The sequence below is a fragment of the Sinohyriopsis cumingii genome, chromosome 14, assembly GCF_028554795.1.
Source record: "Sinohyriopsis cumingii isolate HCF-2022 chromosome 14, ASM2855479v2, whole genome shotgun sequence".
In the NCBI taxonomy this organism is placed as follows: Eukaryota; Metazoa; Mollusca; class Bivalvia; order Unionida; family Unionidae; genus Sinohyriopsis; species Sinohyriopsis cumingii.
In genome coordinates, this window is record NC_142974.1 from 112,303,248 (window position 1) to 112,375,336 (window position 72,089).

The 72,089-nt window shown below is 35.5% G+C and overlaps 1 protein-coding gene across 5 annotated transcripts; it reads right to left on the reverse strand.

Annotated features, from left to right (window-relative positions):
* Positions 1-18,679: 18,679 nt before the first annotated feature.
* Positions 18,680-55,711, reverse strand: LOC149784613 (uncharacterized). Of its 5 annotated transcripts, XM_089932672.1 has the most exons (11): positions 55,401-55,585; positions 50,890-51,070; positions 48,119-48,348; positions 42,988-43,118; positions 41,257-41,381; positions 38,256-39,118; positions 32,642-32,695; positions 29,609-29,747; positions 26,030-26,190; positions 21,195-21,287; positions 18,680-18,855 (listed from the first exon to the last, which is right to left on the reverse strand). In XM_089932672.1, exons 3-11 carry the CDS (start codon positions 48,299-48,301, stop codon positions 18,781-18,783), a joined length of 1,824 nt encoding a protein of 607 aa, XP_089788798.1. In that variant the 5' UTR covers positions 48,302-48,348; positions 50,890-51,070; positions 55,401-55,585; the 3' UTR covers positions 18,680-18,780. The 5 variants fall into 5 exon arrangements, with proteins under 5 accessions (XP_089788798.1, XP_089788797.1, XP_089788796.1 ...); XM_089932671.1 differs by lacking the exons at positions 50,890-51,070; positions 55,401-55,585 and adding an exon at positions 55,605-55,711; XM_089932670.1 differs by lacking the exon at positions 50,890-51,070 and having other exon boundaries at positions 55,425-55,585.
* Between the last annotated feature and the right edge of the window lie 16,378 nt (positions 55,712-72,089).

Genomic DNA, 72,089 nt, shown 5'->3' on the forward strand with positions numbered 1-72,089 from the left:
AGACAAGACGTACCCGCCTGTAGTACGGCTTTCTTATGCCTCTTTTCAGGGATCCATGGTGAATTTCATCTCCTTTGTTTATTCCTAAATCCCTACATAGCTGAGGTATGATTCTGTTACTTTTCCTTGTTTGAATTTAACCTTCATCATCATCATCATCATCATCATCACCATCATCATCATCATCATCATCATCATCATCATCGTATTATTATTATTATTATTATTCAGATAGTCCTAAATTCGATGCACAGATACCAGCCCCGGGTTCACGTGATTGAAGTTGGCTCTTGCGGCAATGGAGAGGGAAAGAATTTGCAGACTCACTCGTTTCCAGAAACTCAGTTTATAGCCGTCACAGCATATCAAAACACAGACGTAAGTCACTGGGTTATAGCCATCACAGCATATCAAAACACAGACGTAAGTCACTGGGTTATATCAAAACACAGACGTAAGTCACTGGGTTATAGCCGTCACAGCATATCAAAACACAGACGTAATTCACTGGGTTATAGCAAAATAGAGACGGAAGTCACTGTATTATACCAAAACAAAGACATAAGTTACCGTGGTATAGCCGTCACAGCATATCAAAACACAGACGTAAGTCACTGGATTATAGCAAAATACAGACGGAAGTCACTGTATTATACCAAAAGAAAGACATAAGTTACCGTGGTATAGCCGTCACAGCATATCAAAACACAGACGTAAGTCACTGGGTTATAGTCGTCACAGCATATCAAAACACAGACGTAAGTCACTGGGTTATATCAAAATACAGACGGAAGTCACTGTATGATACTAATACAAAGGCATAAGTTACCGTGGTATAGCCATCACTGCATATCAAAACACAGACGTAAGTTACCGTGGTATAGCCCTCACAGCCTATTAAAACTCAGACGTAAGTCACTGGGTTACAGCCGTCACAGCATATCAAAACACAGACGTAAGTCACTGGGTTATATCAAAATACAGACGGAAGTCACTGTATGATACCAATACAAAGGCATAAGTTACCGTGGTATAGCCGTCACAAGCATATCAAAACACAGACGTAAGTCACTGGGTTATAGCCGTCACAGCCTATCAAAACACAGACGTAAGTCACTGGGTTATAACAAAATACAGACGGAAGTCACTGTATTATACCAAAAGAAAGACCATAAGTTACCGTGGTATAGCCGTCACAGCATATCAAAACACAGACGTAAGTTACCGTGGTATAGCCGTCACAGCCTATAAAAACTCAGACGTAAGTCACTGGGTTATAGCCGTCACAGCATATCAAAACACAGACGTAAGTCACTGGGTTATATCAAAATACAGACGGAAGTCACTGTATGATACTAATACAAAGGCATAAGTTACCGTGGTATAGCCATCACTGCATATCAAAACACAGACGTAAGTTACCGTGGTATAGCCCTCACAGCCTATTAAAACTCAGACGTAAGTCACTGGGTTATAGCCGTCACAGCATATCAAAACACAGACGTAAGTCACTGGGTTATATCAAAATACAGACGGAAGTCACTGTATGATACCAATACAAAGGCATAAGTTACCGTGGTATAGCCGTCACAAGCATATCAAAACACAGACGTAAGCTACCGTGGTATAGCCGTCACAGCATATCAAAACACAGATGCATATCACTGGGTTATATCAAAATACAGACGGAAGTCACTGTATTATACCAAAACAAAGACATAAGTTACCGTGGTATAGCCGTCACAGCATATCAAAAACCTGACGTAAGTCACCGGGTAATAACCGTCATGGCATATCAAAACACAGACGTGAGTCACTGGGTTATAGCCGTCACATCATATCAAAACACAGACGTAAGTCACCATATTATAGCCGTCACGGCATGCCTACACAAAACTTGTCACCGTGTTATAACCGTCACAGCATATCAAAACACACACGTAAGTCACTGGGTTATAACCGTCACAGCATATTAAAAAACAGACGCAAGTCACTGGATTATATCTGTCACGGAATACCAAAACACAGACTTAAGTCACTGGGTTATAGCTCCCACATCATTCAAAATATATGTAAGTCACTGGGTTATAGCCGTTACAGCATACCAAAACACATACGTAAGTCACTGGGTTATAACCGTCACAGCATATATAAAAGACAGACCTAATTCACTGGGTTATAACTGTCACGGAATACCAAAACACAGACGTAAGTCACTGAGATATAGCCCCCACATCATTCAAAAATATATGTAAGTCACTGGGTTATAGCCGTTACAGCATACCAAAACACATACGTAAGTCACTGGCTTATAGCATTTGCGGCATATCAAAATAAAGATATAAGTCACCGGGTTATAGCTGTCACGGTATATCAATATACAGACGCAAATTGCTTATGGCGCAATGATTACAACCTTAAATTATGCATAGAAAAAGTTCATGTTCTGTCAGAAGCTTTATACATTTTACAGAAAGGTATAGCCCACGAAAGGGTGTCAAAAGAACCAATTGCTTGATATAAATACCTTTTGGTTTTACAATTACTTCAACAGAATGTGCATAAAGTTGTGCATTCATTTCTTCCCAAATATACACAATTAGACTTTTTCCAGGTATAGCATAGCTAGAAAGAATTTTTATTTAAAAAAATAAGACTTTTGAATTGTATTGGCTTTTGCTGACGATATTGTTCACATCAGAGAATTACGATGGTAATAAGTTCCATTGGTTACCCGTCAGGATGTTCAAACAGAGATTCTAAAAAAAACGCTTAATTAAATATGTGATGGGATGTGATTTGCATTTTTAAAGCAGCTTTAACAATTTTTCAGTCATATCGCTACGATGTCTGCAATGTGGCAGTTTATAGTGATGTCCAGCACTGGGGCATCATGCCGCAGACATGTAGCATGATGTCCCACCCACTCACATTATCCTGACACCGGGCCGACCAGTCCTAACACTAACCTCTTAATGCTGAGCGCCAAGCGAGGCAGCTGTTAGTACCGTTTTTGTAAGTCTTTGGTATGACTCAGCCGGAGATCGAACCCACGACCTCCCGCATCCGAGGCGGACGCTCTAACCGCTAGGCCACCGGAGCGGTTTTAATTAAATATACATCATTGATAAAGACTTTGTACCCTTAAATCAATTTTATCAAATGCACATTTATTGACGTATTGCTGTTGCGGGTTTAATGCCACGGCGGCCAGTATACTTAGTGGAGGAAGAACATGGAAACCCCACCACCAATTTGAAAGATCGACCCACGGGAAGCCACTATTAAGCTTTCTCACATACCCGCATTACCCAAGCACAAGACTCGACCCTACGAGGATAGATGCGAGATGGCAGTGACCGGTAAGGGCGAGCGCTTTAGACCACTCCCCCCGCCCCGGCCCCCATCCACTGACATAGAGTATGGACTCCAGTTATAAATTTAATTGAATGTACTTTCATCGATATAGACCATGGACTCCTGAAACATTTTGTACGGTTTTCACATTCATTTGTATGTACTTTTTTAATAATTTCCATTAACTTTATTTCTGATACGTTGGACGACTAAATTTTTTATTCAAACACTCGTTGCTTTCCGATACCGCTCATGTGTATTCACCCGTTCGTTGCCTTCCGATACTGCTCATATGTATTCACCCACTCGTTGCCTTCCAATACCGCTCATACTGCTCATATGTATTCACCCACTCGTTGCCTTCCAATACCGCTCATGTTTATTATCCACTCGTTGCCTTCTGATACCGCCCATGTGTATTCACCCACTCGTTGCCTTCCGATACTGTTCATCTGCTTTGTTTATTGTATCGTAAAGTCTAAGTAACATAATACATCTCTTATCGAATATTTGTGGGGGTATTTCTTTCGGGAAGGGTATCTTCCGAATTAATTTGTTTAATTTTGTTTAACGACATAATCATTGTGGACATAATAATAATAATAATAATAACAACAACAACAACAATACTAATAATGTAAAGTATTCTCAAAGTCTCAAACGATGGTTTGGCTGTGGTAGGTGAAGGAATTGGAAATGCAGTGGTCCTTCCTTTGGTATACGCACACGGTTCCAATCCTAAAATCGGGAAACAAACTTGAGACCACATAGGTGCGAAGAAAGTACATTACTACTAAACCACCCAGATCCCGATTGTTATTATTATTATTATTATTAAATGTCTTAGTTGATGCCACTAAAACACTTGTGTGTTCAGTAGTACTTTCAAGACGGACTATTGTAACTCAATTTTGTCTGGTTCATCTCAATATCTGCTCCAGAAGCTTCAGAAAGTTCAAAACACAGTTGCTCGGATCATATTTAGAGTACCACGATCAGAGCACACCTCCCGGCTGCTCTGTACCCTACACTGGCTATCCATTCGATCCAGAATCAAACACAAAATGTGTTCTCTGTGCTACCTTTCACTGTCGGACTCTAGTCCTACATACCTATCCGACGTCACCCATGTGTACACACCATCAAGATACTTACGCTCCTCTTCTGACAATCGTATACTCACTGACAATCGTATACCCATTATTCCCACTATGAAAACAAAGTCATACGGACAGCATTGTTTTGCATACGAGAACCCAGCAACGTCGAATGAATTGCCCACTGAACTTAAACACAAAGACACAGTGATCACATTCAAGAGGGCTCTCAAAACTCACTTATTTCGACAGCAAGAACAAACTTAAAGACCTAATAATGTTTCCTACCTTAAATATTCTCAGCATGTTTTTAATGTTTCTAATTTCATTGTGTTTTTTTTTTGTAATCGTATAATTATGTATGTTTTCATGTTGTAGGTGTTGTCTAATGTTGTAAAGCGCTTAGAGCTTTTACAGACTAGGCGCTATACAAAGTCTTCATTATTATTATTATTATTATTAGTAGTAGTAGTAGTATTAAATATATAAAAGTTAATCGTCTTCCTGAAGAAATGCATATTCGCACTCCTTTGTTTCAATGTCGTTTGAGCATGACCTAACATATCGTTTCAACCCACTTTGTTGAAGATTTATTCTGTTAGCAAAAATATTATGTAAATTTAAATCTTTGGTGACAAATCCGTAGCTGGTCCCAGCAAACTAGGTCTCACTTTGCTTTACAATTTTGATATGTCCCATCAAACGTTAGGTTAATAGTGACCTATTTGTAGCAGAAATGTTCAGTTTGCCTGCGGAAGACTTAAATCATCGTTCACTCTTTCCTCGGGGACCATCTTGTAAATAGTTTGATGTTCACACATGCAAACCATGAACTTTCCATGAAAGAACTGATTATATGTTTTCCCAATCTGCTTGTTCCTATGATGTATCAATACAGTGGTGCTTATCAAGTGGATGAAACGACAAGGAAACGTTATACCGGGAACATTTATCCCACGACATCGACCATCTCCGTTTTGTTCCTATGACAGTCCTTGACTTTGAATTATTTCCACAAAAGGTCCGACTTCCTGTGATAATTTAATGTGAACGTTGGCTCCGCCTGTCCCTCGTGTCTTTACATTAATTCGCCATCAATGGCTCGCAAATTATTCGACTTAGAGTTTTCTTCAACACAAAATGGTCTTCACTATTTTCTGGACAATTTTGCGATCTGTTTGCAGTTCATTTTGCCGAGTTATTTTTTAAAATACATTTTGTCATTTTGGCACATGCGGATATGGATGTTTCTTTGTCGTAGCATATCTACCAGCTCTTAAAATGATAACCATATAACCAACAACTAATGCATAAAATGAATTTATCAATTTGAAGAATTACAACGTGTGAGAAAGTACAAAACCAAAGAAATTACATTAAATAGGTATTTCCAGCGTAACCAATGGAAAGTATTATCTGGCCTCATTTTGAAAATTATACAATATCTTTCTTAAACAGCAATATAATTTCCAAGAAGCTATAAAGTTTAATTTAGACATGGATCTACCTGTCAGACGTAGTGGTGGATAGTTATTTGTTTATAAAGCCAGACACTCTTTAGACATCAGCTATACCTGTCAGTAGTTGTGACGTTCAGTTATGGATGTGTATTAAGCAAGACAAGACACTCTTTAGACATCATATCTACCTGTCAGTAGTAGTGACAGCCAGTTATTAACGTGCATTAATCAAGACACTCTGTAGATATCATGTCTATCTGTCAGTAGTTGTGACAGCCAGTTATTGATGTGCATTAAGCAAGACACTCTGTAGACATCATGTCTATCCGTCAGTAGTAGTGACAGCCAGTTGGTGATGTGTATTAAACAAGACACTACTTAGACATCAGATCTACCTGGCAGTAGTAGTGATGGCAGTTATGGATGTGTATTAAGCAAGACACTCTTTAGACATCAGGTCTACCTGTCAGTAGTAGTGATGGCCAGTTGGTGATGTGTATTAAGCAAGACACCCTTTAGACATCAGTCTACCTGTCAGTAGTAGTGATTTCCAGATATTGGTGTGTATTAAGCATTACACTACTTAGACATCAGATATACCTGTCAGTAGTTGTGACAGCCAGTTATTGATGTGCTTTAAGCAAGACACTCTTTAGACGTCATATCTACCTGTCAGTGGTTGTGACAGCCAGCTTTTGATGTGTATTAAGCAAGACACTCTTTAGACATCAGGTCTACCTGTCAGTAGTAGTGATGGCCAGTTATTGGTGTGTATTAAGCAAGACACTCTTTAGACATCAGGTCTACCTGTCAGTAGTAGTGATGGCCAGTTATTGATGTGTATTAAGCAACACTCTTTAGACGTCATATAAATCTGTAAGTAGTAGTGACAGCCAGTTATTGACGTGCATTAAGCAAGACACTCTTTAGACGTCATATCTACCTGTCAGTAGTAGTGACATCCAGCTTTTGATGTGTATTAAGCAAGACACTCTTTAGACATCAGGTCTAACAGTCAGTAGTAGTGATGGCCAGTTATTGGTGTGTATTAAGCAAGACACTCTTTAGACATCAGGTCTACCTGTCAGTAGTAGTGATGGCCAGTTATTGGTGTGTATTAAGCAAGACACTCTTTAGACACCAGCTATACCTGTCATTAGTTGTGACACCCAGTTATTCATGTGTATTAAGCAAGACACTCTTTAGACGTCATATCTACCTGTCAGTAGTAGTGACAGCCAGCTATTGATGTGTATTAAGCAAGACACTCTTTAGACGTCATATCAATCTGTCAGTAGTAGTGACAGACAGTTATTGATGTGTATAAATCAAGGCACTCTTTAGACATCAGGTCTACCTGTCAGTAGTAGTGATGGCCAGTTATTGATGTGCGTTAAGCAAGACACTCTTTAGACGTCATATCTACCTGTCAGTAATAGTGACAGCCAGTTATTGATGTGTATTAAGCAAGATACTCTTTAGACATCAGGTCTACCTGTCAGTAGTAGTGACAGCCAGTTATTGATGTGCATTAAGCAAGACACTCTTTAGACGTCTTATCTACCTGTCAGTAGTTGTGACAGCCAGTTATTGATACGTATTAAGCAAGACTCTCTTTAGACGTCATATCTACCTGTCAGTAGTAGTGACAGCCAGCTATTGATGTGTATTAAGCAAGACACCCTTTAGATATCAGGTCTACCTGTCAGTAGTAGTAATGGCCAGCTATTGGTGTGTATTAAGCAATACACTACTTAGACATCAGATATACCTGTCAGTAGTTGTGACAGCCAGTTATTGATGTGTATTAAGCAAGACACTCTTTAGACATCAGCTCTACCTCTCAGTAGTAGTGATGGCCAGTTATTGATGTTTAATAAGGGAAAATATCCATAAGATATTGATTCAAAGCTAAATTCTTGCACATCCAAAGAAAATTGTGTTAAAATCGTTGTAAATACCTCAACCTTTTTTCACAAGCAGTTCAGTTTTTTGAGACCAAAGCGAGTGAATTGTTCTATGGATACATATTTCCTACAAGAAATATAAAGCTAAAAAGAAGAAACGGAGGACTATTGATCCTTGTTGAACATTTAGTCATGTGCTTGGAACGTGTTACACACGTAATTTGAGCGTATTCTGTGCGTAATCATTGCATTCACAAGGTCAACAGTACACCTGTCAGCGGTTGTATGTTAACTATTAGTTGCAATATAATATAACCAAAAGTAGACTGTGCAAGTATATATGTCTCTATGTCTGTCCGTCCGTCTATCCAGCTGTATGTGTGTGTGTGTGTGTGTGTGTCAGTCCGCTCCTGAACATCTAAATTTAATATTTATATGTAACTGTTTTTCTGTTTCAGATTACACAGTTGAAAATTGACCATAATCCTTTTGCCAAAGGGTTTCGAGACAGTTTTGACAAGTAAGATTTTTATGGTCTGAACAGAAATTGCGTCTCAGCGCTAATAATAATAATAATAATAATAATCGATTTAAAGTGGGATTGTCATTTAACAATTAGATTGATCTAGCTTTGCAAGATTCTCATCCAAACATAGCAGCATACAATATTATACAAGTCAAACGTCAATTTTTTTCGATGACGACGATGTCAACGTTGATGGCAACGATATTGATGCTGTAGAAACGCATTTCTGCCCAGTTTGGAAATTTTGTTAAAAATATTTATTACTAAATAAACAGTTTATAGCGTGGGTCAATGGGACAATGCAAGTTGTGAAATTTATTTTGGTCTTTTCGTTTGTAAAGTTTCCATTGTGTATTTAGAATAGCAAAAGACGAGGTTAATGAAGAACCATCGGTTACAATCTATAATGAAAAAGAACAATACACAACCATTTGCAAAAAGTCTTTCATTTCTTTCATTCCTCTAAGGTCCGGGTTTTCGTGTGGTTTATGGCGCTCATTTTTACAGATCACTCGCCAGGGTTCTTCCGGGGTTCTTCATCCACCAGATCAATTGGCTGCCTTGTATAGTATATTATGTCCTAAAATTTTCGTCAAACTCACAAAACCAAACAAATTATTTCTTTCACCTAGTCTTTTGTGGAGAAAGGAAACAGTTTGATCTTCCTTGTAATGAATGCGAAATTAAGAGCAATTAAGTGAAAACAATGCTTTTTTTATAACATGGAGTATTTTAAACTTCACTGTTTCTAGAGAGTGTTGGCGGAAAAATGAAACCGTTCCAGAATTTAAATGCATCTCCAATGGATGGTACAAAAAGGTACAGTTATCAACCATGCTAGCAGGTTTCGAGTATCTTACAAGGGTGAATTAAAGTTATAATTTTAAAGAAATGTATCCTCAATTAATTAATTAATAATGTAATTCATTTCATTCATTTAATCATTCTATCATTCATTCATTCATAGTAGGAGTTTTCACAGAACTCCTTCTCCGACAGGATTCTCCTCAGCACATTTGCCAGCTGCCCAGGTTTATAGAGGAGGGATCCAGACGGGAAATATGCTGCAACCCGGTCAATCATCCCCTTATGACCCCCAATACTACGTTGGATATTACCAAGAACCAGGTTCAAACTCTCAGGCCCTGGTAAGCTAAAATAGTTATCGCACACCTCGATTTGTTCTTTGTTGTAGCTATAGGCCAATCAGAGTTAGCTTAAAAGATATTTGTTGGTAGTTTCCCATAAACTGCAAAAACTCGCATTTCTTTATAAGTTAAATTTTATCACACACTTCAGCTTTCTTGTCAAAATTAAAACAAGTTTCTCATTCTCTATTTATGAGTACAGGTACAGTACATGTTATATTGTATAGTGTATTCCTTCAAACAAAAATATCCCATGCCCTCAATAAATGATACAAATTTAAAATAATAGTTGATTAAAGCCACATACAGTGCACCCCTACCCTGATTTTTGAGATCAACCTTTGTCGAAAATAAATACATGAAGATTTAATTTCTAAATCTGTCTATATCACGTAATAAGGTAAACTATCAATGTTTTAGATTACTCAAGGTAATCAACCTATAACAAAGTTGTATTGATACGTATCCGTGTCATAGATGTACTGATACAACTGTCTCATAAATGTATATATACATCTGTATCAAATGTATACTGCGAGAGACAAAATGTTATTCTTTTTGGTCAAGTCATGTGCGTATTTATAATAAATAAATTGTTAAATTATTTAGGAGCAACAATATACAACTGAAGGAAAGGAAGGACGGCGGACATATTTTGTATGGGAGGTAAATATGACTGAAATTTGAATATTAAGTAGTTGACGACGGGAAACATGTATTCACTTTGAGAAGAAGAAAAAAGGACCCTTTATCACAGTGAATGTATTGGGTCAATCGAATCTAATAATGTCATCATTTTTTTTACAGGCTAGACACGGATGTAAAAACGAGGTACCAGTGCCACAACATTACTTACAGGACTACGATGGTGAAGTTGGAAGATATTCCGCGGATAATTATGGTTATCAAAATTATCGTCAAACAAACACCGACACCTTTTACCGTATAGATTATTTACAATCCGATGAAGGAGACGACAATAAGAGCCAGGAAGAGCCCAGAATAGCTGTCAGAGATTTAAATAAAGGCAAAGATATATATGCCAATTTCGGATGGAAGGATAATTTAATGAAGCGTGGAAACGATGCCTCTTCGGAGGAATACCCTTCAAAAAAGCGTATGCGCTTTTCTTCCAATGGCGAATCGTCTGTTTGCGAATCCGTCAGTAGTCAATATGAAATAGATAGAGATAGAGCGAAAAGAGAAACTCAGTCTTTAAAAGGGGATCCATTGGGGTACTCAAGTTCCAGTCCCTTTGATCAAAATATAGGACTAGCAGTTGCTAAGAGTAGCGGGACTTGAAATGACCTTGACCTGAAATCCAGGGATTTGCATTGAAATTGATTTCATATTTTTGTTTACTATAGGAACTCTTGCATTTAATGGAGTTTATAACTGGACAAACGTTTCAAGAAGTAAGAAGTCCAGACTACGGACATGTGATAAGACAGGCTTAAATTTGATTGGTCACATTCAAATTCAAAACTTGTATCTTTCGGCGACATTTATTCAGTCTTGAACTATTTTAATTTTTTAAAACTTTAATGCCATACACGGTGTATATTGCTTAACCTCAGAAATCAATAGTTCGTCGTCAATGTCTGGCATATTTAACAGGCGAAGGCTGTGGATGGTATTAAAAGATGGGTGGACGTTTCACACGATTCAAAGACATTAATATTAATTACTATTTTAATGAACTTAAATTTACTCCTCCCCCTCCATAAACATAACCATACATATTTATTTCCACCACATCGACATTTCATAAATTAATTCAGTCGAAGTACGGTGTTAATGTCTTATTTTCTGTGAAAAACGAGCTGAACACACATTTATGTTACAAACGAATTCATGTGTCCTTTTGTTACTTAAAATTTTATTTTTACTTTTGATTCTTTTATGAATTCACGAGTTGTTTGGTTGCGTGCAATCTGATTTTTGTTCACATTTTGTTTTATGTTTTAGTCGGGATTTTATGTGATGATAATATTGTGGAAACATGTAGATTTTATGTGATGATAATATTGTGGAAACATGTAGATTTTATGTGATGATAATATTGTGGAAACATGGATTATTTACATATTGTGTTTCTTAATCTTGATGCTGGTATTTCTTAATGTATGATAGTTTTATAGGGAGAATGTATATGATGAAATATAAAGAATTTGAACTGAAAATTCATAAGCTAGTTGTAGACTATCTGAGGTCTTTTAATCGGACCAGTCTTGATTCATTGTCACTTCTTCTTTCTACACGGCCTACTTCATGTTTTTCTTCCTTCAGCTGAAATTATCAACAGTAAAGTGATAGAGGATAACCAATGTTACTAAAATAATGAAGTCCTAGTTCTCACAAATTGCGCGTATGTGTGTTTGTGTGTGTGTGATTTGGATTTTTAACGTCGCGCATGCTTACAATTGCAAATGCGGTGTGATCTATATGAATCCTGAAGGATTTGTAAATTTTATTTTTCCGCAGGTTGATATAATAATCTGAAAAGATATAGAACTTTCATATATGGCTAAAATCAATGAATATTGGACAAAACTATGTGATCGTTCCGGTTTTGTTTATCTCCATCAACCAAATTCATCTACGGCCTTAAAAGAGTGAGCTTAAAACACATTATCAGGACTTAATTAAAGAAATAAAAATATACTTTAAATTGAGTAATTTAACATAAATTGTTTATTGAATAATTCACCATTTGTACATAATAGTGCCAAGTGCGTTACTCTTGTTTTCAGTGTTTTTGGATGATAACTTGGAATATTATGATATTTGTATAGTACATTCTGAGTAAAAAATCTTTTCTTGTTTTCACTGAATAACTCGTGTGCTAAATTCAACATAGCAGTCTAAAACCATGGCTAAGAACGATTTTATACAGAAACTTTGTTTCCCCTATCTGTCATTCCCGCCCCCTAACTTCAGTCAAAAATTCATGCAAAATGAAGTGCACGTCACTTCTACAAGTTATTACCATGTTGTACAAATGCTCTGCATACAACTTTGCATGTCGATTGAAAATTCCAACATTTCTTATGAGCCAACCTACCACAATTTGTATACAAAAATCATTTAAAAATAAATCATATTTTTAAAATAAAAACTTGATGACTTTATACATCTAGGAGATAATAGGGAAACTTTTCGCTGTCGGTTTAAGCGATATTGAAGTAATATTTTCCATATTTACATTAAATCTTCCCAATTTGTTAGTCCCATTTGCGGAACCAGGCTCATTATTTATCTTCCTAGCATGTAAGTCGGAATTGTGAGACCAGAAATCCATATCTATATTAAATTTTTTCAATATTTTAGTTCTAACTGCGGCACCTGGCTCCATATTCATCAAACTCTACCACCCGAGTTTGTACTCAATCTCAGATTCTGATTCCAAGTAGCAAATACACTCATATACACACAAAATACTTGAACGTTGTGATATATTTAGTTGAATAAACGTTGCTCAATAAGGAGCACTCGTACGACTGAGAAGAAAAAAGAAATTAAAAAAGAATATGAGGGAATCTTAGGAATCAATGGTCGGTTTTGAGTTTGCGTTCTAGCTGTGGAGTTTGATGAATAAGGAGCAAGGTCCAAGAAAGACCAGATTAAAAAAAAAGACCCTCCCCCACAAGAACCATGTTCTGTAACGTCGAAGTCCCATGAGGAACTGCTGCACAAGAATCGGGCCCAATACGGATCAGAAATCCTGATTGCGAGCATGCTTTGAGAGTAATTCTATTAGAAATTACGTATTTTGATAAGTCGGATTCCAGTAAATTAAATATTTATGGGTATCATACGAAATCTGGCGTAACAAAACTTAAAAAGATAATTTCAGCAACGGATCAACGTAAAATAAGAAGTCCTAGGTTGAAACAAAGGAGATTCACAAAGTTATTTCATCGAAGGTGAATGTTTTATAATAATTCTAAGTGCATGTGAACATGGAATGGGAAATTGCCACTTAAGGTCAATGGAAGCTACAGGCAGGAAGAACGTCGTTAACTAAGTCAAAGACAGATGAAGACATTCGCTTCATTAAAGGCTGAATGGCGGGCTGGATAAGGATCTCCTCCTGAGAATTTGGAAACGATAACAGTGAGCAAGGGTGGAAGAATTATCTAAGGACCGTGAGGTGCTTTCATCACTCTAAATTCGATGGTTCCAGGCCACAATTGGCAAGATAATATTTAAGGCTAGTAACCCTGCCTCTACCGCTTAGTTATTCGTGTATCGGAGTGCACACTGGGGAGCATACGGTCGTGGTGCATCACGAAGAAAAACCAAACGGACATACTTTTAATAAGATGTAGCATTCTGGTTATCTGCAGCCTCACGAGCACCGCAGTGTGATGCAATTCGTCAGCAAAACAAAATTATTGTGCACCATTCTTGACGTTCAAAGCCGCTCCGAGACTGCTTACACGACCGTAAATAAATACCTTATTCATCAACTACACGCAATAATAACCTTTTCCTAAATTTTGCACACATGTTCAAAAGTAGTATATAAAAGATATGACAGAGATTCATAGTCCAGAAGAGTACATAAAAGCGATCTCCGAGATTTTTTAGTTCAGAACAGTACGTTACAAATATGCTGAAGATTCATTTTCAGAATAGTATGTTAAAGATAAGAGAGATATTCAGACTGGTATAAATACTTTTTACAGGCAGGTATCTCAGGATGTAAATGGCAATTTCACCTTTTTGTATTTTGGATGTACCCATTGAAAGGACGGTCTTACTCGACGATGTGACTGACTATGCTTTACCATTATTCGGACGCGTTTTTCCTAGAATTCAAGTTAATATGAGTAATTACCCCCTCCCTCCAGGCCAAGCTTTCTGATATATTTTAAAGCAAAAACCTCCACTAACAGTTTTACAACAACAATATTTAGGAACAGATCAATAATTTCCGATCTTCAAACGGATCGAGGAAAGTATTCTTATACGTATTTAGCGGGAAAAAGAACCCCATTATATACATTACATAAGTTGAATAAAAGCACTATTATACTCATTAGTTAAAAAAAAGAACTCTTAAGGTAAAGAGAGAAAAAACATTACAGACCAAAATAAAAAACGCGGTACACCCCCTCCACAGCCCCACAAAATAAAATGACCCGGACGGTCCCCTAGTCCTCATGATGTGAGTCGCAAGAGCTAAATCTCAATATTTCCATGAAGTAGTCTATGGTAAGAAAGGGCAAGCTGAAGTTGAAAAATTCAAGGAAAATGAATAGACTTATTGTTCATAAAATGGTGATAACAGGACAAAATAAGTCTAGGCATGATTTACAGAGTCAGTAAATGTTGGAAATCCATGAAAACATGTAAGAAGGGATATAAGCAACAAAATAAAATGACAACGATGATGAAGAATAAGATGTATGCAATAAAACATTTTCATGGTATCATGTACAAATTACTATTGTAAGCTTCAGGAATATTGCTTACTTGAAGGGTGTCGACTAATCAAACTGACTGGCTTGAAGTTTTTAAAGCTGAGCCTCGGAGATAACAATCCTTTTTGCGATGCAATGGATCTATAGCATCTGCAAACATTCCTTTTTTTTGTAACCCCTACTGGTTTAAAAAAAAACAGGCATCAAAAATACAAAAGGATGATCAAAACTTAGTAATTTCATTCATCAATTTATAGTTTCTAACCTGATTGTCACTAGGGTGATCCCAAATACTATAATCATGTTGGTGTTTTCAATCAAACGTTAGTTTCCTTAGGAACAGTCACCATATTTGCATCGGAGAGTGTACGTTTTCAAGCAATAAATATGATGCAGTTCATCATCTATAATAACCTTAATAATTCCATACATTTTTGGAGTTACATCTCTTTGAACACATGTAGACAAGAGTCCACCTTTCTATTTGTTAAATTTTTTAATATAAATTTTAAAACTAGTCATTGCAAATATTGGATGCAGATGACAGTTTTCAGAAATAGAGAGTTCTATAAACCAGGAAAGGACCATGAGCAGTCTGCTCATTTACACCAGGATCTTCCCTTTGCTTTGTAACACTAATATGTTGATATTGTTGTTGTAGGGTTTAACGCCATTTTTCAGCACACGATAGGCTATAAATGGGGGCCAGTATTAATGGTGGTGCAAAAACCACAGAAAAAAACACCGACCCACGAGAAAATACTGGCAAGTTTTCTCACATACCCACATTAGCCGAATCCTAGACTTGAACCCATACAGACAGAGGTGAGAGGGTAGTGATCCGTAATGGAGAGCGCTTTAGACCACTCGGCCACTCTGGGCCCCCGTTGATATTGTAAGGCACCTCCAGGTTAGAATCAATTATAAAATGATGAACAAAATTATAAAGTCTTGTGCAATTTTTATATCATTTATGCTTTTTTTTAAAAACAAAATGGGGGGGGGGTACAAAAATGGGAAGGGATGTAAATATTATAACCCCTCTGTCAATTTTTTTCACTCCACCCTAAAACTTATTATAAAATCTAAATAAAGAAGAATACAAATAAGGCAAGATTTAGATTGACATGGAGATAATTTTTTTAAATACAAATTACTGTATTTGTTTCAGCATAAGTTTTTAGAGAGCTATTCGATGGAACATATCAATCAAGGGACAATTGCAAATTGGCCATAATGTGTTGAAGTTTGTTATGTCATGACTCCAATTTAATCCTTATAAGCTAATTTTTGACATTATTTGCCATATAAATGGAAAGAAACATAGTATTTTTGTGTGTTATACTTAATAGAAAGTCTTGAAGATACTTTAAATTATTCTTTATCATAATAGTAGCATTTTGCTTGTACAAATCTGCTAGAATTTTCTCTGGTGTGACAAGGTATGAAGAAGCTGTTGTCATATTAATGTATAAAGTTATACATTGGTATTTCTACGAATGTACCATACAGTTACTAGTGTCAGTATCATCTTTGTCCCGCCACACAGTTACTAGTGTCAATAACATCTTTGTACTGCCATACAGTTACTAGTGTCAGTAACATCTTTGTACCAGCATACAGTTACTAGTGTCAGTAACATCTTTGTACTGCCATACAGTTACTATTGTCAGTAACATCTTTGTACCACCATACAGTTACTAGTGCCAGTAACATCTTTGTACCACCATACAGTTACTAGTGTCAGTAACATCTTTGTATTGTCATACAGTTACTTGTTCAGTAACATCTTTGAACTGTCATACAGTTGCTAGTGTCAGTACTAGGCTTTTGAAAGTTCTGCAATCTACTGATAAATCTAGGATCAGGCTTTCGAAAATATACAATCTACTGGTAAATCTAGGATTAGGCTTTTGAAAATAATACAATCTACCAGTAGATCCAGGTATAGGCTTTCAAACGTTACACAATCTACTGGTAAATCTAGGATTGGGCTTTTGAAAGTTACACTATCTACTGGTAAATCTAGGATAAGGCTTTTGAAAGTTATACAATCTACTGGTAAATCTAGGATTAAGCTTTTGAAAGTTACACAATCTACTGGTAAATCTAGGATTAGGCTTTTGAAAGTTACACAATCTACTGGTAAATCTAGGATTAGGCTTTTGAAAGTTACACAATCTACTGGTAAATCTAGGATCAGGTTTTTGAAAGTTATACAATCTACTGGTAAATCTAGGATCAGGCTTTTGAAAGTTATACAATCTACTGGTAAATCTAGGATTAGGCTTTTGAAAGTTACACAATCTACTGGTAAATCTAGGACCAGGTTTTTGAAAGTTGCACAATCTACTGGTAAATCTAGGAACAGGCTTTTGAAAGTTATACAATCTACTGGTAAATCTAGGATTAAGCTTTTGAAAGTTATACAATCTACTGGTAAATCTAGGATTAAGCTTTTGAAAGTTACACAATCTACTGGTAAATCTAGGATTAGGCTTTTGAAAGTTACACAATCTACTGGTAAATCTAGGATCAGGTTTTTGAAAGTTACACAATCTACTGGTAAATCTAGGACCAGGTTTTTGAAAGTTACACAATCTACTGGTAAATCTAGGATCAGGCTTTTGAAAGTTATACAATCTACTGGTAAATCTAGGAACAGGCTTTTGAAAGTTACACAATCTACTGGTAAATCCAGGATTAGGCTTTTGAAAGTAACACAATCTACTGGTAAATCTAGGATTAGGCTTTTTAAAGTTATACAATATACTGGTAGATCAAGGATTAGGCTGTTCAGAATAATACAGTGTGTTGGTAGATCTGGATTAAGGCTATTCAGGAACAGTTATTTTCATACAGTGTGCCAGAAGATCCATGTTAGGTCTGTTCAAGTGGATACAGTGTGCTGGCAGATATAGGTTTAGTCTTTCCAAAGTCATACAATGTGCTGGTAGATATAGGTTTAGTCTTCCCAAAGTCATACAATGTGCTGGTAGATATAGGTGAAGACTGTTTAGATTTGGGAAGGTGCATGGTATGCACTAGTATGTATGTACATATAAGGTTTAATGGCAAGCCAGCACAATGTAGGCTATTTGGTATCATACAGAGAGGCTATCTCATTTTTACAGTCAGGAAGGCAAACGAGATTGCATGTGTATGAAAGATGGCAACACAAGTTACAATAAGTTTAACCTGACTGGAAAAAGAAGATTGTCCCTATTCTAGTTTGACCTTTGACCTCTGCATAAATAAATGCATGAAATACACCAAAGTATTAGAGTAGTACAATTGAGTGAAATTTTAAATTGACTGTTGACATCAATCAGTTTTACAGTGCAGGTCTATGATAGATTGTAAAAGTTAGACTGAGGTTAGTGAAGCGTGGATATTCACAGGTAAAGTACAAGTGCAATGATGCAATATTTGAGTTTGTCTTAATGGAAGTTTGATTTTGTGATTTGAAAAGATACAAAAATCAACATTCCAAGACAAAAGCTGTGTAATTTGCAATGGAGTATTTATTAGTTCCAATTTAAATGCAGTCTTTTTTACCATGACCAATATCCACCATGTCAGAATATACTTATATGTTATAGTTGTATAGTTTAAATGATTATTCAACCAAAGAAATAGCTATTATTCCAAATTTCAAGACTGCCCTTTAATTATGACCAATATCCACCACATAAGAGTATATTTAATAATGATATAAAGTAAACTCATATCAGTCATAAACAATAACAATATGAAAAAGTTGGAATTTTTATTTAACCATATTAGTTAAAAATAATAATGACATAAAAAATGTTGGTATTTTTAATTCAATGCAAGTTGTGTTACAGTAAGAGTGTTAAGGGATCTCTTCCTTCACACTATGTTTGCTTTCTCGTTCGTGAGCAGACACCCATCTTGTGAGATGCAGCTCCTACAATAATAATAATAATAACAAAAATATAATAAAGTTGATAATAATAATAATAATAATAGTACATATAATAGTATAAATGATAACACAACTGTAAGGAAGAGAGGAAGGGAGAGAGAAAAATATGGATAAATAAAAAGATCATTGTATAATGAGTTGTAATTGCTATTTCTATATAAAAATGTTGAAATTAAACAGGCAAATTAAATATTTTCATTGAATACAGGAAATTTGATGTAGTTCTATTGGATGTTGATTGGTTAGCTTTTAATGGCATTTTTACCACTTTATTTGGTTATATCATTTGAAGAAATGTCAGGCACATGCCTTCACAATATGTCATGAACATATGCAAGGCTGCATATCTTGAGCTGAGACGCATCAGCTCCATTCACAAATATCTTTCAGTTGATGCCACTAAAACACTTGTGTGTTCATTAGTACTTTCAAGACTGGACTACTGTAACTCAATTCTGTCTGGTTCATCTCAATATCTACTCCAGAAACTTCAAAAAATTCAAAACACAGCTGCTTGGATCATACTTAGAGTACCATGATCAGAGCACACCTTCCACTGCTCTGCACCCTACACTGGCTATCCATTCGATCCAGAATCAAACACAAAATTTGTTCTCTGTGCTCGTTTCACTGTCGGACTCTAGTCCAACCTCACCCATGTGTACACACCAGCAAGATACTTACGCTCCTCTTCTGACAATCGTATACTCATTATTCCCACATTGAAAACAAAGTCATATGGACAGCGTTCTTTTGTATACCAGGGCCCAGCAAAGTGGAATGAATTGCCCACTGAACTTAGACACAAAGACACAGTGATCACATTCAAGAGGGCTCTCAAAACTCACTTTATTTCGACACCAAGAACAAACTTAAATACCTATTAATGTTTCCTACCTTAAATATTCTCAGCATGATTTTTTTATGTTTTATAATTCCATTATGTTTGTTTTTTTAATCATATCATTATATGTTTTTTATCTTATGGGTGTTGTCTAATGTTGTAAAGAGCTTAGAGCTTCTGAAGATTAGGCGCTATACAAAGTCCTCATTATTATTATTATTATTATTACACTAAGGTAGTTAAGTACTGAACCAGGAATCCTGTCAACTAATCTACCAAGGCTTGCAGAGTTTAGATGAAGTTACAATTCTGTCAAGTTGAGACCACACATATCCAAGGCATTTAGAATTACCTATCAAAAATAAGCAATTACAGCAAATTTTACAAAACCGATTTAAAGGAAAATAATTGGCTCACACATGGACTATAACATACTTAGCCTTATAACAACTATCAAATTAAAATGCTTTACTAGCAAACTGTTCCACATTTTAAAATATATGTTAACATGTTTAAAAACTGGAAATCTTCACCAAAATAACTGTACATTTATTCACAGTTCTTAACAGAATGCTAATTTGATTCCTCTTTTCATATTTGAGAATGAAGTGATGAACTGCAGGTGTCCTGATGCCAAGGATGTACCTGCCAATACGGTACAACTAAACAAACCTTGATTCAAGAGACAACATTAAATCTCAATATCAATCAGGGACCATAACTCTGTCAAGAGCTGTTGAACAGCAATGAAAACTAAAGTTAAAGTAGATCAGATTCTACTAATGTAAATTTTACTTCTTAATGTAAGACATTGTACTCAATTTTACTTCTTAATGTAAGACATTGTACTCAATTTTACTTCTTAATGTAAGACTATGTACTCAATTTTACTTCTTAATGTAAGACATTGTACTACATTTTACTTCTTAATGTAAGACTATGTACTACATTTTACTTCTTAATGTAAGACTATGTACTTAATTTTACTTCTTAATGTAAGACTATATACTACATTTTACTTCTTAATGTAAGACTATGTACTCAATTTTACTTCTTAATGTAAGACATTGTACTACATTTTACTTCTTAATGTAAGACATTGTACTACATTTTACTTCTTAATGTAAGACTATGTACTAAATTTTACTTCTTAATGTAAGACTATATACTACATTTTACTTCTTAATGTAAGACTATGTACTAAATTTTACTTCTTAATGTAAGACTATGTACTAAATTTTTCTGAATTTGAAAAGTTTAAAGAAAATTAATGACTGATGGACATGAGACAGAGAACACAATCTGACCTAAGTGATGTAGTTTACACTGCTCCAACACAGAAAATAAGGCAATGTAAAATATACAATCATCACAACAGTATCCCAAAGCATAAGAAAAACAAAAAATTTGCACACTTCTGAATAAACAGTTAAATAAACTACTTACAAAACAAATGTGATATAAAAAAATCACTTACGTTAACCTGGCAGTGAGAGATATATTTGGCTGATGCCTGAAGATCATCAACACTCAGATTTTCTGGTATTATTACATAGCAAATGAGGACCTCCTGAAAAAAAAGCAAATGGACCTCCTGAAAACATATCAACTCTGGACATCCTGACAACAAAGCAAATAAGGACATCCTGACAGCAAAGCAAATGAGGAAATCCTGACAACAAAGCAAATGAGGAAATCCTGACAACAAAGCAAATGAAGACATCCTGAAAACAAAGCAAATAATAACATCCTGACAACAAAGCAAATGAGGAAATCCTGACAAGAAAGCAAATGAGGACATCCTGAAAACAAAGTAAATAAGGACATTCTGATAACAAAGCAAATGAGGAAATCTTGACAACAAAACAACAAAGCAAATGAGGACATCCTGACAACAAAGCAAATCAGGGCATCCTGATAATACAAATGAGGACATCCTAACAACAAAGCAAATCAGGGCATCCTAAAAATTAAGCAAATCATGACCTGAAAACAAAGCAAAACAAAACAAATGAGGACTGCCTGAACAAAGTCAACAATTACAATGTATCTTCTGGTTATGCATTAGCTCTAGGAAAAAACATGCAATAGTCAAAAGTTGAAGTTCCTGAAATATTTCTGTCATCTCTCTAATATTCTAAAATTACTACAAAAGTCACACTCCATTACCCTCAAATGTCAGCCATATTTACCATCACTTGATCATCAAATTCCCTGTTCATCCGGTGTAATTTAACAAGTTTTCGAGGGAGAGGTGCAATTACAAACAGCATATACCCTAACCAATTATCCAGCACACATCTAATTACAAATAACATACACCCTCACCTGCTGTCTACCACAAACCTAACTACAAATAGCTCATGTGCTCTCATCTGCTGTCTAAAACACACAACTAATTATAAATTGCATGCAACCTTACCTGCTGTATGACACCTAAATACAAAATGCATGTACCCTCACCTGCTGTCAAACACCTAAATACAAACTGCATGTACCCTCACCTGCTGTCAAACACCTAAATACAAACTGCATGTACCCTCACCTACTGTCAAACACCTAAATACAAACTGCACGTACCCTCACCCACTGTGACACACACTCATAATTATGACTCACCTGCTGTCTACACACATCCAACTATATACTGCATGTATTTTCACATGCTGTCTAACAAGCACTTAATTACAAATATCATGTATCCTCACCTGTTGTCTAGCACTTAATTGCAAATAGCACACACCCTTACCTGCTTTTTAATGCACAACTAATCATAAATATTATGTCCCTGACCAGCTAACACACACCTAATACAAATAGCAGGAACCCTGCCTCATGTCATATAACAGTCCAGCACATCAGGTTTCTTTTTAATATTGACAAGAAAACATGAATAGAACAGACCCTGATCTGCTGACATATTCTGTAGCTGCAAGCCCCATTTTCATTAAATATCCCAATGTTTTTCTTCAAATTTAGGTCTCTGAATATTCAGCTGACACCAGGGATTAAACTAGCCCAAATATCTTAAATTCTTCCTACAAAAGTATTGCTGTCTCTGAAGTCACCCTTTGAGGATTTCCTCAAATCTGAGTAGCTCTTCAATTATTTTCTCACAAATTAATGGCTGTTGAAGTATTACACATAGAATTGAAATATAAAGGAGGATCTTTCATCCTTTCCAGTATTTTCATGTGTCACAGAAGTCCTAATATTGCCTGAAGAATCAAAAGCAAGATAATGTAAAATCTCAATTTCGGAAAAACCAATTTAGTGAAACTGGAGCATGAGCTGTGTCTATATTGTTGAGTGTCTTTTGTACATGAGAAAACATGTTACTGACACTAGCAACTGTATGGCAGTACAAAGATGTTACTGACACTAGCAACTGTATGGCAGTACAAAGATGTTACTGACACTAGCAACTGTATGGCAGTACAAGGATATTACTGAACAAGTAACTGTATGACAATACAAAGATGTTACTGACACTAGTAAGTGTATGGTGGTACAAAGATGTTTCTGACACAAGTAACTGTATGGCAGTATGGTGGTACAAAGATGTTACCGACACTAGTAACTGTATGGTGATATAAAGATGTTACTGACACTAGTAACTGTATGGTGATATAAAGATGTTACTGACACTAGTAACTGTATGGTGGGACAAAGATGTTACTGACACTAGTAACTGTATGGCAGTACAAAGATGTTACTGACACTAGTAACTGCATGGCAGTACAAAGATGTTACTAACACTAGTAACTGTATGATGATTTCAAAGATGTTACTGACACCAGTAACTGTATGGTTGTACAAAGATGTTACTGACACTAGTAACTGTATGGTGGGACAAAGATGTTACTGACACTAGTAACTGTATGGTGGTACAAAGATATTACTGACACTAGTAACTGTATGGCAGTACAAAGATGTTACTAACACTTGTAACTGTATGATGATACAAAGATGTTACTGACACTAGTAACTGTATGCCAGTACAAAGATGTTACTAACACTAGTAACTGTATGGTGGTACAAAGATATTACTGACACTAGTAACTGTATGGTTGTACAAAGATGTTAATGACACTAGTAACTGTATGGTGGGACAAAGATGTTACTGACACTAGCAACTGTATGGCTGTACAAAGATGTTACCGACACTAGTAACTGTATGGTGGGACAAAGATACTGACACTAGTAACTGTATGGTGGTACAAAGATGTTACTGACACTAGTAACTGTATGGCAGTACAAAGATGTTACTAACACTTGTAACTGTATGATGATACAAAGATGTTATTGACACTAGTAGCTGTATGGCAGTACAAAGATGTTCCTGACACTAGTAACTGTATGGCAGTACAAAGATGTTATTGACGCTACTAATGTGTATGACCATACAGAGATGTTACTGACAACAGTAACTGTATGGTGGTACAAAGATTTTACTGACACTAGTAACATTTATGATGATACAAAGATGTTACTGACACTAGTAACCGTATGGTGGTACAAAGATTTTACTGACACTAGTAACTGTGTGGTTGTACAAAGATGTTACTAACACTTGTAACTGTATGACGATACAAAGATGTTACTGACACTAGTAGCTGTATGGCAGTACAAAGATGTTCCTGACACTAGTAACTGTATGGCAGTACAAAGATATTACTGACACTAGTAACATGTATGATGATACAAAGATGTTACTGACACTAGTAACTGTATGGTGGTACAAAGATTTTACTGACACTAGTAACTGTATGGCAGTAGAAAGATTTTACTGACACTAGTAACTGTATGGTGGTACAAAGATGTTACTGACACTAGTAACTGTATGGCAGTAGTTTCACTTTAGCAATATGTAAAGCTGTACTGATTAATCGACCATACTCATGATCGGGCCGATTATTGGAACAATTGGTATAATCGGTAATGGTAGAAATAATCGATGCCAATGTAAACTAATTTCCAAAATATAAATTTAATCATAACATTCATCTTGACATGGCTTGAATTTTAAATCAGAATTAAATAGTGGAAATTAAGGAATAAACATCTGATTTGTGGGTTATTTGAAAGACAGTATATTCTTAAAAGTAAATACTTTTTGACATGCTTGTTGTAAACTACTGCTGATTGTCTGCTCACAACAAATTATCAATACCATGCATGCACTCATCCCAATCACAGAAGCCAACCAGCCAAATGAGGTCTCGTGTGGCTGTTGAACTTCCAGCATACACATTACATGGATGGCCCTGGCTTTTAAAAAGATATCGCAAACAAATATCGCCAATCTCATTATTTTGTTGCCAATTTTCAAAACATGTCGCCAGAATAAGTAGTGAATATTTTTCCAAGACTACTAATGTAATAGGCAATGAAAATTGAAAGAGATGGGATAGTTATTACTTTATTGACAACAAGCAATGCAGCCATAATATTACAAAATAAATCATTACATGACTATTTTGCACTACTTCCATGGTCTTTGCATTGTGCATCACCATCAGTGCATAGGTCTAACTGTTGTCACCTGAAATAAATGCATTATCAAATGTAAAGTATCTACTTTCCTACAGTCTCTCTTTTTTAATAGAAACATCAGGTATTAAGCAAATCTATATTATGTGCATTATTTTCCAAATAATAGTTTTGTAAGAAATTTTATTTAGATAAAGACATTTTAATACTAAAACCCTATGATCGCACTTAGCAATGTAAGATAAGTGATGGATAATGCGACCGTCGATATCACACATTCAGGAATTATATGCCACCCCACCCCCCGGCTAGCTGCACAAAGTACATCTCCGTCAACCAGGAGTTCAGAAATTTATTTTTGCCGTGCTTTACATGCTTTGCTTGTTAGTGAACTGCTTCCTAAATCCCAGGAATGATCACTGAATGCTGTAGATTTTTTCTCGACAAGCAAACTATGATCTCCATTCCTACCAATGAAACATAACACGAGTCAACTTGACCTGGCATTACTGTACCATATAAATAAGCATTGATTACCATCATTAAATTAAAAGAAGGAATGAAGAAACATATCACAGAGCATATGTGCCGCCAAAAAACTAATTTGGAATAAATATTCTTTTTAGTAAAGAGTTTTATCTGCATATATGAGTTAACAATAAGAAATAAGGTGAGATATAAAATGTGGTAAATAGTTATCACATGTGTGGTAGCTTGAGACCACATTAGCAATATGTTATGTGGCTCTATTAAATCCATATAAAGTGGCCCATGTGATCATGTTACTGACACTAATGACTTGCATGGCTGTGGTCTCACCTTAGCAACATGTTCTGTGGCTCTGTTAAATCCAGACAATGTGGTCCATGTAAACTCTCTGTCTGTAAACTGCGGTACTTCCTGTAGTGTGTTTGCAAACACAGTGCGTACAACCACTGAATAGCTGCCATGATAAAATGGAGGACCCACCCTGTAAAGAACTAGAAGAAAAAAAAATTCTTTGAGCATTTGGTAGACATTTTCTTGTTGTAATGGAAAATCTGAATGCTCATCATTATGTTTCCAAATATTGTAGCTTGTGCAGTCTTTTCACCTGATAATAACATCAGTGCAAACTATTTTTTTCTCTCAGTAAAGTAAGAGGTATGGACCCCCCTCACCATGAATTTTTCAATATCAGAAAGTCTGGTATGGTTTTCTGAGGTTTAACACCATTTGTCTGCACACAATAGGCTGCATGAAGTGTGACTATCAGAAAGTCAGTAAATAGATACAATGCAATATTTTAACTCATCCACAAATGTAATGTAACATGTACATGTAAAATCTTAAATGCAGGTCTCAAGCATGCTCCATAAATGCAATGCACTATGTACACATACAATCTTAATGCAAGTGTCATGCAGGTTGAAAGCATAAGACATGTAGGCATTCTGTGCAAAAATGGCAAACCTTCTGAAGTTCAAGGACTGTTAGAAGAACAATGATATGGCAATCAATTCAAAATTTGCAATGATTCCATGCATATCTTTAGAAGTAACGACAACTTTATCAGTTATTGTATGTGAAATTAGCCCATTTAATACATGGGGTACAGCATAGGGCACAGCCCTTAATTTTCAAAAAAGCCCAGGCTTTAAATCTAAAATCTTAAGAAAATTTATAGGGCTCAAAGTTGTGAGCTAATGCCTTGAAATTTCAATCAGTTCTAATGGGTGAGTAAATTTTGCAGAACAGTCTTTGTGAAAAAGAAAATAAATATGAAGAAAAAAATCCCAACAACAATAAAAACAAATAATAAACCCAAACAAAACATGATTCAATCTCACTGCTTACGATTTACAGATCAATCATACATGTACTACAAAAACTGCGAGTATAGACACTTTTCAAGTGACCTATTTAAGAATCAATGCTGATATGTCTAATAACATTTCACCTGACACTTGAATATACTGAATAACTTTGTAACAGCAAATGTAGTTGTGATGTTACATCAATAAAATGCTGATTAACTCTCATTTAATGTGTTTTCTTCTTGTCAACCTATTTATAATTGGTGAACAAATGATAGCAAATGGCGGCCTTATTTTAAAGTAGGCATCCATTCTGAGACCGTTATATTAGACCTTCTTTGGAGCCCTGACTGACTGGACTGTAATGGAAGCTAAATTTTACCAACAGTATGGGGCCCCAGGTGTCCAAATGATCTAAAGTGCATGTCTTTACCAATCCCTGTCATCTTACCCCTGTCCATCTGGGTTCAAGTCCCAGACTCAGCCAATGTGAGTATGTGAGAAAGCTTCCAGTAGCTTCTGTGGGTAGGTGCATCTTATCCAGGTTTTTGTCTGGGTTACTCCTGCACCACTTAAACTGGCCACCATCATGTCTATCTTGACTTGATAAATGGCATTAAACACAAAACAACAATAACAACCTAAGGTACAATCAATAGCAGGGTCATCAGATGGCCATCAGACAATGCATTCCATGGAAGATATCATATTTGCAGTAAATATATAGTCACATCATGGATATACTTCACCATTCATTTCTCTTTCAAAGATTAATAACTGACAGTTCCATAATTGATCTAAGCCAGGGGTCACACACTCAAACCACCCTGAGGGTCGCATTTGGGCATTTTCAATGGCCCAAGGGCTACACCACCTTTATTATCTCTCCTGACACCTTGTGAAGCCAATCATTTTGTGGGTCACATGATATGGCATGGTGTTTGAGACTCCTGTTCTAAACCCTATCCTCCCTCATTTGATGAGAAAAAATCTTTTTTAATATAAAAAAAGTGTTACATATATATTTCTTTAAATTAAAATAAGGTAGCTTCAACATTTTCAACATTTTAATTAATTACAGTTAATACTTTTTGAGTTATGAAAGTTAGATAACATTCTCCTAATTTTATCTTCATTTGTGAGATCTTGTTTATCTTGATTATATAATGTAAGCATGTTTGATGGACCGGAAAGATCAGCAGACAGCATAAATCAAAATGTTTACCCCCTTTTTGTGAAGACATAATTCCATGTGATACATTTTGCATTAACAATGTTATTTCATTTACTATATTCATCTGGTTGGAGCACTAACAATTATACATAAATAACTTTGTAGGATGTAAATTACTTGATCAAATTTAAGAGGGCTGTTACATGATGCTACCACGGAAACCCATGTACCTGAAAATAAGTAAAATAACCATTATGTAAATGTTATCTCCCCATATTTATCCCTGTAATCAATTAGATTTTTTTATTTTTCATTTTGTACCATTGAGAACACTTGATCTGTTCAGCTGTGTGTGTGTATATATATATATATATAATGTTAAGTAAGTTGTTTTCTCTGAATAAAAATATTTATGGTAAATATTTGATGACATGTTTTCTGTCCTTGATGACATGTTTCCAGTCCTTGATGACATTTTTCCAGTTCTTGATAACAAGTTTCCAGTTCTTGATAACAAGTTTCCAGTTCTTGATGACATGTTTCCAGTTCTTGATGACATGTTTTCAGTCCTTGATGACATGTTTTCAATCCTTGATGATTTGTTTCCAGACCTTGATGACATGTATCCAGTGACATACATTAGCTGTAAGATGTCAAACATTACTGCCATGATCAGAGAGAAAAAAGCGAAAAAAGAGCAGACAGAATGTCATCCATTTTTTAAAGCATCAACTCAATGATAACTTAGCAATTCTTTCCATCATGTCATAACTCCAATGCTACCAGTAGGAATTTAATGAAACATGCCACATTTTATGTTTGATGAGTGAGAATTACTTTCATCAAAATTAACTGCACCCCACCGGGAGAAAGATGGTTGGTCAGGCATCACTCTGCAGTACTTCCTGTAACAAGGGTATGGTCAGGAGTCCATTTTTGGGACAAATGTTGTTTTGATATAAAAGGTGATCTTACCTGTAAATCTGTATATTTTCATGGTTACTTTTAACTGTGTTGTAATGAGGGACCAATGTGTTACATAATAATTTGGGGCCCTGAGTGGCCAAGTGGTCTAAAGCACTCTCTGTTACAGATCACTGCCACCTCACCTCTGTCTGTGCAGGTTCGAGTCTCGTGCTCAGCCAAAGTGGATATGTGAGAAAGCTTGCTGATGGCTTCTCGTGGGTCAGTGGTTCTTTCCGGGGTTATCCTGGGTTCTTCCTCCACCATTAATACTGGCCGCCATGTATAGCCTATCTTGTGCTGAAAAATGACGTTAAACCCTATAACAACAACAACATAATATTTTATCAATTCCTGATATTACACAGTGTAGCAGAGTGCAAATGAGGTGCAGCTATTAAGGCATCATTGGAAACAACCCGTTCAATGTGTGTGTAATTCAAGTGAAGTGATAAATACACTTACTAAAGTCTGCTCCAAATTTGAGGCCTGACTTTGGAACCCAGCCCTTGCTCCTGAAATGATGGTAAGCTATGTACTTCGGGACAAATCTTGCTTGTGAATTGGAAAACTTTTGCCACATGGCTGACAGGGTCATAGGTGTCTGGAAATAGATACACAATTAAAACTTCAAGGAAATTTAGCTATCATGGAAAATGAGTGACCTGTTTTTTACAGAATGTTGTTGTGCTCTCCTAGATGCATTTTAATACAATTCTGCAGTAACTGTCTGGGTGACCTGCTTGTTTTAGTAAAATTGGATGTAGCACAGTAAAACCTGACTTGTATCACAACTTGTCTTGAGAGACCTTCATATTTTGGCAAAAGAGGTGGTCTTTCAAGACAGGTTCTACTGACTCCTCAAGATGAGTGTACAAACAAAATTGCATGATTCTGTAACAACCAAACATATGTGGCAGGACATAAACAACTCAAATCCTGATTGAATTTCCTTGTAAGCCAAACAGCTGATATGGTTATAAAGTAAACATGTGTCTGACTAAAACTATGTTGACAAAAAATGGTATGTATGTATGTATGTATGTATGTATGTATGTATGTATGTCTGTCTGTCTGTCTGTATGTATGTATCAGGTCTCCAGAAGTATATACCAGACAAATATGCTCATGTTAGACATTCATAATATTAATTAAATGATTTTTCTTATACTTAACTTACCAACTGTAAAATTTAATAATTTCAAATTCTGTATTTGATTAAACAAGACTGGAATGGCAAATCTAGGCATTAGAGGTGTCAAACTGCCGTGAATGTCTGTCACAACTGCTCCACAACCTTTGATTCCTAAGAAGCCACAAGATAAAATAAAGTACTGAATGAGATAGGTCCAAGCAGTATAACAAAACTTCTCTGTCCAGATGTAATGTCATCTATTATCAAGAATATAAGAGGTGATGTACACATTCTTCAATAGCTAAAACTGTGCCAAATAGCAAGCCGCTTGTTAATTTATTTGATGACGTGTCAAACTTTGCAAATGAAGCCATGATAACACTATTTTAAAATACCCATCTTCTGATTAAGGGGCCCGGAGTGGCCGAGTGGTCTAAAGCGCTCTCCCTTACGGATCATTGCCGTCTCACCTCTGTCTGCGTGGGTTCGAGTCTCGGATTCGGCTAATGTGGGTATGTGAGAAAGCTTGCCAGTAGCTTCTTGTGGGTCGGTGGTTCTTTCCAGGGTTTTCCTGGGTTCTTCCTCCACCATTAATACTGGCCGCCATGTATAGCCTATTGTGTGCTGAAAAATGGTGTTAAACCCTACAACAACAACAACAACCATCTTCTGATTAACAATAACTTTATTTCCTTACTTATAAGTTGAGTTCAAATGCAGACTGGCAGATAAGGGAATATTCTGTTTGTTTCACTGATTGCTCTTAACAAACTTCATAGACCTGACGCTGCCAGTGACATCTAAGCTTGGTCTGTGCAGTTTGCAATAGGACTCTACTTATAAGCTAGTACATAGTGTAACAGTCCCTTAGTAAGCTTTGCCAACCTTGACAAATTTAAATTTTTTACAAGAAATGCTTTTACATTGTTAGCAAGAAAATATAAAGTCTTCTATGGGCCATGAGATGATCTTCTACCAAAAATATGAGACTTGAAAGGTCGAAACAGTCATTGCTAATTAATAAAAAGAAATGTATGAAAAAGATACCTTTAAAACATTATCAAATAAAATTTTTGCACAACACATACATGCATCTTTTCTACGTCAACTGTTCTCATGCTAAAAAAATTTTCATGTTATGGGTTGGATATTCTTAAGAGAAAATGATTCACACAGCTGCAGTGATGTTGACTTCCAACTTTTTGAACCAAATATAAGTCTAGAGATATATCAATTAAATAAATAATTAATATTTTTTCCAGATATATTCCAGCTGAATATATTGTATGAACATATGTTTGTATGTACACGTGTATGTGAATGTATGCATGTGAGTATGAATGGACATGTGTACATATGTGTGTATAAATATGTTTATAGATGTGTCTATGTCAAACTTGATGAGTGTTGTATGTATGAATGGATGTGTGTATGTATGTGTGTATAAATGAATATGTCAATAAATTGATGTGTGCATATACTGGTGTGTCACTGTTGTTGTTGTAGGGTTTAACACCATTTTTCAGCACAAGACAGTCTATACATGCCGGCCAGTATAAATGGTGGAGGATGAACCCAGAAAAAACATGTAAAGAACCACTGACCCACGAGAAACTACTGGCAAACCTTCATGTACCCAGATTGGCTGAGCTAGAGACCTGAAGTGACACAAAGGGGAGACAGCACTGATCCGTAATGGTGAGCCACTTGGCCACTCGGGGCCCCTTACATTTGTGTGTGTATGTGTGTATGAATGGATATGTGATTGTACATATGCACGTATGGATGTGTGCATGAATGAATGTCAATGGATAAGTCTATGTATGTATAAACTGATGTGTGTATGGCTGTGTGTATGAATGAATGTCAATGGATATGTCTATGTATGTATAAACTGATGTGTGTATGGCTGTGTGTATGAATGAATGTCAATGGATATGTCTATGTATGTATAAACTGATGTGTGTATGGCTGTGTGTATGAATGAATGTCAATGGATATGTCTATGTATGTATAAACTGATGTGTGTATGGCTGTGTGTATGAAAGGATGTGCTTATGTCTGTGTCTATGTATAAATTGATTGTGTATGTATACTTGTATAAATGGACATGTGTACGTAAGTGTATATGGATGTGTGCATGAATGAATGTCTGTTGATGTGTATATGTATAAATTGATGTGGATATGCATGGGTGTATAGATGGATGTGTGTATTTATGATAATGAATTACCATATGTTAATACTTTGGTAAAAACAAATTTCGATTATTGTACAAATTAAAATCATTAGCACAAAGTTCCAAGACACAGCAGTTATAAAAAATAAAATGAGTGTGAGAGAGAAAGTGAATATTATTGTACCTTGTCTTGGTCAAGGACCACCAGACAACCAAGGCCAAAGGACAGAAAAAATGCCTGCAAATAGCAACAATAAAAAGCATTAGGTATATATCCATAACATTTAATTATCACACTGGCACAGTCCTGGCGCACAGTAAGTTGAAGCATACCAAAGAATGCAAACACAACAAAGATAAAGGTGGAGAAAAAATCCTCAAAATATACGGTCTAAATTTTCATAAAATTCCCATGTTGTTAAAATACAAAGTCAAATTTTTTATGTAAACTGCCCTCTTGTAAAAAACAAAAAAGCCCAAGATCTTCTCAGCTGGAGATAAACTTCCATCTTGAATAAAATAGTCCAAGACCTTCTAAGCTGGATATAAATTTCCATCTTGAATAAAAGTCCAAGACCTTCTAAGCTGGATATAAACTTCCATCTTGAATAAATGAGTCCAAGACCTTCTTAGCTGGATATAAACTTCCATCTTGAACAAAAGTCCAAGACCTTCTAAGCTGGATATAAACTTCCATCTTGAATAAATGAGTCCAAGACCTTCTAAGCTGGATATAAACTTCCATCTTGAATAAATGAGTCCAAGACCTTCTAAGCTGGATATAAACTTCCATCTTGAATAAAAGTCCAAGACCTTCTAAGCTGGATATAAACTTCCATCTTGAATAAATGAGTCCAAGACCTTCTAAGCTGGATATAAACTTCCATCTTGAATAAAAGTCCAAGACCTTCTAAGCTGGATATAAACTTCCATCTTGAATAAATGAGTCCAAGACCTTCTAAGCTGGATATAAACTTCCATCTTGAATAAAAGTCCAAGACCTTCTAAGCTGGATATAAACTTCCATCTTGAATAAATGAGTCCAAGACCTTCTAAGCTGGATATAAACTTCCATCTTGAATAAAAGTCCAAGACCTTCTAAGCTGGATATAAACTTCCATCTTGAATAAAAGTCCAAGACCTTCTAAGCTGGATATAAACTTCCATCTTGAATAAATGAGTCCAAGACCTTCTAAGCTGGATATAAACTTCCATCTTGAATAAAAGTCCAAGACCTTCTAAGCTGGATATAAACTTCCATCTTGAATAAATGAGTCCAAGACCTTCTAAGCTGGATATAAACTTCCATCTTGAATAAAAGTCCAAGACCTTCTTAGCTGGATATAAACTTCCATCTTGAATAAATGAGTCCAAGACCTTCTAAGCTGGATATAAACTTCCATCTTGAATAAAAGTCCAAGACCTTCTAAGCTGGATATAAACTTCCATCTTGAATAAATGAGTCCAAGACCTTCTTAGCTGGATATAAACTTCCATCTTGAATAAAAGTCCAAGACCTTCTTAGCTGGATATAAACTTCCATCTTGAATAAATGAGTCCAAGACCTTCTAAGCTGGATATAAACTTCCATCTTGAATAAAAGTCCAAGACCTTCTAAGCTGGATATAAACTTCCATCTTGAATAAAAGTCCAAGACCTTCTTAGCTGGATATAAACTTCCATCTTGAATAAATGAGTCCAAGACCTTCTTAGCTGGATATAAACTTCCATCTTGAATAAAAGTCCAAGACCTTCTTAGCTGGATATAAACTTCCATCTTGAATAAATGAGTCCAAGACCTTCTAAGCTGGATATAAACTTCCATCTTGAATAAAAGTCCAAGACCTTCTAAGCTGAATATAAACTTCCATCTTGAATAAATGAGTCCAAGACCTTCTAAGCTGGATATAAACTTCCATCTTGAATAAAAGTCCAAGACCTTCTAAGCTGGATATAAACTTCCATCTTGAATAAATGAGTCCAAGACCTTCTAAGCTGGATATAAACTTCCATCTTGAATAAAAGTCCAAGACCTTCTAAGCTGGATATAAACTTCCATCTTTAATAAAAGTCCAAGACCTTCTAAGCTGGATATAAACTTCCATCTTGAATAAATGAGTCCAAGACCTTCTAAGCTGGATATAAACTTCCATCTTGAATAAAAGTCCAAGACCTTCTAAGCTGGATATAAACTTCCATCTTGAATAAATGAGTCCAAGACCTTCTAAGCTGGATATAAACTTCCATCTTGAATAAAAGTCCAAGACCTTCTTAGCTGGATATAAACTTCCATCTTGAACAAATGAGTCCAAGACCTTCTAAGCTGGATATAAACTTCCATCTTGAATAAAAGTCCAAGACCTTCTTAGCTGGATATAAACTTCCATCTTGAATAAATGAGTCCAAGACCTTCTTAGCTGGATATAAACTTCCATCTTGAATAAAAGTCCAAGACATTCTAAGCTGGATATAAACTTCCATCTTGAATAAAAGTCCAAGACCTTCTTAGCTGGATATAAACTTCCATCTTGAATAAAAGTCAAAGATCTTCTCAGCTGGATATAAACTTCCATCTTTAATAAAAGTCCAAGACCTTCTTAGCTGGATATAAACTTCCATCTTTAATAAAAGTCCAAGACCTTCTAAGTACTGTATAGAAAGAACTAAAAAAAAAGTATAATGGCAGGTGGATTAATGAATCAGTGGCTATATATAACTGATAGCAATTAAGTTTCTTTTCAATATTTGTTTTACAATATGAAATAAAAACAAACTTTGTTTTCAAGTCAACCATGTGGCAGTTCAATAAATGGGTCACAAATAGCAATACCAAGGAAAGTTAATGGACGTGAATGTTAGTAGCTTGCCATAAGTAGCTGCATAACTGAAGTTTTTCTTGGTGCTCCATTTTTTATTAACAACTATGGTCTACTGGAAATTTTCAGATCCATGCAATCTGGTAATCTTGTAAGATTTTATAGCTTTTATTTCTGGGCAATCTGGGAATCATGTAAGATTTTATGGCTGTCGGATCTCTGTGATCTGGGAATCCTAAAAGATTTTATGGCGGTCAGATCTCTGTGATCTGGGAATCCTAAAAGATTTTATGACTGTCAGATCTCTGTGATCGGGGAATCCTAAAAGATTGTATGACTGTCAGATCTCTGTGATCGGGGAATCCTAAAAGATTCTATGACTGTCAGATCTCTGTGATCTGGGAATCCTGTAAGATTTTATGACTTTCAGATCTAAGCAATCTGGGGATCCTGTAAGAAGTTTTGATGTCAAAATTAAACAAGACTGGAGTTGAGCACAAAGGTGTTGTGATTTAGGTGCAACAAAGAAAAGCAAAAGCTGGATCAAACCTGAGTCACAGTTTAACTAAGTACTTTCCACTGCAGTTAAGGATGATGATTATTTATAAAATGTTGCAGTCTTGAACTTTTTAAAAACTGACATTTCAACTGTTGAACACAGATGAGGGGAATAGTAATTAAATACTTGTAATTCAATATTGACTTCCAAGTATAACAATCAAGATGTCGGCAAGAATCCATAAAATAACTGGTAAAAATTCAACAAATTTTTATTGGTTGAAGATCATGGATTCCTTTTATCAAATATGGACTGAGAAGACTGTATATTTGGTGAGTGCATTGTTTTAGTCTTAAGTACTTACTTAGATCAGAGTGGGTTTCCACAAAATAAAGTCTGTTTCCACTTCATGATAGGTCATAAATAGCTAATGATTTCCCCCGATTCTTGTAAACTTTTTGATACATACATTTTATCCTTTCTTTCCGGGAATTTTACAGCATTTGTTAGAATTGTATAAACATTTTGTTCGACTATATCATGGGAGAAAGACATTGCAACTAGGTCATTTTAACCTGTCTCTCCCAGAGTTAACAGTACAGTATGAAGGCGACAAATAATATTTGATTGATAATATCACAATGAAATGATCACAATATTTTACAGTAAGCATTCATTTTCCAGAAGATTACATTCCTAGCATTAAATCAGAAATAGCAACTCCAGATATGAGACATAACAGTGTAAATTATCCATAAAAAATAAAAATATTTAAATTTTTTAATTCAGAAATGTTCTAAATGTGAGTCCATAAATGGCAGCATGCCTTTCCACCTCTAAAAGCACTAACCCTGGTTATTGCCATAACTAATGCCGATGTTGCCAAAGAGCACTAGCCAATACAATACCAGTGAAGACTGTCATGTGACCATAATTTGTAAAGTGATGATGGCTGAACATCAAGGTCAACATCCAACTTCAAACGTTTTGAGGAAATGCTGCTCATTTTCAAAGACAACACAGGAATCTATTGTCATACTGTTTATATGCAAGATAACTGACAATGCATATTTAGTAACCAAAAAAGAATAGGTATACTGGCAGCAGTACTTTATATTTTAAGAGAAACAAGTGTTTGATGGGGCAAAATCATATCCCAAGTTTGAAACTGAAAGGAGTGAAAGTGTGAATAAACATTTTAAAAGCATACAAAGGTTATGAAAATGTAAATAAGGGCAGTTTCTCATCAGTGTTGCTTGTAATAAATAATCATGTGGCTATTTTATGATCACACTGAATACCAAAATGCACAGCAAACCAGATCACACTGAATACCAGCAGACTGCACAATATACCAGCATATCACAATCTTGGTTGGGGCCCCAAGTGGCCGAGTGGTCTAAAGCGCTCTCCGTTACAGATCACTGCCATCTCAACTCTGTCTGCGTGGGTTCAAGTCTAGGATTTGGCCAATGTGGGTATGTGAGAAAGCTTGCCAGTAGCTTCTCGTGGGTCGGTGGTTCTTCCAGGGGTTTCCCCCGAGTTCTTCCTCCACCATTAATACTGGCCGCCATACATAGCCTATCATGTGCTGAAAAATGGCGTTAAACCCCACAACAACAACAACAACAATCTTGGTTATTTGCTCTATTTATATCTTTATGTGAACAGCATGGGCCATGACCCAATTGCCACATAACCGAGCATAAACTCAGCCGCAATATGACAAAATAAAAACTCCTATCTAGGATATCTCAATATAATCAAAACCTGTATGAATTAATTCAAACTAAAAGATCATACCAAAATTTTCTCAACTATGACCCTATAGGTAACAGATTTAAAGATGAAAATTTAAGTTCAGTTTTTGTTCCAAGTCAGTATAGTTTCTACAGGACTAGGCTTTTAGTCTCATGCTATTTTTAGCACAAAATTCAGGCTTAAATTCCAAATCCCAAAACTATGATGGTCTGTAACTTTATCTGGAATCAACTTAAAATCATAGAACTTTAGGTTTTTACTTCCTTTCCTAACCTTTCCAATTTTAATGATCAATATTTACTCCAAGTATCATACATGTATCTATAAACAGTATCCAATATTTACTCCATGTATCATATCCATATACAGTATACAATATTTACTCCAAGTATCATATATACAAACAGTATCCAATATTTACTCCAAGTATCATATCTATAAACAGTATCCAATATTTACTCAAAGTATCATCTATATACAGTATCCAATATTTAATCCAAGTATCATCTATATGCAGTATCCAATATTTGCTCCAAGTATCATATCTACATACAGTATCCAATACTTACTCCAAGTATCATATCTATATACAATATCCAATATTGAAGGTTTAATCATGGGTTTTAAGCTGGCAAATTGTGCAGCAGAAAATGTACAACTACACTGCTTGCACTTGGGAGGTAAAAGAATACAAAGAAATATTGCCAACAAATCATTCGTACCTCTTCAAGGCTAAGTCTAAGATCCTCTGTAATGATATAAGGATTTTTTTTGACTGATGGTATCCAGCGAATTCTCTTTCTCTTTTTTCTTCTTTCCCTATCGCTATATGAGTCATCAATTACAAAGGTGTCTCCATCTGAATCATCCATTTTACATGCATGATGAAGATCTGCTTTACTGTTAGTTCTGACTGTCTGGTTGTCTGTCTTTGACTCTAATTCACCACTTGTAAGTTGTTTACTACACCCTACATCATGAGACAGGTCTAATTCCAGATCAGTTTCACTGGTCTTAGAAATACCATTTTCTTTATCTAGTGGATCACAGGTGATGCAACCATTTGTTTCTTTATCCATTTCATCTTCATGTTGAATGTCTTTCTTCATGTGTGTGTTATCAGCTATGTCAGTGTTCTCTTTATTTTCTACTCTACACTGCACTGAAGTACCACTTTCTAAATTTGTGCTTGACTCATTTGGAATGTTGCCTTCAATATCACTGACATCTCTTTTATCTAAATGTTTTGTATTATCAACAGATGTCTCTGTAGACCAAAAATCATTATCTACATCATCATCATCCCAATTATTTTTAACTTTTGTTGTCTCAATCCTAGATGCTGATTCAGTTCTCCAAAAGCCCTCATCCATTTCTGCATCTTCCCAGCTGTCTTTTGCAAAATTTCTGGTCACTGCTTTTGAGCCTGTCCTTAAATTAAGGTCCTCCTCTTGTTGTTCACAAGACAACTCATGTGAAACCTCTCCTGTTTTCTGCTCCTGAAGAGCACTGCTGTCACCTGTTTGGCCTTGAGAATTCTGATGTATATCCCAGCAAGTAACAGCAGAGTCCTCAACTTCTTTTTCTGCAAAAATGAATAATTTTGTGTGAAGGCAATTTGTTAGGGGTGGCTGTAAGTTAATCAGCTTTTTCTTCAACAATCATAAGGTGTACTCAATTAAAACTGAATATGAGTTAAACAAACCAGAGATCTCATATACATCTGTCTGCTTCTAGAACACAAACCTTTAAAGTTGTTTTGAACATCTGTCACAACGTTGCAGATGTAGTTCTTTTGCAGTGTTTATTTGAATACCTGTCACTAAGTCATGGATGTATGTTATATGAACTTCAAATGATATTAACTTAAGTTTGTATTTGTGGAACGGCTCCCAAATTCTAGTTAGAATTCCAAGTGGCTGGGGAAATTTAAAAGTATTTATACTTCCTAACTCTTACTCGTCAGATTAGATACAATTTAACTTCCAGCTAAAATGTAAAAGCACGGAAAGGTTATAACAAGTGTCATTAATGTTTTGGGTTTTTTCTTTCAATTTTTAAAAATAAGCACAATACACTTTGGCAAAGATTATCATTTTGCTAAATAGTTCTAAAGTGAAATAAAAGAAAAAATTCCTCACAAATTAAGGAAACATTACTTGGATATTAATAATGTATGTTAATCAGTTTGTTTAGGGTATAATTTGTTATTGTCAAATAAAAAATATTCTTGTGTCAATGCAAAACACAGAACCTTACTGCAGGTGCTGTCATCATAACTGGAAACATGAAACACAAGTCTGTCTTTTGAAAACATAGATGATACATAACTGTTGTTATTAAACATAGATGATACAAAAGTCTTTTGAGAACACAGATAATACAAAAATCTGCCTTTTGAGAACACAGATGATATATAAATCTGCCTTTTGAGAAAACAGATGATACATAAAACTGTCTATTGAGAACACATATGATAAGTCTGTCTTCTTTTGACAACATAGGTGAGATATAAGTCTGTCTTCTGTTAACACAGAGGAGAAAAAACAATCCTTAATGACCATGTAATTGGGACAGGAATAAAATAGATGCTGCACCCAACAGTGAACAAAAGATTTACAATTTGTTTATTATGCTGTCATAAATACCTTTTTAAAAAATTCCCAATATGCAACAGTATAATGAGCCAGGAGATTTGGGTTACTTATGATTTTATCTGAACAGCACAGGAGCCTTGGTGGTTCAGTGGAAAGCATGATAGATTCATGACTGAAAGGATGAAGGTTTGAATCCTACCATTGGATTAGCCTGGTTCAGCTACCATGGGGTGTCCTTGGGCAAGGCACATTATTCTGATTGCATTGGCACTAAATAAATACCTTTGCTGCTGTACCGTAAAAGACCAAATCAAACCAGAACAGCACAGAGGATTCCATGTGAACATAAGCAGATAGAAGATTTAGGCTTGCTTATAACATTTGTGATCCTAATGAGCCATCAGATCTAGGCTTACTTATAAATTCACATGAACATAATAAGCTGGCAGATTTAGACTTATTTATAAATTCATGTGAATATAATGAACTAACAGATTTCTATTTACTTATAAATTCATGTGCACATAGTGAACAGGTTTCTGCTTACTTATAAATTCTTGTGAACAGAAAAGAATCTGATTTCTTTATATAATGACAGATCTCTGTGTATACTGTTTATAATTAAGTGGATATGATACATGCATACTGTTCTGATTTATTTATACAATGACAGATCTCTGTGTATACTGTTTACAATTGAGTGGATATGATACATGCATACTGTCATGATTTCTTTAAACAGTGACAGATCTCGGTGTATACTCTTTACAACTGAGTGGATATGATACATGCACATTGTCATACAGTACTGATTTCTATGATTGTCATTTCTTTGTACAATGACAGATCTGTGTGTATACTGTTTACAAATGAATAGATATGATACATGCATACTGTCATACCGTACTGATTTCTTTATAGAATGACAGATCTGTGTAATATTGTTTACAACTGAGTGGATAAGATACATGTTCATTGTCATACAGTACTGATTTCTATGATTGTCATTTCTTTGTACAATGACAGATCTGTGTGTATACTGTTTACAATAGAGTGGATATGATAATTGCATAATGTCATACAGTACTGATTTCTAAGATAACACAATGTCCAATGAATAACAAACCATTGGATTCAGAGATATCCATTTCTTCTTCAAGGTCACCATAACTGCTGCTGCTGCTATACATCTCTTCCTCATTGGCTAACTTGCGATCACACGACTCACTCCATTTTTTGTGTAGTAAGTACCTAATAAGAAACACAGTAGTGAGTGAAGTTCTGTCAGATGACATATTGACGGTTTATCATTAAACTGGATATTTAAATGAAATGAACAATGTCATATGATCAATTTTTTTATGATGTTAACTATGCTAAGACATGAATAGAGTAAATTTTCAAACAATATCATGCACTAAAATAATCCGTCAAAATGAATTTGCATTTTTCATTTATTTGCCAGCATGACTTGAATCTTCATATGGTAACTTGTTCTTACTGACCAATATGCAAAATATTCATAATGTTGTAATGTGGCTCGTAAACAATAATGTTGTAATATGGCTTGTAAACAATAATGTTGTAACATGGCTTGTAAACAATAATGTTGTAATGTGGCTTGTAAACTATAATGTTGTAATATGGCTTGTAAACAATAATGTTGTAATGTGGCTTGTAAACAATAATGTTGTAATGTGGCTTGTAAACAACAAAATTGTAATATGGCTTGTAAACAATAATGTTGTAATGTGGCTTGTAAACAATGTTGTAATGTGGCTTGTTAACTATAATGTTGTAATATGGCTTGTAAACAATAATGTTGTAATGTGGCTTGTAAACAATAATGTTGTAATATGGCTTGTAAACAATAATGTTGTAATGTGGCTTGTAAACAATAATGTTGTAATATGGCTTGCAAACAATAATGTTGTAATGTGGCTGTAATGTGGCTTGCAAACAATAATGTTGTAATATGGCTTGTAAACACTAATGTTGTAATATGGCTTGTAAACAATGCTGTAATGTGGCTGTAATGTGGCTTGTAAACAATAATGTTGTAATATGGCTTGCAAACAATAATGTTGTAATGTGGCTTGTAAACAATAATATTGCAATGTGGCTGTAATGTGGCTTGTAAAGAATAATGTTGTAATATGGCTTGTAAACAATAATGTTGTAATGTGGCTGTAATGTGGCTTGTAAACAATAATGTTGTAATATGGCTTGTAAACAATAATGTTATGTTGTAATATGGCTTGTAAACAATAATGTTGTAATGTGGCTTGTAAACAATAATGTTGTAATGTGGCTTGTAAACAATAATGTTGTAATATGGCTTGTAAACAATAATGTTGTAATATGGCTTGCAAACAATAATGTTGTAATGTGGCTTGTAAACAATAACGTTATAATGTGGCTGTAATGTGGCTTCTAAACAATATTGTTGTAATGGGGCTTGTAAACAATGATGTTGTAATGTGGCTTGTAAACAATAATGTTGTAATGTGGCTTGTAAACAATAATGTTGTAATGTGGCTTGTAAACAATAATGTTGTATTGTGGCTTGTAAACAATAAATTAATGTTTACTCTGTTTGACAAACCCCTCCCTCCTTCTCATCACTTATTCTGTTTGATAAAACCCTTCCTCCTCCCCATCAATTAATCTGTTTGATACAATCACTAACTCCTCTACAACATTTAATTTGTATAATAAAACCCCTCCCTACTCCACATCACCTAATTTGTATAGTAAAACCCCTCCCTCCTCCCTATTATATAATAATTGATAAAATTGCTTGTATTTTTAAATATAAGAACTGACATGACTTTTTCAGTATAGATATTCAACTTACTGTCTGCGAGACATGACTTTAAGCTGAGTACTCTCCCCTGATAAATCTCCCTTGACAGGGACGTGAACCGTTCTTTTTCTCTGGTTAAAATCTGGACAGCTTCTGGATAACATGCCCTTTCCAAAGAAACCCTGCAAGAGAAAAGATCTAGCTTTCTTTAAATGTACTCAGTTAATTCTGTTTCATTTTTAACCCAATACAATGCAATATTTACTGATAATAACCCAATACAATGCAATATTTACAGATAATAATCCAATACAATGTAATATTTACAGATAATAACCCAATACAATGCAATATTTACAGATAATAACCCAATACAATGCAATATTTACAGATACAATGCAATATTTACAGATAATAACCTAATACAATGCAATATTTACAGATAATAATCCAACTCATTCCCTAAATTCCTAAACAAGATAATAATTTGTGCAGGTCACAGGAATGTCCAATCCCATGATTCATTCCATTTATAGTTTTCCTCAGAATTTGATCCATTATCCATTTTCTATGTGTGGAAGTCTTGTATAAATCAGTCTCATCTGCAGTCTTGTGACTGGTACCCATCAAAGTAAGACAAGTTGAAATTAGAAAAACACGCATCTGATAATCAGTCAAAAACAAAATTTCATTCTGCACATGATGCCAACAGAGCCACTTTGATGACTAATCCATAAGCATCCTTATTTTTTAAACATAATTTTTTTTATTGCATTATAAAGAAGAATATCTCTGCCCTATTTTTTAAAACATGGTACATGATGAAATATAATTGTACCACTGAAAGGGAAAGGAATTAAAATTCTGTGCTAAATGGTACTTACTGAAGCATGAATAAGTCAGCTGATCAAAGCTATGATAAGGCAATGACAATCAATATATGTTTTAATTATTTAATTAGGTCATGTATATGTTACTTCACCAAAGGCAGTTCCATTATTATCCAACAATTCTATATTTTAAACACAATGTCTAGGTAATGAAATGGGATAAGTTGGGATTTTGTAATTTTATGACTTTTAAACCAGGATTTATTCTGAATATGACCATCTATGTCTTAATTAGTAGAACTGATGTGGCTTTCCTATTACATTACAGTAGGCCTTAATGGGACAGAATCTAAGTCTTAATTTGTGTAGAACTGATGTGGGGCTCCTATTAGAGTACACAGTAGGCCTTAATGGGACAGAATCTAAGTCTTAATTTGTGTAGAATTGATGTGGGGCTCCTATTAGAGTACACAGTAGGCCTTAATGGGACAGAATCTAAGTCTTAATTTGTGTAGAACTGATGTGGGGCTCCTATTAGAGTACACAGTAGGCCTTAATGGGACAGAATCTAAGTCTTAATTTGTGTAGAACTGATGTGGGGCTCCTATTAGAGTACACAGTAGGCCTTAATGGGACAGAATCTAAGTCTTAATTTGTGTAGAACTGATGTGGGGCTCCTATTAGAGTACACAGTAGGCCTTAATGGGACAGAATCTAAGTCTTAATTTGTGTAGAACTGATGTGGGGTTCCTATTAGAGTACACAGTAGGCCCTAATGGGACAGAATCTAAGTCTTGATTTGTGAAAAACTGAAATCAGGTTCCTATTAAAGTACACAGTAGGCCCTAATGGGACAGAATCTACGTCTTGATTTGTGTAGAACTGATATGGGGTTCTTATTAGATTACAAAGTAGGCCCTAATGGGACAGAATCTAAGCTTCAATTCATGTAGAACTATCACAAGGAATGCCCTAATGGGACAGAATCTAAGCCTTGATTCATGTAGAACTATCACAGTACAAGCAATGCCCTAATGGGACAGAATCTAATCCTTGATTCATGTAGAACTATCACAGCACAAGGAATGCCCTAATGGGACAGAATTAAGACTGGTTTGTAGTTGTGTATTCTTGTTTTAAGCATCCATGGCCCTTTTCCTTAATATAATTACATGACAAGAAACCTCTTGTAAGCCGCATGCATTATGGGTGAAACCAGCAACATTTCCTGTGAAACAGCTAAGTCTGGAAACTAGTTTGAGTGCATAAATGTAATAATCCATTATTTTCTCATTTCTGGCACATGGAAAGTCCTATTTTGTGATTCATTCCATGCATATCTCTGTCTCCTTGGTACTGTGTCGTTATCAAAACTTAATGCATTAACTACTTTCTGTCTATTAGTTTTGCGAGAATCCGACTAATCTGCAGTCTTGAACTTGAAACCAACATTTTTTTTAAAAGTTGCCAACAGAAGAATACACAAAATAAAATTACTTGAAAACAAAAGCATATCCATATTTGAAGCAGAAAAACATGCAACTTGGATGATAGCTAAATGAGGGTTAAAAATACAATGGATAATCTCCTGAAAACAAAAGTATATCCACACATATGAAACAGAGAAACATGTGACTTAGATGACAATTATTATCAGAGTTTAAATACTGTGGATTAAAGTGTGCTGAGGTGTCAAATTACAGTACAGCTCACGTGTATTTTCAGAACCTCACATAGCGCAACGGAGAACTACATACCCTCCACATTTGCTCTACAATAACTCTCCATGATGGAGTGATAAATACCTACATATCACCAACATGCTTTAGCTGACATGCTGATGGCATGTCCACCTTGGAGTGTCTGTTCAACTTGACTGATTGACAGTTGAACAGCCAATGAATGAAGACCATCCTAGGAAAGACCGAAATGTAATAACTGATTTACAATCATATACCACTTCAAGTATCAGTTATCCTTCTTTTTGGTCAAACATATGGACAGTAAAAAGAATAATTTCCAAAGAGATGTATATCGATTGACTTTTGGAACAAATTTCAATCTTTCATTGTTAGTGACAGGACCATAATTTGAGTTGTTAAGTATGACACGTGAAGTTGGATGGCTCCGAGTGTTAACAACACACCTTTCCCGAGCTGAAATTGACATCATCTTCTCATGAAAAAAAATTTTTTTAAAAGTGTTTACATTTGTCACTGCTGTCACTAGTTGTGTACATGAAAATTAAATCTTGTAACTGGGCCAGTACTAATCTTGTAACTGGGCCATTACTGCTCTTGTAACTGGGCCATTACTGCTTAAGGGCTAAACACGTTCTTTGCATTTAAGTGTAAATTCAGCATATTCTATTTTGTTTATTGTGTTTTAGACAGAAACAGCTGTCATCTGGAGGGGCCCCGAGTGGCTGAGTGGTCTAAAGCGCACTCTGTTACGGATCACTGCCATCTCACCTATGTCTGCGTGGGTTCAAGTCTTTGATTTGGCCAATGCTGGTATGTGAGAAAGCTTGCCAGTAGCTTCTCGTGGGTCGGTGGTTCTTCCCAGGGTTTTTCCAGGTTCTTCCTCCACCATTAATACTGGCAGCCATGTAAAGCCTATCTTGTGCTGAAAAATGGTGTTAAACCCCACAACAGTAACTGTCATCTGGAATGCAAGTGTTCATTCCTCAGAGGATTAATTTTCATGTTTGAACAGTAGGATGCATTTGCACTGTTTGAAAGAAGCTCAGCAAGGTCTCATCAAGTTAGTGTGGAAGTTTGTTCAGATTTCTTTGAATAAAGCAAGAGCATAAACTTATTGCAAACAATGTTGATCAACCATTTTTATATGGGGAAAAATGTATTGTAGTATTTATACAGTCTGTGAGGCATTGTGTCTATGTTAATATTATCCACAAATTTGATTTACCATTACATCCATTACATTATTTTCATTAGAACTAGGGAATGTTTATAATCAGCTGATATCCATGTAGATATATCTGTGAGCCTTTAAAGAGCTCGCTTGCAGGGGTTATACACTGTCACAGTAAACCAAGCCCATTTGATAGAGACCATGTCATCCATGACAACTCCGAGAGAAACCTTGGAGTTCAGAGCAATTTTCCACAAGCTGATGCAGTAACTCCACCTGTGGTGAGATATTTTCTTAATCCTTTCCACCCTCTCTTTACACCCACTGCGATGCATGGGGTTTCAAAAATATGCATGTGCTGCACTGTACATACATGTGTAAATAATCTTTTGATCAAAACGACCATCAGGAATGACAATCAGTTAAATCATTAACCCCAGGTGCCACATTTGTGCATCGGAAGGTAGTACCCTACTTCCAAGATCTGATGCATCAAGGTCACCCAAATGGGTAGTGTTACAGAAAAGTAGACAGACATAGCTCTACAAGGATACCACATAAGCTGGACTTTCTACTCGTATTAGAAAATATAGAAAGAGACCTGACATTGTTACAACAAAATTTGCCCATCATCAGAATTGGATTCTGTGTCTGGATTTTAGACATTTTGGCCTCAGTTATAAGCCAGACAGGTCTAACCTGCACACATACAGTCACACCTTTGCAAAAAGTAGAATAAGTTGTAGATTTAAAGTAAACATTGGTAAGGACATACCACATACTGCATGAATGATGATGATACTTGCTTTGTTGACATGATTTTATAAAAATGAACATTGCTGATAAAATTCATACAGAGGACATTTCTGCTGGAATCTTAATTTCTCCAAAAAATTAAAAGTACACACACTTTTACACATGTTTCACTTTTCCTGGATATCCATGCTTTATGATGTACAGTATGCATACTTTTTACACAGATTTCAGTTTTCCTGGATAACCATGCTGTATAATGTACAGCATGCACACTTTTTACACAGATTTTGGTGACCTAGAGAACCATGCTGTATAATATATGTTTAAATTATTATTTAAAGCCATCATCTGATCATTGTATTACCATACAATATCTTGTGTGTTTAAGTACTTAACAACTTGGAAGTCAATTAGAATTAATGGCACATCATCATTCCTATATTTTATATAATTTCCATGTAAAATTCATTATGTTCTCTCTTTACATACATTTTTGGAGACCCAATACTCTAAAAAATATCAAATCTTTTGTGTTTTTTTATATAAAAAATGCCTGCATGAGTAAATTCAATCTGCAAAATGGTAAATCTGCTTTCTCTTTAAATAATTGGGACAAGGACAAATTTCTGTCCCCTAAGGACTCAAACAAGCCCCTACAACCTGTAACAAAGCTACATATACTGTACAATGAAGAGTCATATAAACTGTATCAAGAGTCATACCATCTTGTATAGAAAATGAATATCTCCTGAATGCTGAACAGTTACATGGTTTCCATGGTAAACTCCTGTATAGTAAAACCATTGTTTCCTCCCTGCTGACTCCTGTGTAACTGTTGCTATAGGAACAGGAAATGGAGACTCATTTGTTTGCTGGACCCTTTTCTTCCTCCGTGGTGCAGACATCCTGAATTTATGCTTGCTTTTTTCTCATTGCAATCAAACAGTGTTATCTGTAAATAAAAAATTCTGATCTTGAGGATATTAAGATTCCCAAAACTGTTGAATTTATAATAAAATGGTATAAATCACTTAACATCTTGTCATGTATTTGCAGGATATTATTCTTGTACTGGAGTATTTTAGAACAATAACAACATCTCAGTAACATTTTCGTGTCCTCAAATTCAAGATATCTCCATTTTAAAAGTTGTTTTTTGTGTTTGAGGTGTATTAATTAATGTAAATATAATTCTCCATTTGACTACATCAGAGTATCACATCGAGGCACGATGTCACACAGTGTCACAAAATGGAACTATGTCACACTGAGTGTCACAACAAGGCAGTATGTCACAGCATCAAAGTCAATGAGTACTGCAAATTAACTCCATTGCACTATATCACACTGAGTGTCACAATGGGGCACTTTCATACAACACTGTAGTGTCACAACACGGCAGCATGTCACAATGAGTGTCACAACGTGGCACTATCATACTAGTGTCACAACATGGCAGCAAGTCACAATGAGTGTCACAACATCACAATAGTGACAACATCTGTGAGTTTGTCAAGGATTTAACAGCACAAAAAAATGGACAATATATCATATCAAAAGATTTTAGAACAGGATATCTATATCTGACAAACCCTAATGAACACTTATTTTTGACAAACTATCTAATATCACAAGAAAAAATGTATGCCATAAATTTCCCCCTTTAATTTCATCCTCTACAGCCTCTGACTGTACTTCATAAAAAAGGGAATAAAAGAAATTCAGGATTTGAAAATTCTACAAAGCCCTAAGTCCCATTGGAGTGAATAATTTAAAACTGGAGGTCCAAGACTCATAAAAACTGCCAATGGACTCGTGCATTGTTAAGGATACTGGACTTGCATCTTCAGAAATAACAAATGTTTCTCAGCGCCAACATTTCCAATAAAGACCTATTATTATTTTGCAACAGAAAAAAATTGTGAATATCACTTTAGTGGACAAATAATTCAAAGAGTCAACATGTACCATTGATACATTCAATTTTCTATCACATTATCCCCGACTTGATGCAACTTTGTTTTTGACACAGTCATAAACTCCTAGTTCTTGAGATAACACATTTCTTAATGACATAATGAGAGCAACATTTGTTCATGATGGTGAACAGTGAATCATATGGAGGACTGAAAAATTGATGAACATCCTGGCATTATGAGATGTAAATTGAAAAAAAAAAAAGAATTACATTTCACTAATTCTCTTTCTTCAACCAGCAAACCATCAGACAAATCCTCACTAGCTATTATGACGGGATCAATCAACTTGTAGCTATCAACTTTATATGTGATAGCAACATGATTCAAAATTAATAACTGCATAGCAACACCGTTTACAATGGTGCAAAGTGTTGTTTCATGTGAAGCTGTCATCACTACTGTTCAGAGGTGGTTTTGTGTTAATACAGTAAAACCCTGTCTTGAAAGACCACTACTCTGTGAGACCACTTGTCTTGAAAGACCATATTCTCAATGCAGATTTATTGATTATATAGTGTTGTGATCTGTTTTTAGAGACACAGTCTTGAGAGACCATATCTTTTTGGAAAAAGGGGTGGTCTTTCAAGACAAGTTTTACTGTGTAATTTTGCACATTTACAAGGAAAACATTCTTTTTACTTTTGTGGTTCCATCTGGTTGCATCCAAGTTTTTGAGAGATTTGCTGGATGCTTGAATGTAAGAAAGAAATTTTTAATTGGCTATTTTGCTCACACATCTGCTTAAAGTACAAATTTACTTTTTTTCTTTAAAACTAACCCTACATTTTGCAAAGTTTCCTCTGTCTGTACAGTTCCATGTGTGATACTGAGATTACCCTTTCTTTCTGTCACAGATCATATATACCACAGTGTAACAGATCATATATACACAGTGTAACAGATCATATATACCACAGTGTAACAGATCATATATACCACAGTGTAACAGGCCATATGTACAACAGTGTAACAGATCATATATACCAGTGTAACAGACCATATGTACAACAGTGTAACAGATCATAGGTACAACATTGTAACAGATCATAATTATGTACAACAATGTAACAGATCATATATACAATAGTGTAACAGATCATATATACCAGTGTAACAGACCATATGTACAACAGTGTAACAGATCATTTGTACAACATTGTAAATATCATAAGTACAACAATGTAAAAGATCATAGGTACAACATTGTAAACTAAAAGGTCATATTAACAGATCATACATACAACATCATAAAAGATCATGCGTCAAACCATGTAACAGATCATATGTACAACAGTATGAAAAATCATATGTACAAGAATGTAACAGATCATATTAACAGGTAACATGTACAAACGTACAACAGATCATATGTATAGCAGTATAACAAAATGTGTGTAGCAAATCATATGTATAACAGTGTAACAGATCATGTTAACAGTTCATGTGTTCAAAAGTATAACCAATTATATGTACAAATCAGGGCCCCAAGTGGCTGAGTGGTCTAAAGTGCTCACTGTTATGAATCACTGCCATCCCACCACTGTCTGCGTGAGTTCGAGTCTTGGGCTCTGCCAGTGTAGTTACATGAGAAAGCTTGTCAGTAGCTTCTCGTGGGTCGGTGGTTCTTTCTCGGGGTTTCCATGGTTCTTCCTCCACCATTTATACTGGCCACCATGTATAATAGCTGATCTTGTGCTGAAAAATGACATTAAACCCTATAACAACAACATCTACAAATCACTTGTACAACAGTGTAAATGATCATATTGGCAGATCATATGTACAACAGTGTAATGGACAGAAGTAGATAAGATTGAAGTATGTCAAGACAAGAAATGTAATACACCAAATTTGTAATAAATAGTCATCTGGTTGTAAGCACACCAAAAAGAGTATGTGGGAATATACCATTGACATTTGCTCTGCATTCTTTCCTAAAATAAGTAATGTTTCAAATACAATAGGTGGTATAACTTTGAATGGTATGTATTTCTGAAAATTTTGAAGTGGATGTTGTTGTTGTAGGGTTTAACGCCATTTTTCAGCATACAATAGGCTATACATGGCGGCCAGTATTAATGGTGGAGGAAGAACCTGGGAAAGAACCACCAACCCACAAGAAGCTACTGGCAAGCTTTCTCACATACCCACATTGGCTGAATCAGAGACTCGAACCCACACAGACAAAGGTGAGATGGAAATGATCCATAACGGAGAGCTCTTTAGACCACTTGGCCACTCGCGGCCCCCCAAACTGTTCATAGAAGCTGGAACCAATTTTATAGCAATCTGTAGTAATGCAAAGAAAAATCCTACATACCACTAAATAACTTAAATATTTGAAATAAGTTACTAACAATGCTAAATGCATAATACCTGAAATTTTTCTTCAATTTGCTTTTTTTATACTTGTGACAAAAGTTAAATATAATAATTATGCATTGAAAAAGCAAATAAATTGTTTCAAATTTAGAAAAAAATACAACTACAAATTTATGCATATTATTTTTAAAAAGAAAAAGCACATTGCATGACCAGTCCTGTAAATAATACATAAAGTATAATAATGAATGCAAAATAAATGCCTGATATGTAAGTCAATTTGCATGCATAGTAAAGTTAGCTCAAAGCTGGCGATCATTTTACTTAGAAAATATACCTTAGCAACAATATCCAAATGTCACTTTAGTTCATTCTGCACAGCATTGCAAATGATATCTGCATCTGTTCCTCATTGAATTTTCATGTCAGCATTTCAAAATGTAACTTAAGTTACTGAATCCATTTCTGCATTAATTATTTAAAATCAATTCATGCTGACATGCAACACCACACCATTCATTTGATACATGCTGAAAATGAATGGTCTGAGTACATGTAATCCATCATGTTCATTATGAGTTCTGGACGACTCCATATTTATTACTGCAACAAAATCAAAGGGAGGCCAAATATCAATTCTTCCACAAGTCGTGGTAGCATTGAAAAAACTGATGTAAATATGATATGCTGATTCAGCATGTATGTAATGTATGTATGTTGATTCAATTGCTGATAAAATACTTTGTGCGTAAAACAAATTTGGTACTTTAGCTATACTTAATGATGATTAACTGAAAATTCAAAGAGAAATGGACGCTGATATCATTTGTGATATTGTGCAGAATAAAGTATAGTAAATAAAAGTCATATTTCATGCATGTGTTCAGTATGGGTGATATTTTTTTAGAATGCAATTACACAAACCTTTAAATGGCAATTATTCACTTTATTTGGGTCATCCTACATCCATATTCATTTAGAAGGTCATTTTTTACATGCTATATACAACAAAAGTAAATTTTAAAAAGCGTGGATATTTTTGGATGAGGTCAACCAAAAGGTGTTACACAGTACAAATCAGATAGAATATCAGGCACTGCGATGTAATAATAAAAGATAAACATGTTAAAAATAAAAAAAATCTGTCTTGGCCAATAGTGTGATGATCATAACTGAGGTGCTCTTTAACTGATCCTGTTTAATACCTTATAACATTGTAAAAAGATTTGTCTGCAGGTTTCTTAATGACAGTTAAGGTGCAAAGCACTCAACAGTCTAGTCCTAGATGAAAGACCCTTGATGCTAATATATTTGGTTTGGGCATCAGGGTCTTACTGCCTAACTAATGGTGCTGTGTAACCTGTTTTGATGTCAAAAATATCGTAACAAAAGTCCAATTTTAAGGAATATCTCACATAACTGGCAACAAAAATAATGACGCTTTTCTACAAAGTAAAGTCATAATGTTTTAGTCAGACTTTACTTACTCTTATGTCTTTTGTCTAATAAATTCAAATACAAAAGAAATGGACCTGTTTTCAAATTTTGTTGGCATACATTTCAGTTGGCTGGAAAGTGATGAAAGCCGGAATAGCCAAAATCAGGTGAAGTTGAAATATTATTATTTAACGAAACAAATACAAATATATTATGCCTATTGGAACTGTATGCAATGTTTTGTTTCATTCAAGAAACATATCCTCCACATGAACCTACTTCGGCATACCTGGACTACTATTGCATTTCAACAAATTCAAATGCATGTCAACAGAGCATGTAAATGCATCCATTTGCTAGTGTTAGATTTTGATTCCACCTAGATCAAAACAACAATGTAAGTATATTAATTACATATCAATTTGTGGAAGAGTGTTGAAATGAGCTGCAAAGTGTGTGAGATATTCCTAAAACTCTGACTACTCATGCTGATGTCAACTGACATTGGAACGCACTATGCAAGCCCGTTATTTTGGTAGTAAGACATAATGATGGGAATCGGTCAGAAATTCATAATCAATAATTGGTTCCACTTAACCAACTGATAGTTGATTATAATTGGTTACTAAGAGCAAGTTTTAATTTTTGTTTGTTATATAGTTATATCTTTGATCAATAGTTCAAGATATAAGTAAATGTACATGAGTAATCTCTTTTAATGATGTATACTTTAACCTGATAATAATATTACATTTTTGTCTAGTGTGATGTGTGTTATTTTTGTTCTACAACTTTGTTAAATGAACGCAACTTTGTATGGCTAAGTCATATGCAACTGAAATACTGATGCAATCCCCCAAATTCATAAGTGATGTGTCTGGAATTTTAAGTGTAGAAGGACAAGGTTTTCTTGTTTTTCATTGTTTAGAAATACTACAAATAATGTTGCATTTAAACTGAAACAAATCATCAAAATATGTTTAAATTTATTAACTCAACTATTTAACAACTTGATCATGTAATAATGGCTATATGTTCCTAATTATGAAATTCTGCACCTATGAAATATCCAATGGTTTTATATTTGTAGTTGTGAAGGAAATTAATAAAATTCTCGTCAGTTTTAGTGGCTGAGAGTTTTACTAACCTTTGTGCTTTGCATACAACTAAAAAGTAGTCTCCCTTTACACACAATCGATTATGGAGTTCACAATCGATTATCTTATCGGTTCATTCAACCAACTGATGATCGATTATAATTGATAATCGGAACAACACTAGTAAGACATACCACTAAAACAAAAATAACGTGCTATGTCTTACACTGTAGGACAATCAACAGTCATAAATGAATAGATGTTATTTAAACTATATTAGTATTCAATTTTAGAACAACAATTAATATTTAAGATGAGTAAATGCACCACATTGGCATACACTAAAGAGACCACAAACTACACACTAAAATAATGGAAAATGTCACAAAATCAACATCTATCAAGCCTGTATAGTAAAAGTCACATAGGTCATGTATGCATTCAACATTGATTATTTCGGTTTCATTTTTAGAAGTTGCTTCTGTATATCTTTACAATTACTCAGCTTATTCTGACCCTCATACATCCATATTCCTTTATACGGTTATTATTTACATGCAAGGAGAAGTACATATGGCAAAATCAATGTTAAAGTACGCTGACATTTATGAACAAGATGAACCTAATGTTGGGATCCAGGAGAGTCTGGACTGAATCATGTCACATGCTGTGATATCACAATGAAAGCTACGCATGTTGGTAAATGTTGGTAAATAGCTTATTAGAATTGTTGTTGTAAACCATGCCGACGTTAAAAAATAAATCTTATCTTATAAACAAATTCTTAAAACCCAATACTATGACAATTAGACTTGACATGCTCTTTTCTTGACCCAGTTTCTTGACCCAGTTTCGTACCTGATCAGCAATGTAAAAGTCAAGAGTGATAATAATTTTTGTTAGAATGTTTCTTGGTGCCAGTTTAGAGGCAGGGCATTCAATCATGAATGAACAGAATTTGGTTAAACCTCAGGAATCTGACTTTTATCAATAAAGTACAATGAACTCTCTGACTACACGAATAACCGTATCGGTCCTATAAATTCGCAAAGGTGATTTCGTATTGTCTGAGATTTCATCGTTCTTTATTGATAAAACGTGAGACTCCTGTGGTTAAACATATTTAGTATTAAATTTTCAAACAATCTGAGTAAATGCAAATACATTACCTGTATGAGTTTCACTATAAATACCTCAATCTCAACTCTGTTGCGAATCTTTGATCAGTAATATACCTCACAATTCAGTACATGTTGCTTTTTGTATGGGCGCAGACATTTTGAAGGGACTAAAAATGTTATATTTCTTTCCCGATAAATAATTTCTTATCCGTCCAATATCAGTAATAATTACTATGGCAAATTAAAAAGTACCTATAATATATCCATTTGCAAATATGGCATATATATATAAGAAAGCAATGATCTAAGAGAGAACTTCATATAATTTTATTACACAATTTATGCCCCCAGCCATATCCGGTCATTTATTATTATTTTTTTTTAATCACGGGTTGTAAGCCAACACTTCAAAAACGGATAACCACTCCATGCTGCGAATGTTCCGGAACACCGTGTAGGGCACTGGCAACAAGTGGCCATAATTAGTTTTAATTAACACGGCAAATCGTTTTTGCAAAAATGCATAGTTTTGCACATGTGAAGAAAACTCTAAAATACATTACACCTGTGAGCAAGAATTTCACATATGCGAAATAAAAGACTCATTTTACATATACGTATAGTAATATGCGGTACCCCGGGACACTGCGTGGATTTACATTACACCGTATGTTTATGTTTAGATCCTGTTTAGGGCACAACGGAAATTTAACACTGATGCTACACTGTTATGTTATTAGATGTTGTTGACATCACACAGAGCTACGCGTTGTTGATCTCTATAAAATGGACCACTGGGAGACTGTACGAGAATTGGCACTTTGTCGTAGGTTTATATTGTGGTGGGGTGGGTGGTTTGAGGGTAAATCAGGAATGTAACATCACACATCGAAATTGAAACTTGTGAGCCTGTCTAGGGAGCAAAAGGATTTTAACCTTAATCTTCCGTGTTGAAACAATAATTGGGCACAAAAGGAAATTTAATGTTAAAATCCTAGATACTATACAATTCACACTTTTTAATTATCATTCAACACCTGACATATACCAAACACAAATTCGTACCAGATTTTTTCGTTTTTAGTGAAAGTCGTACTATGTTTTATTGACATGTAGTATGACTTTATTCTGTATACTGTATAAAATAAAAAATGTGGTTCTCATACTGGTTTTTTTCCCTTATGTAGTCATAGATTATACAGTCAAACCTGTTTTAAGGAGCCATATATGGCAAGCGATATAAATAACACCTAACAACAGCTGGTTCTTTTATAGAGGTTAATATCTTGCGTGTTTGATGTAAAGTCCTTAAAAATGTACCTGATGAAGAAAGGTGCTTCCTTAATGGAGATGACTTCTAAGGCCGGTTCGACCAGATTTTGTTCTCATGTTCAGCGTGTAAAATATCACCAATGACATATCAAAGAGCAATGTACACATACTTGAAAACAACACAGCTGATAAAAATCCACAGCATTGTCAAAGAGAGGACAATGTTTTTGTATACTTGCCTTAAAATGACATGAGGCTCATGCAGTCTTAATATATTTGACCTTTGGCCTTTTTATTACTTAATTGATGGCTTTCTACATTGACATAGGTACAAGCTTACTCAGATAAATCAACCCCGCCCAAATCTTTGTTGGTATTGATGGATGATACATCATCACCGGTGAGGGGCTGAGGTATTGGCATAGGACAAGCTATTTGTGGACTTTGGTAAAGGCAGATGGTGGAGAACTCTAATTACCGTGAATCTGAAGAAAAAAAAAACGGACCATATAGGCAACTGCACATACGTCACAATACACTGCATATAGTGGGTGTATATAAATGATTAGGACACTGTACTGCTCATGGGGAAATAAAAGCATAATATTACCTTTTCTGACCCTGACCTCTGACCTTGCAACCGACAACTTGACAAGAATTTGCCTTCACCCAAGTGACAACTCGCCTTTGAAGTCTGATTAAAAACAAAAATAAAATGATGGAAGGTAGATATCACTGATATCGCCGCGCGCCCTCCCCCCCCCCCTCCGGCATCCTCCGTGAAAGGGATAAAAACAAAATATGCTTACTAGGCAAAAAGTTGATTCAGTTAGACGCAACGTCACTTCGTTATTGTGTATGCATCTCATTCATCGTCGAACCTGTCCAATGTCTTTATGATATAAGCAAATAGTCCAAGTTTGATGAAATGCATGTCAGATATATTGCTTCTAAGGGGTAACAAGCTAAGCTAATCAAATTTCAAGGTCACCTAATTAATGCGAGTGGCTTTCGCTCGTTGTCGAAATCGTCCTAGATCTTTAACATTAGCATATCTATTACAAGTATGATTAAAACAAGTTTAGAAGTACGGCTACCAGAGTAATAACAACCTCAGCCAATCGTGTGCAAAATGATCTCTTTAGTATGTGCTTAGTATAGAATCACTTCGAGATATTTGATCATGTAAGCCCACTGTTCAAGTTTGACCAAATCAGATAAGAAATGTGCGTTCCACAGGAATAGACGAGCCAATCACATTCAAGGTCACCTAGCTCATATGTGGGAATCTAGCATATTATCGAACTTGTGTGAGATCTTTAAAATATAAGCGTATATTCCTAGTTTGATCAAAGATCAAATGAAAATGTGACATCAATATTGGTAAAAATCTCAATCAATCCGATACATTAGAACACATACCCAGAGAACGATTGTTATAAAAAAAATAAGAAATCACCTGGTGCGCTGCACGTGCAAAACATCCTTTTACAAATGGTTAGGAATCAGAACAATTGTAGTCACTGAGTAAATGTATAATCTTGACAGTTTAAATCCAATGACTATTATCCAGGAGGAATAAATAAAAGTTCGATAAAGAACAATTTCTTTTTAAAAAATGTACTCAGAAAGAGATCCTAAAATATTACATTTCTGATGGTACAAAACAATCAATATTTTCTATATTCAGTACACGAGTCAGTTTGTAAAATGTTTGCTACACTCATGGTTCAAGAAATATAAGTCCCACCCCATCCCCCAAAAAAGAACTTAATAATCTTAAGTCACATTTTTGTATAACTGTGACCATGACCCTAGAATCAAATGACAAGTGTGCATGTCAACAATAAATTCTTTGTTTCGTTAAGACTCATTCCAAGTATGAGCAAACCCATCAAGGAATTTAGGAAATATAAGCAAATAAAAACACTTTAATCAAAACCTTGCAAACTTTGAATGACTTTGACCTTGTCTCCAAGGTCATAATCTTGAGCAAGCATGTCGCAGAAAGAACTGAAATAGTTTTATAATGACAAACACTGAGTTTGATGAGAATCTATTAAGCTTAGGAAAAAGTAGCAAATGAGGAAGCAACCAAAACTTTAACGTTAACGTGGCTAATGAGCATGTTATAGAATTAATAAAATTTTTAGGATCAGAATTATTTACGCCATGCATTAAAAAACTTAAGTGACTTCAGGAAACGTACGCAAATGTAAAATTTCTTAAAGAAAATTTTAAAAATAAAACTTTAAATAAAGCTAAAAAGCAAAGCAAACTGTGACAACGGCGATGCCACCTTCAGAAAACTACCTGCTACGTATCGCTTCCCACTAACATGGGCTGGAACATAAAAATCAAGTTAGGTACAGAAGGTATAAAAAATAGGATTACAGTCATTTACCTTTACTTGATATTTGTGGTAAGCACCTATATTCATCTACACGCAAAGTTATATTGCTCTGGGGCTAACAATGGGAGAGGAACTAACACAAAAATTATTGTAAATATCTGAAAGCGGCCTCTCATTAAAATGATTTCAGGTACAAAATGTAAAAAAATAACCACAAATATTTACAAACGTAATAAACGTCATTGTATATATTGTTTATTCTTTTTTTTTGGGGGGGGGGGGCAGTCATTTCGCGCGCTCATAGATCAGATATCTCATGCATATTCATTACGTAGCTTGCTGATATATGCTTAAGAAACTTCCTGCATTCATTGGCGGGCTTTGTTTACAGCTACAGGACATGACCCGGAAAGGTAGAAAAATACACGTTGCCAAAAGGCACACAACCGATATTTTAAGACGCTTATATTTTGAGGGATTTATATAAATGTTGTATGTCTTCTTTCAGTGATCCTACAAACACACAAGATCACATTTATTTTACAGCTGTTCACAAGGCGGGTAGGTAGTGGTGGGGTGGGGTGGGGTTGTTTTCTGCCAGTTTTAGTCTGACTACATATCGTATTAACAGTGTGCACAATTGGGAGGTGTTGGATTGTTATCTGCCAATAAAATTATAACTACATAAATGCACAGTTACATCACCCGTAATCACAATTACGGTAATTTCCATATATTTTGCAAGTATCAGTTTAACTACATAAATACACAGTTATATCACCCGTATTCATAATTACTGTAATTTCCATGTATTTTGCATGAATTAGTTTAACAACATAAATGGGGCCCCGTGTGGCCGAGTGGTCTAAGGCGCTCTCCGTTATCCGTTACGTATTACTGTCATCTCGCCTCTGTCTGAGTGGGTTCGAGTCTCGGATTCAGCCAATGTGGGTATGTGAAAAAAAACTTGCCAGTAGCTTATCGTGGGTCCATGGTTCTTTCCTGAGTTTTCCCGGGTTCTTCCTCCACCTTTAATACTGGCCGCCATGTATAGCCTATCGTGTGTTGATAAATGGCGTTAAACCCCACAACAACAACAATAACTACATAAATACGCATTGATCTGGTCATTGTTTGAAAATCTTCGATGTGTAAGAAATCAGCTAAAACAACTTTTTGAAATTTATTTTATCCCGTTCGAAGTATATCCTAACTTGTCAGAAGCATGTTTTGAAGCGTTAGTTACAAAGTCACACGAATTAGTTTATCATTATTTTTACGTGACAGGTCATTGATAGACAAGTGTGACTTCAAAGGTATGTATTTGCATCTAGTTCGATGTTTGATAAGAATGTGAATAACTGTGATATGTGTGGCATTCTGTTAGTAATTCCCGCCCCTCCCACCCCACCCCCGATTTTTCTCTCACAGGCCTCTTTCTCCCATGCCCATGTTTGTGTTATGTGATCTGAAGACAGTAAAATTTTTCCCAAAAGTCACTAATGCTTATAATGTTATTTTCCTTCAGCGAAACAAAAACTGTCTGATTTTTAAGGAATCTACTATCTATCGAATTATAGTCATCAAGTTATAATGAATCATATATTTTGCGTGAATAAGAAACATGTTCAATAGATTTTTCCCAACTGTATTCAGTACAAATCTCTATCTAGTCTTACAATGGCTGAACCCCCTAAAGGATAGTGATTTTAACCAACGTATGTCATAGCTTGGTTTAATTTTAGTAGCTAACGGTATATCAGCACATTAAAACCTATATCGTACCAAGCCTACGTCAGTCATGATTTTGTTTTAGTTTTAGTGGCTAACGGTACATCAACGCATGAAAGCTTACATCATACCAAGGCAATTGTAAAGCGTCCAGCCCATATACAAACCATGGTGATCTGGGCAGGAGTTGAACACACGCACTTCTGGTTGCAAGTCTAGTACATAAAATATTGAGTCGCCTTGGATGTAGGCAGTGGCTAAAACTATCAAAATTTATTTACTGATAGTAAGGGTCATCATGAAGTAGGTTAAACTAGCTCTTTTATGTATAACATATTATGTCACTCCGTTCCATAAGGTGGGTTGAACGACAAACAAACCTAATTATGCTGTTAAAAGAAACCAGATATGTGTGGATCACCTTCCCAGTGTTCAAAAATTTTGTTATGGAACTAGAGCGTTGTGCATACGTCTGACCCCTGTTTGAAGTTTAGGGATAATAATTCTTGCTAAACTTCAAATTTGTTTAAGTGGATATTCATGTCTTACCATGGGTGCCCGCAGCAGAGGTCAAGGGGAGCATATATATAATGCAAATGAAACTGAAAATCTGTCACAAGATTCTGTTCAAAACGCTTAGTAAATTTTTAGCTTTAGTTTCAGACTGCTTTCTATGCCAACGCTCCCCGCAGTGATTGACACCCCACCATCCGCAAAAATAACCTGCGGGCACCCATGTATCCAACAGATGTATAACGATTCATGCTTCAGATTATATTAATTCAGGAAAAATTAAAGAATGATCACCTTGACCTGATTTACTGAGGAAGACACACACACACACACACACACACACACACACAGTTAAAGATCTAAATACTTTCCTCATTATGCATTGCATATTATCCAAGATTTTAGCATTACATTTCCTTTTGTGCCCAATTAGTGTTTCAACACGGAGATATAAAGTTAAATCCATTGTGCTCCCTCGATAGGCTCAAAATTTTCAACATTATGTGTGATGTTACATTCCTGATTTACCCCAAAACACCAACTTCACCACAAATATAAACCTACGACACAGTGTCAATTCTCGTACAGCCGCCATGTGGCCCATTTTTTTTTTACAGAGAGCACCAACTCGTAGCTCTGTGTGATGACTACAACATTTAATAACATAATAGTGTAGCCTCAGTGTCAGCACGTTTGAAATGAGTCCAGTACATATTATGCATTGTGTGTAATTATATTAGCCTAGTGTAAAGAAAATAGACACATTTCTTCAAAAGGACGTAATAAGTCCAATATACTTTACAGCTCTCCTGAATATTTTGTTTCTTTGTTATACTAGTACTGTGATATAGTTCCGTATGTAAAACACAAAGTGGTAATCATCTATTGTGAATTCTGCAAGAACACTAAATACTTTAAACAGACTATGAGATACAGAAGAATGAAGATCAATGTCTCCTTTGTAGCGGAGAAAACCGTTAGGCTTCGGAGTTATAAATATTACCTAGTGAACAAAGAATAGAACCAACGTGTGTTCCTAATCTGGTTATACATTCATGTAGATTTAAAATCAAAATATCAGCTGATGCTAGACTTTGCGCCCCATATATACAAAAAGACCGGCATAACGTAGTAGTAAAATCTATAATAGTGTAGTCATTATCATGGGGATCACAATTATCATCACTATCTTCGCCACTAGTCACCACCGTCACAGTACAAGTCAGCAAGACTGTTATGGTACGTTAGCAAACGCGCACAGATCAACATGTACAATTAGAGGTGTTGCAAGTTGGTTGAATTAAAGGTGTGAGAATATGTGCGTGTGTGTATGAGAGAGAGAGAGAGATGTTACGAAAATTAAATTAATCCAACAAAATTGAACGGTATTTTGTATCTGCAACAAATTTCACGAAATGAGTATCTCTATACATAACTTATTTCATGTCCACAAGGTCATTGCAATAAGGTGGTGAATACCAGTCTGAAAAAATAAAGCCTCTAGGCCTAGGGTGTTTGCACCTTTAGCCAATGATATGTAGGAGTGTCTGATTAATATGCACAAATTTCGTTCATATCAAAAGTAATCCAAGCTCTCACTGACATAAGCTTATAAACTAAATACAAATCACGATCTGTTCATGGCTGAACCATATAGATTGATTGATAATCGATAATTTTCTTTTCAGTAGCAGTTACTGAACTGAATTAATTATATAGTACATCGACAATGTTATTACTTTAGCAAGTTTATTCTAAACTGAATTATATAGGAGCATAACAATTTTGTTACATTGATAATGTTACTTTAGTATTCCTTCCCATTTTGTTTATAAAGCAAAACTTTTATATTCGCACCTGCACATTGGACGTATTTGTTAGTGTTAGATAGTATATGTTCACTTGATGCCTTTAAGAGATATGTTTACACATTAGCTTATACCTCTATAATACGTTCTTAATTAAAAAGTAGTTATGTCCTTACATTTTGGCTGGATGTTTGCTACCTTTCGCAGCCCATTTCTAACATTGGCGCTGAGCAAGATCAACAACTCACTTCAACAACTCATTACATCTTTATCCAAAGTCCGTTAAATCGACACGATGGCCACAGCAAGATCACAAGAAGGTATTTGCCATGTACTTAAAGACAGTACCCTGAAACTAGAAAGAGAAGTTACATATCTAACAAACCTTGATGATTTTTACAAACATGTTAATGCGCATACATGGTGTTAAAAAAAAAAAAATTAATTGGTAGAACTCATATATCATTGTCAACATTTCATCTAAGGTGAATCTAGATGATATACTTTTATTTGTTTTATTACCTAAAGTCTAAGATAGTGATGAAATCATTCTTTGAATTTCCATGAGCTCTAGTGCATGTAACATACTTTGTGGTGAGGGTAAGCCAACAGCAATGGTTGTTCACAACATCGGTTTGACTGTACAGATGAATGCAAATTATACTTATATTCGGACTAATACAAACAGATCTACTAATTAATGTCTAAAATCATTTTAAAATTGCACCCACGTAGTCTAATGATAATTACCTTTTTAAGACACACCCCAGTTTTAACTGACGGCATGTTTTGCCTTTGCTAAGTCTGACTTTCATTGTCAGTGTTATCTTCAGTTTTTCTCACTATAGTTGATAAAGTTACCGCATTAGTCATTAGTATAACCATTAATTAGAGGACACTAGTAATTTTATTATACGGGTTTTAACATACGGGTATTTTGGAACTGCCTTTATTCCTTAAAGTAAAAGAATGCTTCTTTATTGGACTGTATTTTTCACTTTTATATGCAAACCATAAGTGCACAAATGTGCACGTGGGATGTATGCTATAAATAGAATAGTGTGACCGATACTATTGTACTGTTGGGCCGTCTTTCGCACTTTATTAAAAGTCAAGTGTTGTTATAAAAGCAGAATAGTCGTCCAGTCTCTCACAAAGCAAAACAAAAAACAAATAAAAGGAAAAAGACATTCTGCATCAGAAAAAATATGTTTTTATTAATGGCATCATACTCCCTTGCCACTTCCCATGCATGCATGCATGCATTTGGGCTGGAATGTTGGGTCCACGGAAAAGTTTACAGCAACCCTTTTCCTAATTATTATTTGCTTTAGTCAGACGTTGGTCATGAAGATCAAATAAAAAGGACACATTACTTAGGTGGGTACAAAATAGACGTGTGCACATTTTAATTATTAAGGGTCTGACCGTTACAATTTTTTTTTTGGTGGGGGGCATGCAATTTATTGTGAAAAAATGTGGCCTTAAGGGCTTGAAAAACTGTTATTGGCCTGTTTGATATGAAGAAATCCATATTATATCCATTATCATAGCTGAAGAAAAAACCATCTTAAATGGTGGTCCATAATTTCAGCAGTTACATTCAGAACCGCTGAAAGGAATAAAACACGATCAATGGTCGAACCAAAATGTGGTTATCAGCTGGCGCAGAGGAGAGGTATACATTTCAGTCAAAACATGGACTTAGAAAAGAAAAGGTATTTGTCAGTAAGACACCCAAATCCTTCACAAAACAAAACCTTCATAACTCATACTGAATAGTACGCAGGAATCCATTTTCATAGTCATGCTTTGTAAAATATCAAAGAAAGATGCATGCGTTTGTTTGTATCTTTAGTACTTGCCCATCCACAGAATGAACACAATATTTATTGTAAACCGTTTTTCAGGTTTGTACGTTTTTAGTTACTTTGATTTGGATATGACAGTGATGATTATGCACCCCCAGCGTATTTTAAAATAGAAATTAGAATGTGATTAGAATTTTACTGTGATTAGAACCCCACCCACTTGAATCCAGTATGCTGATGGCACTAGTGCACAGGACTTTGCTTCTTCCACACACACACACACACACACACACACACACACACACACAGACACATGTGCGCGCACAGTAAAGGCGATCTTTTAACTCAAAGATATCAAGAAAGCGTATTGATTGGTATTCTAGGTTTCATGAACTTGTTTTGAAGTGATGCAGCTTGCGAAATGCACAGCATTGATGTCAAAATTAAAACAATGAGTGAAAAGCAAGGAAGACAAAAACAACCAAGAAAAAAAAATATCAGCTTGTATGTTTTCTCCAATGACGCCACAACAAATGTTAGTATGAATAGGGAAATAAAACCAGACGTGCATGATGTAAGCTACAAAATACGTATATGAATGGCCGAATGGTCTAAGACGCTTGCCGTTAATGGTCAGCAGGTTGGGACTATGTGGTCAAATACAGTTGCATGTTACATTTGCCTATGCATGTCCAGTAGGCTTTGTTATAGTTATCAGCTGGGAAGCTCAGTTGTTTCCAACTTATGACCTACTTTCTAAAACTCCAGGGGTAGGGATAGATTTATAGTCAGTATCAGTTATGTACATACATTTGTCATTTTGTGCATAGTAAGTAAGCATTATGTTTATAGGATGGGCATCTCAATAGTTTATATGCAATGAACAAGGGACTACCTGTTGGTCACACATTGATCACACACCACAATTCGTACTTGTGAGGCATACAAGTCGGGATTTGTATAAAATTAATGTAACAATTATTCCTATCCCGTAAGAACTATCTCCCGATCGTGACTAAACAAATCTAAAAGTTTTAGCAACATCAACATTCTTAGGAGAACAGTAGATGAGAAATTCAAGGACATTATAGGCACACCCAATACCCGCGTTTCTTTGAAACAGCAAGTACTACTATTATTAATAAGGTTATGATGATAGAGCAAGTACGATAATGATGGCTGGTGGTTAGAGATCGGACAATATACAATTCATTTAAAATATTAAAAAAATATAATTTTTTTTCTCCACAGCCGGCCATAACCCTGATTTCAGTGGTCTTCCTGGTGTGTGCAGACACACTGATGGTCACAGACGATGAGGCGTGGAACCTCCCGCTTTACAATCGTCATGATGGAAAGCTCCTGGCAACATCACACAGACTGGATTCCCGTCCTGAGTGTGTCTGTCTTATTAGCAAGACGGAAGTGGCTGTTATTCTGGACAATAGTAAGATTGAAATACTGTCATTTAAATCTATAGATGATGTAAAACGTGTCAAAACAATGGATCGAAGGACAGGATTTTATGAATCGTTTGCAGTGGCAAAAGTAAAATCAATGGACATAGTTGTTGCCAGCGGCAATAAAGTGGATGACATTATGTATTGGTGTATTGTGTCCCTTACAGATGGAAAGGTAGACTCAGTTCACCAGGTCAGTAAAAGGGGCCTTGTTAGTCACTTGGCCATAAAAGACAACACAGTTTATATCTCGTTGTGGGCTGATGATTACTTCGTTGATACTGGTGTGTATGCATTCGATATTTTTAATCCACACGCACAAAAATTTCTGTATCAAAATTATAAACTGAATTCACATTTTGGATTAAATGTTGACACGAGGGTTTTTATTTTCGTGTGTAACTGGGACTCTGATAGCATTCATTACCTGGCAGACAGAGGTGAATTAGTGACCATACACACAGTATCTTCAGGGACCCGTGACTAATTCTACGAGGACCAGCATAGAGTTCTAAACATCACAAGTATTTGGAGTAATGCGATCACTCGATACAGACTGGAGTATTTACATCAACCAGATAAATCTATTTAATTTTTTTTTTACGTCAGATGACAAATAAAATTACACACTTCATTTATTTATAATTCTCAGTGATTTCTATTCACGTTTTAGAAAATAACTTTCGAGTTATAATTGTTACAGTCATACCAATATTAAAAAGAGCAAAGAGTTAAAAAGATTTTTGTTTAAAAATAACGTGGAAGAAATAATTCAGAGTTTTAATTCGAAGTCAATTTCATCGTTTTTGTGAAGATGCGTCTTTATTGATCATAAGTAAAGAATAAATACAACTTGTTATTTTAAAATTTTAATACTAAATGATTGTATGTTGATTCAATAATGATTTTTAAATGATGTGCATTTTAGTTGTCATAATAAAACTTTGAGACAACAACTATCATTCGCTATAGACGTTGAAAAGGTATGCACAGAACTCGCCCCAACGTATCTGGAGAAGTCGTCCCAGAGTGGTTGGAGAAGTCGCCCCACTTCGTCTGGAGAAGTCGCCCCAAAACCCAGATAACCTTTTTATAACAGAATTAAACCATCTTTTACGTGATTCATATTTAGATTTTTATTTATACGCGATCACAAAAGAGATATTAACTGGTAATCATAAAAAGCAATATCATCGTAACATTTCTAAGACGAAATTAAGTCTTTATATAATCTAATGAATGACGACAGTTTAGTGATTAAAAAGGATGATTAGTCAAACACTATTATTATTATGAATCAAGAAGATTATGTTAAAGAATTTGAACGTCAATTAAATGATGAAAACTACTACAAACATATTGTCGAAGATCAGTCAATAGAAATTAGATAAAAAATTTCAACATGCATTAATGAGACGACTAAAAATAATAATAATTCCGTATATGCGGAATTTGATACTTTCCATCTTAGTATGCATACCTCCTCAATTCTACATATTACCCAAAACTCATAAAGAAATCATACATTAAAGATACAACAACTTTCATTAAAAAGTTGAAGTCTATTCCACAGCCATCTGTTAATTTCAATCCTGGTATTATTAGATTTAACATCACTATATACCAACTTTCCGCATGCAGTTGGTATTGAAGCGTGTAAATATTTTCTTGATCACAATCCTAATAATAGCACACTATCTTGTAAAGATATTCGTATAATAATAAAACTTATCTTGGAAAATAATTATTTTCAATTTAATAATTAGAATTGCATATAAATAATGGGTACGCCAATGGGAATTAATATGGCTCCTTCATACTCTTCCTTTGCATGGGTACATTGGAAAAGGATTTTCGTCAAAACGAAATGTTTAGTCCATCTCTTTGGTTCAGATATTTCGATGACATATTTATATCTGGAATCAGTCAACCGAAGAACTGAAAAAAATTTATTGATCGCCTGAATCATTTTCATCCGACAATTAAATTTACTTATACTAAAGCTAGTAGGCATGTTTCATTTTTAGATGTAAATGTGATATAAAATATTGATGACACTATCTCTACAAATATACATATCAAGGAAACTAACATCCACAAATATGTGAGTAGTTAAGTGGGATACTATACGTACAATGGGAATTAGCATTACGGAGACCCCTGGGACAATATACGTACAATGGAAATTTAACATGGAGAAAAACGCTGGGCCACTTTAGGGACAATGGGAATTTAACATAGAGTTTGGGTCTGTCTAGGGACAAGGGAAATTAACATGGGGAATAGAGTTTGGGCTTTTGGGATTTTTTTTTTTTTTTTTTTAAAAAAGTTTTTTTAAATTTAAATTTAAATTTAAATTTAAAAAAAGGGGTAGGCAATGGAAAGGCTATCTCTTTTCGAGAAATATGGCTGGCCCTGAAAAGGGCCTTTGGGTTTATGTTAATGTATTCATTAACATAAAGGGTACCGCATTGGTCTTCTTCTTGTCCTTAGGCAACGTCTCACTGTTGGTCCGTAAATCAGCACTCTTTTCAGGCATCCTTGTCTTTCTACGTAGATCCTACGTATCCACAGGCTGGTGTTTGTCCTGTGGACAACGGCCCACTTGGATCGGACATACATGGGTATGTCCGTCCGGAACATCATGGAAGACACAAGCGTAGAAGATTGCACATCGGTCCACATCTTGAAGCGACGAGAACAGGTGAATCAATGCACTGAACTGCGCTTATTTATAGGTAGAGGCAGGATTGAAACGGATTGAGTTCATTCACCAATCCAAACACGCGTTACAAAATTCAGTCAGCCCGCATCCAATCCGAAGAGAGTAGTCTGTGACGTCAGTTGGTCTATATAGATTCGCTAGCGCTTGTGTGCAGTCAATCTATGCGACAGTGATTCAACATGACGGAAACTCAGAAAACGATCCATTGGGGTGCACCAGCAGGGGAGACTGCCCAAGGGAACCCGGACTTACTTTCAGAAGAGGTACATTGGGATTTTGTGGATTTTCTTACCTCGCAAGAATTTGTTCCGGAACCTTCGTTACCTTCTTCATTACCGCAAGTGGAGAATTTTAGACAGAGACAGAAAGAAGAATTGGAGAAATTTATGCAACGACAAAAGGAAGCGGAACAAGCCTTTCTCCTACAGCAACAGCAACAGCAACAAGAAGAGGTAAGAAAAAAAACAACAGCAACAACAGCAAGAAGAAGTAGCAGCAAAGAAACAAGAGGGTGAAAATCAAACGGCTACGGTACTGTTGGACATTTTAGCGGAGTTAAGAAGTCTGAAACAAATGTATTAGACTTCTTTATCACGACCGAAGAGAATACGACCTTCCCGAGCTAAACACGCCAAACCTGTGACTAAGCCTGTCGTACCACCCTTAGTGATTTCAACCCAATCATCAGAAGTAGGCCTTGGCCGTGGCAAAGGCTTAAGGCAGTTAAAGTTGATTGGTTAAACTCACTCCTACACCATAAAGAAAAAAGGCCCTTTTCAGGGCCACCCATATTTCTCGAAAAGAAATACAATTTCAATTTGCCAATAACTCAAAAATAAACCCACCCATTTTACCCTTATAGTACGTGTCTGTGTATGAGTGCGTGAGTGTAGCTTCTTATTTTAAAATCAAAACTCAAAGACACTTACCTTATATCATTCATGTATTCTTTTATCCATTTTTTTACAATCCAATTCACAATTCACCACAGAACACTTTAAAAAGTTCGTACACTTCTTCTTTTTCATTATTTAGTCTCTCTGTTTTTTGAATTTCTTCACCGTTTTTTCCTCATTTTCTTCCCTTCTTCTTTTCTTCTCCTGTTTCTTTGCCTCTTTTAAATAGAATTGTCTTCTTTCTTCCTCTTCTTCCTCTGAAGAATCCCTCTCTTCTTCCGAAGAATCCCTCTCTTCTTTTGAAGAATCCTTCTTTTCTTCTGACTCCTCTTGTTTCTTTTTTGGGCAATCTGGAGACCAATGTCCTTTTTCTTTACAATAATAACAGGTATCTTGACTTTTGTCTTTTTTAGCCCCTGTTTTTGTTCTTTTTTGACGGTCTGGACACTCTGAAGACCAATGCCCTTTCTTCTGACAGATATAGCAAGTATCTTGACTTTTATCTCGAAAGGAAGGAGAGTAGTCTGTCGGCTGGTCTGAAGAGAATTTTCTAATGACCCCTCGCAAAGCTCTGACGAAACGTTCCATCTGGGTAGTCTCTTCCATCGTTGTGCTCAGCTTGAGAGTGAAATGAATAGTGAAAGGACAAGACACACACCCTTTTTATATACGCTGGTTTGCCAAGACTATAAATTAGTCTATGGTGTTTAAACTTGAGTCATTTGACGTTTTGCACTCAAGATGAAACGATCCCATTCATTCGAGAAGAAAGAAGAAGAAGAAAGTAAGAGGCAGAAACGTGATCTATCGCCTCGTACCAGGGCTGAAATCTTGGCACAGATTCATGCCAGTGATTTTGAAGAGGACATGAGTGAACCAGAATTTGAAACCTCTAAACCAAGTTCGTCACCCTTAGTCAACCCTGAAAAATACTATTCCATTCGAGAGACGAAAAAGCGCTCCTCTAGAAAATTTAGAACCACGGCTTACACCTACACGGTGAAGTTTAAAGATTTCAAGGCCGACGTACCCTTGGAGAAAGCAGAAGGGTTTATCACCGAGATGTGGGATTCTTTGCTCACCTCACTCAAGCGACAATGTCAACCCAAAGAAGACGATCGCTTGACACTATCCATAGATCACGACGGTTTGAAATCCCCTGTTTGGATCGAGTTTAGCAGACCTGCAGAACTAACCCCTTCCAAAATCATGGACAAGATTCAACACGTACAACAATCTAATGACCAGTTTGACATCACCGATGGTAAAGCCACACTGAAAATGGCCCACGTCTCTCTTCCTCAAGGGACAGGACGCAAAAAGATGTTATTGGTGAACGAGCTTCGCAGCATTAAGCGTAGTCTTGTCCAAATTCACAATCCTCATGACCAGATGTGTTTAGCCCGTGCCATCGTGGTGGGACGAACCTATGCCAACAAGAACGACACGACAGAATGGAAAAGAACCTGGAACACTATTCAACGATCCGATCGAGCCAAACAACGAAACGAAGCAGAACTCCTGTTGCAACAAGCTGGCCTGTCCAAAGACACACCCTGTGGCATTCCTGAGATGCAAAAATTGCAAGATGCCCTAGCTCCACGATACACCTTGAAAGTGCACCCTCAAGAAATGCGCGGGTCTCTGTTGTTTCGAGGCCAGGATTTTAAGGACGGAAAATACATTCATGTTTATCATCACGATGACCATTTCGATACCATTACCAGTATCACCGGATTCCTGGGATACGGTTATTATTGTGAGAAATGTGATTATGGTTATAACAATCGAGAGCAACACAAGCATTGTGGATTGAAATGCCCAGGATGTTTGGCCTCTCCACCCTGTCTGAGCGAAGAACCAGTGCCTTGTTCGACTTGTCTGCGCACGTTTGTCAGCCCTGCCTGTTACCAGCAACATTTGAAAACACAAGGTTCACAGAAGAAATGTGCTTGTCAACTCCTGAGATTGTGCCCTACGTGTGGACAAGGCATACTTACCAACAATGCCAAGGCACACGTATGTCGAGGAAAGAAAAAATGTCACATTTGTCACCACATCGTGGACTTGGAACACGAATGTTACGTGCAAAAATACCAACCCCCACCAGAGAAAGAGGACGGTCACAAGAAGAAAGGCAATTTCATCTTTTTCGATTTCGAATGCAT

Bases quoted from the DNA above. Each gene is read 5' to 3' on its own strand.
- LOC149784613 (XM_089932671.1), bottom strand. From the start codon at position 48,301: ATGTCTGCACCACGGAGGAAGAAAAGGGTCCAGCAAACAAATGAGTCT. The intron at 21,288-26,029 runs GTGAGACCACAG...CTTTTTTTTCAG, and splicing joins CCACAGAACATGTTGCTAAG to GAGGTCCTCATTTGCTATGT. The intron at 18,856-21,194 runs GTAAGTGATTTT...TTATTATTGTAG, and splicing joins TCTCTCACTGCCAGGTTAAC to GAGCTGCATCTCACAAGATG.